We start from the raw sequence: 72089 nt of genomic DNA, 5'->3' as shown, positions 1-72089 counted from the left end.
ATGGGTAAGAGGGAAATAAAGGGAAAAATTAAAAGATAGGGACAGCGAACTAAAACAGATGTGGAAAGAAAATTTAAAAAGCAACGGCACGAATGAAAGAAAAAGAAATAATTTTTTAAACAACAGCAAAGGGAATAACAGTGGGCATAGAAAGAACATTTAATAAGCAGAGGGGAGCTAGGGGAATAAAGGGGAAAAATTGAAAAATAGGGACAGCAAACTCAGAGATGGAGAAAGAACATTGAAAAAGCGAGGGCACTAAGGACAGACAAGAAATTATGAAAAGAAAAGACAGCAAAATAAAGACTGCAAAGGGAATAAACGTAGACAATTTTAAAAGCGACAGGGATTAGGGAAATAAAGGGAAAATTATGAGATAAAGGAGAGCAAACTAAAACAGAGATGTAAAAATAAAATTTTTAAAGTGACGGCACTAAGACGAGAAATTATTAAAAAAATTCAAAGGTAATAAAAGTAGGCATAGAAAGAAGATTTAATAAGCAGAGGGGAATTAGGGAAACAAAGGGAAAAAATTAGGAAATAGGGACAGTGAACTAAAATAAATGCAGAAAGAAACTCTAAAAAGCAAGGGCACTAACAAAAGACAAGAAATTATTAAAAGACAAGACAGCAACATAAAGACAGTGAACGAGGTAAAAGTAGAAAAATCTGAAAAGCAAGGGGGATTAGGGAAATAAAATAGAAAAATTTAAAAATAGGGACTGAACTAAAACAGAGATGTAGAAAGAAAAGAAATAATTAAAAAATAAAGGCATCAAAAGTAAGAAAAGTAAGCATAGAAAGAACATTTTAAAAGGGGGCGATAAGGGAAAAAATTAAAACAGAGACAGCAGGCTAGAACAGATTAAAATAGAACATCTAAAAAGCAAAGGAATTAAAGAAAGGCAAGAAGTAATTAAAAGAACAGCATAATAAAGACTGGGAACGGGATAAAAGAAAATTTTAAAAAGTAACAGGGATTAGAGAAATAAATGGAAAAATTAAAAAATAGTGGCAGTGAACTTAAAGAGATGGAGAAGGAAAATTTAAAAAGTGAGGGCACTATGGAAAGACAAGAAATAATTAAAACATAAATACAGGGAAATAATGACAGCTACGGGAACAAAAGGAGACAGAAAACTTTAAAAGAAACTCTGATTAAGGAAATAAGGATAACATTCAAAAATAGCATCACTGAACTACAATGGAGATGATGAAAGAAAATCTAAAAAGCGATAGCACTAAGGAAAGACAAGAAAGGACAATCAAAAACTAACAGCAGCAAACGGAATAAAAGTAGAACATTTTAAAAGCCAAAGGACGGAGAAAGGAAAGAACTAAAAAATAGCAGCAGTGAACTACAATGCAGAAATAAAAAAAAAAAACGCACTAAGGAAATACAAGAAATCATTCAAAACTACAGATGGTGAACAGGAGAAAAGTGGGCAGAGAAAGAAAATTTGCAAAGCCATGAGCATTAGGGAAAAGAAGGGGAGGGAACTAAAAACTAGGGACAGCAAACGAAAGGCAGAGCAAGAAAATTTAAAACGGGAGGGCCCTAAGGAAAGACAAGAAATAATTAACTAGAGCACAATAAAGACAGCAAAGGGGATAAAAGGAGACAGAAAATTTAAAAGCAATGGAGATTAAAGCCATATTGAGCAAATGAAAAAACGGCGATGGCAAACTATAAGGAAAATAAGGAAAAAATGAATCGAAACTGTGAACTAAAAGAGAGATGTAGAATTAAAAAATTGTAAAAGCAATGGCAGTAATGAAAAACAAGAAAAAATAATTAACATCTCATGACAGCAAAGGAGATAAAAGTAGAAAATTTTAAAAACCAATGATCAAGATTAAGAAAGGAAAAAAGGAAAACCCAAATATTAAGATTAAGAAAGGAAAGCACTAAAAAATAGTGACAGCTAACTACAACACAGACATAAATAGACATTTTAAAAAGCAAAGGCACTAAGGAAAGACAACAAATCATTAAATAATAAAGACAGTGAACAGGATAAACGTAGGCATAGAAAGAAAACTAAAAGAAAAAGAAAACAAACTAAGAGAGAGCTGTGGAAAGAAAATTTTAAAAGGTAGGGCACTAAGGAAAGACAAAAAAATAATTAAAGATAAACACATCAAAATAAAGACAGGAAATGGTATAAAAACAGACAAACTTTTAAAAGCAATGGTGATTAAGGAAATAAGGAAAAAATTTTAAAATCCCATTGGTGAACTAAAATGGAGATGGAAAAGAAGATTTAAAAAGTGATGGCACTAAGGAAAAACAAGAAAGAATAATTAAAAGTTAATGACAGCAAACAAGATGCAAGTAGAAATTTTAAAAGGCAAAGGATTAAGAGAGGAAAGCAGTACAAAGTAGCAACATTGCACTACAATGCAGACATAGACAGAAATTTTTAAAAGCGACAGTGCTAAGGAAAGACAAGAAATCATTCAAAATAAAGACAGTGAACGGAATAAAAGGAGGCATAGAAAGAAAACTTAAAAAGCAATCAGCATTAGGGACAGTGCACTAAAACAGAGATGCAGAAACAAAATTTTAAAAAGCAAGGGCACTAAGGAAAGACAAGAAATAATTGGGAGAATTAAAAAACAGGACATCAGGAAGTGATTTAAAAACCCGCATCGGTGAACTAAAACGGAGACGGAAAAAACGGAAAAAGACAGAAAATTATTTTTGAATCATTTATATAATACAGCAGATATAGGTTTGTATTTGGAAATCCTTCTTTTTATATATATATATATATATATGAATTCTGTATATATACATATGAATATTATTTTTCAATATATATATATATATATATATATATATATATATATATATATAAAGGCGAGAGATTTTTCTCTACTGCAATGCCTCACACCCGTATTTACAGTTTTGAACGTTTTTAATCACACACACGAATTTTCGAGGCCGATTCCTCCTCTTTTGTCCACGTCTCTCCTTGGACCTGGATCGCTTTTAGTACGGACGCTAGTATCTCAGTAAGCTTTTCAAGTACTACTCTAAGATATTTTCAAAACTTATTGACTGAAAAAGCACACAGCTTCTATGACGAAAACAAAGCCTGTTTCTTCTGAACGCCTGAACTCTTACAAACGGCGTCTTTCCTCTTTTAGGACGCAACTATTTTCCCGATATCATTTCCTAGTAAGCGCACAGAAACAGAAGATTGCGCTTTCAGGAAGGCAAAATAAACGGAGGGAAGTCGGCTTTGCACAGGCAGAACACGCTCCAGCGCAGACCTTCTTTTCCTTTTAGGATCTGCGCTAAAATAGTTCCTAGAAAAACTAGAGAAGGAAGGAGAGCTGGCGCATTCTTGACGTTAACTTTGAAGTCCATGCTACAAGCGCCTTAGGAAAAACGCGGACACGCATCGCGGACGCACCTTGTACTCGCAGACCGCTACGCAGCCTTTCCGTCCGTCTTGCGCTTTCACGGCAGAAGAAAGGGCGACCACGGTGAAACGGCGGCAGCTGACGCTCTGCTGAGAGAGGAAAAAAAACCTGTAGCATAAAGCTGGGGAGGAGTCCCAAGCTGCCCGGTTTTGTGAAGTCTTGCGAAGGCTACAGCCGAGCGAAGGAAAAAAGAGCCGTTTGGAACATAGTGCCAAACAACATTCGGCAATAAAACTCGGAGGCGTTTGACACGCGCCCATTTTTTGGTAACTTGCTATTTGCTTCCTGTTATCGTTGTTCTTCCTTCAGAACCTCTACTTGGAGCCAACTTCTTTGCTATCCGTTCAAGCGTTTCCCTTCCTGGTATTACTAGCACACGGGCCCAGGCAAGTCCCTGAACTGCTCTTCCGAACTTCTCCAAACGACAATTACAGCCACAAAAGAGGACTTCAAGAGAGGAAAAGGAGAGGCCGGGCAGCAAAAGAGCTCTGCAGGCTGCCACCAGTCAACATTCCACTCTTTTTTTTTTTTTTCTTTTAAATACACCCCCCCCGCCCCCAAATACAAACAAAAAAACCCCCATGACCTTGTATTTTTTTTCCTTTGGGAGCTCACCCCTGTCTCAGCACAGTGTCCTCCACAGAGCAGGAAGCGCAGACGATCTGTATCCCGATTTGCACGCGACGAATCCGTGTTCAGAAGAAATAGGCCAGATCTGTAAGACCGGTGTTATTTTGGGGGGTTTTACAATCACAACGCAATTGCATCGACCGACGCGTTTGTGAGAAAACTCCTTAACTTCTAAACGTAGCACCTCCTTGGGTAAAAAAACGTGTGCGAGACTGAAAAAAAGGGATGATTCAGAGCTCCCGCTCACGATGGAGCCGTGGCGAAAGGAATGAAAGTGAAGACAAACAGCAGCAACACGAAGTGAAATTCGGCTTTAATTCTAGGCACGTGCTTAAGAGACTCTCCAAGCCCACACCTCAATCCTAGGAGCGACTAGCCCTTTTCTGGAAGGACAAACTTTGTTACTTCAAAGTCCTAGACCGAAGGCTCCACGGAACAGAACGTGCACCGAGCCACAGGCCACCGTGCCATCAATGCTCTGATGGCAAAGAAAAACCAAGGAAAACTAAAGTTTAAAGATCGGTTTCCATCGCGTTTCATTCCTGACGTTTCCACTGGCACCTAGGTGCTCCAAAATGAACTCTACTGACACCGCATGTTACTAACAATTTAGTTCTGCGTATCAAAACAACAGGCTATTTCCAGCTCGCCCATCAAAGCAGCACGACCGACCAGAAGAGAAACACCGGACCCTAAAGAAGGGAACAGGCAGCTCTTCATTTCTCCTAGAGGAAAGTCTGTTCTTTTGCCCGGAAGGCAAACAGCCGAAACTGCCAAGGGAGCACTGCAGGAACGCGGCGCGCTCTCTCAGCTGCAATTTGTCATCGGCTTTTCGGCACGGGCAGCGGCTTTGCCTTTCCTCTGGCTTTGATGTGGCGCCCCTGGAGCGTCCTCGACCCGGCAAGGGTTTCTCCCCGCTCCCGCAGCCCCAGACACGCGATTACCTGAGCGCCGAGCGGAATCACCCACGCGGGATTTTCTTCCCGGGACGCAGAAGGTGACGCTGGGAAAGGAGGAGGCAAAAAAGGAAGCGGTTTGTCCGGCAGCCACGGCCCTAGAAACTACACCTCCCGGCATGCCCCGGGCAACCAACGTGGCCGACCAAAAGCCCCGGATGCCAGGGGACGCAGCCCTCCGTGCTTTGGGACCCTGCGGGGACACCGTTCCCCCCGCCGCCGCCGCACATGGAAGCCCCGCCGAGCCCCCAGCGCGGCTCCGGGCAGCCCCCGCCAACACCTCCGGCTGCCCGCCCCCGCCCGGCGCCGACGCGGCGCGGCGCCCCGCCGCCGCCCGGCCCCGGACCGGCGCGGCGTGGCGCCCGCCCGGCCCCGGACCGGCGCGGCGCCCCCCCGCCCCGGAGCGGCGCGGCTCGGCTCGGCGCGGCGCTCCCCCGCCGCCCAGCCCCGGCGCGGCTCGGTGCGGCGCCTCTCCGTCGCCCGGCCCGCACCGGCGCGGCGCCCGCCCAGCATCGAACCAGTGCGGCTCAGCTCGGCGCGGCGGCCCCCCGGCGCCCAGCCCCGGAGCGGCGCGGCTCGGCGCGGCACCCCCCCGCCCCGGAGCGGCGCGGCTCGGCGCGGCACCCCCCCACCGCCCGGCTCCGGACCGGCGCGGCGCCCCCCCCCGCCCGGCTCCGGACCGGCGCGGCCCCCGCCCAACTCCGGGCTGATCTCGCCACCGGCCCCGACCCGGCGCGCCCCCCCCTCGCCCGGCTCCGGGAAGCCCCGCCCGCCCGGCTCCCACACGGCACCGCACCCTCCCCGCTCCGTGCCTCCCGCCGGCCCGGCCGCTCCCCCCCAGGCACCGCCGCCCTCCTCGGGGCTTCCCCGCTCACCTCCTCCCTGCCTGCAGCCGCAGCCCAACGACCGCTCCGCTCCGCCCCGGGCTCCCGCTGGCCCCTCCCGCGGGGGGAGCTGCGCCCACCGCGCGATGCCCGCCCGCGACGCACCGCGCATGGTCTGGGAGGAATTCCAGTTTAATCTCTGTGGGCTGGACGACCTTCTGTATCATCCAGGGGACTTCTCGTTTCACCTCTATGCTCTGGAGGGCCTTCTCGATGGTCTGGGTGGACTTTCGGTGTCATCTCCATGGTCTGCGGAGCCGCCCTATACTCCGGGAGGACTTCCGCTTGCATCTCGATGGTCTGATGGACAGTCTTTCGAATCTGGGATGACTTTCTGTCTCCTCTCTATGGTCTGGAGGACCTTCTCGATGGTCTGTGTGGACTTTCGGTGTCATCTCCATGGTCTGCGGAGCCGCCCTATACTCCGGGAGGACTTCCGCTTGCATCTCGATGGTCTGAAGGACAGTCTTTCGAATCTGGGATGACTTTCTGTCTCCTCTCTATGGTCTGGAGGACCTTCTCGATGGTCTGTGTGGACTTTCGGTGTCATCTCCATGGTCTGCGGAGCTGCCCTATACTCCGGGAGGACTTCCGCTTGCATCTCGATGGTCTGAAGGACAGTCTTTCGAATCTGGGACGACTTTCTGTCTTATCTCTATGGTCTGGACGACCTTCTCTGTGATCCGGGAGGACTCTGTCGGCCATTTTGGTGGTTTGGACGAGTTATTTTTTTGCCGGGGGGGGTTTGGTTTTTTAAGCTTTTGTGTGCTCTGTGCAGCCGCAGCCCAACGACCGCTCCGCTCCGCCCCGGGCTCCCGCTGGCCCCTCCGCGGGGGGAAGCTCCACCCACGGCGCGATGCCCGCCCCCGATGCACCTCGCATGCGCTGGCGAAGCTCCGCCCCCCCAGCGAGAAACCCCGCCCTCTGCAGCCAAGCTCTGCCCTGCCCACAGCACGCATGCGCCGGTGAAGCTCCGCCCCCCGGCAAAGCTCCGCCCTCCCATGGCAAAGCTCCGCCCCCCGCATCGAAGCTCCTCCCCTGAGACAGCGCGCATGCGCAGACAAAGCTCCGCCCTTCACAGCAAACCTCCGCCCTCCCACGGCAAAGCTCCGCCCCCCCCGCAGCAAAGCTCCGTCCCCAACTCATCGCGCATGTGCCGATGAAGCTCCGCCCTCACCCGGCAAAGCTCCGCCCCCCCGCGGCAAGGCTCCCTCCCCGACGCATCGCGCATGCGCTGGTCAAGCTCCGCCCTCACCCGGCAAAGCTCCGCCCTCACCTGGCAAGGCTCCGCCCCCCCCCGCGGCAAAGCTCCGCCCCCGAGGCCGCGCGCATGCGCGGCAAAGCTCCGCCTTTCTCATCAAAGCTCCGCCCCCACGGCAAAGCTCCGCCCCAAGACAGCGTGCATGCGCCGGTTAAGCTCCGCCCTCACACGGCAAGCTCCGCCCACCCACGGCAAAGCCCCGCCCTTCAGAGCAAAGCGCCACCCCCCCGCGGCAAGGCTCCGCCCCCGAGACAGCACGCATGCGCCGGTGAAGCTCCGCCCTCACACGACAAAGCTCCGGCTTACCACCGCTAGGCTCCGCCCCCCGCGGCTAAGCTCCACCCCAACACAGTGCGCAGGCGTGGTCTCCAGGGGCGGGGCCTGTCGCTAGGGGTGGTGCCCTTCCCCTGCCCGGGGGCATCCAGGGGCGGGGCCCGGCGCTAGGGGCGGGGCCGCTCCACACCAGGACCGGGGCATCCAGGGGCGGGGCTGCAGCGGAGGCGGACGCCGCGGGGCGGGGCTGCAGCGGAGGCGGACGCGGCGGGGCTAGCAGCGGCAAGCGCCTCCCGTGCGGCGAGAGCGGCGCTTCCTTACCGGGAGGCAGCAACGGCTGCGGCGGCAGCACCCCGCGGCCACCGCGCTGTCGCATGCCCGTTACCGGCCACCGGCACCGGCGACCACGGGGACGCCACCGCCCCTGCGCGGCTCCCGCCCTGCAGTACCCGCTTTTGGCCGCCAGGCGGCAGCACCACACCAAGCCCGGCGCTCCGACCGCGCCCCGCGGGGAGAAAGGACTCGCCCCCCGGCCCGCCTGGGGCCGCCCGCAGCCGCCGCCGCCGCCGCCGCCGCCGCCGCCTTACGGGGGGGCGGGGGGTGTCACAAGCCTCGCCCTTCTCTGCCCCTGCTCCCGCTCACAGCCCACGCAGCCACAGCCACCGCCTCGCCACCAAAAAGCACCCAAGCGGCTCGAGCATTTCAGTCCTCTGCACTTGACAGCTTGCAGCGGCTGCTGGCCCTTTCTCTCCGCGCCCCCCACCCCAGCACCCAGCCGGGGGACGCAGCACAGGGAACCTGGTCAATACCTTTGCCTTGCCTCGGCTTTTTTGCCCCCAGAAAAAGCCCCCGGGAGTGCTGGATTCATCTGCATGTGCCATCAGGGGTGGGAGAGTGACACCAGCGAGTCAACAGACCCTGGAGAGATTTTAGTAAAAAAAATAAAAAGATCAGAACCAGAAGGGTAAAAGTGAGAAAATTCATGGATTGAGATAAAAACAGTTGAACAACCACAACCACCATTACAGAAAAGAGGAAAACTAAAAATCTAAGAGAAAAACAAAAGCCAATGCAGACAAGCCATACAACTGAAAACAATTGCTCACTACCAAGCGACTGATGCTCCGCCAGTCCCTGAGCCGCAGCCCCCCGCCAGCCTCCCCCCTCATTTTATGGCTGGACGTGACGCACACGGTGCGGGATGTCCCCTTGGTCGGCCGGGGTCCGCTGTCCCAGCCCCCTCCCCTCCCAGCTTTCTGTGCCCCCGCCTGCTCGCCGGCGGGGCAGGGTGAGGAGCAGAAAGGGCCTTGACTCTGTGCAAGTGCTGCTCGGTGACTAAAACATCCCTGCGTGTGTTATCAACACTTTTTCCAGCACAAATCCAAAACACAGGGGCAGGGAGAGCGGGATGGGAGCAGGGTGCAGGTGGTGTCTTGCGGAAACAGTCATTTTCCAATTAGCAAAACTGCTAACTGCTTGTGCCTTGGGAACGGAATTTGGGAGGGAGCTCAAAGAGATGAAAGTGTTTGTTTAAGTAACAAACTGTGGGCAACTAACGGCTCCAGCCTTGAGGAAGAGCTCACAGACTGATAAAAGGGAGCATCTCGGTACCAAAGACTGGACGGTGGCCAGAGAAGCGTGAAGTTTGATCAAACTGCAGAAAGTGGGTGAAAGGTAAACGTGGCGAGGGGAGATCGTGACCGCCGACTCAATTCAGGACCGAAAAGACTTGCCCCCCGACCTGAAAGGAGCACGCCTGCTAATTTACATAGCAAGCGAGGCTAATTTAAGTACAGCAAACCAATAGTGTATGAAATGTTAATCACCAGCCGATAAGTGTAAATTTAGGCAGGTTTATACCGATCTTGTAACCTGACAAATACACTGCCGGTTTGTGTGAGGGTGTGCCTGACTTGTGGGAAATCGCCAAGCACCCAGCTTTGCGCAGACCTGAAATAAGTGATCAGTGTCTCTCCTGAGTGGGTGGTTATTGGGCCGTTGCACACTGGGCAAAGGATCCGCCTTTCGGACAAGAGTTTTGGCGACCGCGATGGGACAGCCGTGGAGCCTTGCCCGGAGCGACTCGCCGGCCACCAGAGGGGAGAAGCTGTTCTTCGGATTCCAGCGTGCGCCGACCTGTTTGTTCGGGGACTCTGCGAGTGCTCTCCCTGTCCGGAGCGGGCAAACGACTCAAAGGTGCAGCGCGTAAATTAGAGACACTGTAAGGGGAGCTGTATAAACGGTAAAAGTAAGAGGTATTCGTGAACGCTTGACAGTGATGACTGGAGTGCCTGAAAAAGGGGATAAGACCATTCTTTTTGGGTAAAAATATGGGAGCGGGACAAGGGGCAGGAAAGTCTGCTGAACCTCCCCTTTGCTCTCCGTTAGGATACATCCTGCAATACCGGAATAAGTTTGGTGGGGATCCCCTAAGTAAAAGAAAGTTAAAAGAATACTGCAGTCAATGGTGGCCGATGTATAAATTGGATGATGGGGAAAAATGGCCGGATATGAGAACTCTGAATTATAATACTATTTTGCAGCTCGTTATTTTGTAGAAGGCAGGATAAATGGGATGAAATACGTGGATTTGTTCTTTTCTTTAAGAAATGATTATAAGACAACAAGAAAATGCAAATTGTTGGTATCTGATTCAAATGTCTTGATGACGGAGTATAAAAATAAATTGCCTCAGTGTTTTTCTGCTTCTAGCATTGGGAAAAGGTGTTTGAAAGTGGAAGCTGGAGAAGAGGATGCGCAGCTGATGGTGTCCCCGGGAAGGGAAGGGGACAGTGTTGTTGGCAGGGAGAGAAGCAGCGAAGGACGTGAGTCCCATTGTGGGCAGAACTCGGGCGCAGCAGAACCCCGTTATTCGGGCTCCGTTGCGCCAGGCGGTAGGACCGGACGGAACGCCTGTCTCTGTGACAGTACCTTTTTCAGCCTCAGAGTTAATGAATTGGAAGGAGTCTGCTGGGTCATATCGGGAAAATCCGGAAAAAATGTATCGGTCCTTTAAATTGATAATTGAAAATCATAACCCGGATTGGAAAGATATGCAGGCGTTGCTTAATACTTTATTTCTCCCTGAGGAGAAGAGAATGGTGTTAGGAAAAGCTCCAGAGGACAATATGAGGTTAAATACCAGGGGCGGTCCGGGTCATTTTATGCCAATACAAGAACCAGATTGGGATCAGAATATTAGTGCGGACAGATTGATGATCAAAAGGTATCAGCAGTTAATTTTGTGTGGGGTAAAGCAGGGGGTACCTAGACCCAAAAATCTTGCAAAGTTGTATCAGGTGGTTCAGAGTAAAAATGAAGACCCTTCTGCTTTCTATGAGAGGCTGTGTGAAACTGCTAGAAAATGGATGGATTTGAATCCGGATGATGAAGCAAATGGGAGGATGTTCAGTATGGTGTTTATTGGGCAGTCGGTGCAGGATATAAAGAGACTGTAACGGAAAGTCGATGGGGACAGGGGTATGTCAATAACTGGGATGAGAGAGAAAGAAAAGAGAAACAGAATAGAATGAAGTTGCAAGCATCTTCGCTGGCAGCAGCAATAAATGGGAATAATAGTAGAAGGAAAGGTAGGGGTGGAAGTAGAGTAAGAGGGGGACGAGGCGGAATGACGCCGGGAAGAGGGTCACAAAACCTAACCCTGGTGGGTCCAAAGCACCGTGCAGCCTGTAAACAGGAGGGACGCTGGAAGAATGAACGCCCGAGCCCAAAGGGGCTAGAGGAGCAGGATCGGGTAAGAAATGCCCACCTTATGGCGTCAGAGGATTCAGAGAATGAAGGAAGGGCACCGGGGAAAACATTAAGGTCTCCCCAGCTGATCCCCTGGTTTCAGTTCAGCTGGTGAATCAGACGGTTAAATTTTTAGTTGACATAGGAGCAATATATTCTCTATTAAACAGTTGTAAAGGACCTATGAGTAGATTCTCAATGTCAGTAATTGGTGCCACGGGAAAATGAGAGATTAGAACTTTCTTTCAACCGATCAAGTGTGAAATTGGAAACAAAGCACTTACACATGAATTTTTGTATATGCCAGAATGTCCCCTACCTCTGATGGGAAGGGATTTATTGAATAAATTGGGAGCACAGATAACTTTTTCATGAGAATAAAGTTCAATTGCATATTCCACAAAATAACGCCTGGGAGGCACAAGCATATATGTTACAGGAATTGTCAGAAACGAAGAATGCTGAAAATAAGGAAGAACAAATTGAAGCGCCCTCTGAAATCATGAATGCAGCGGTTGCCTTTGAATGGGCAACTGAGAAACCTGGAAGAGCCAAATTGGCAGAACCGGTAAAAGTGGACTTGAAACTGGGAGCGAGGCCAGTAAGACGAGAACAATATTCCATGAAATTGGAAGCTCGGGTTGGACTGGAGCCTATAATTAATAATTTTCTAAAATATGGACTGTTGAGAGTGTCAATCTGAATACAATACCCTGATTTTGCCTGATAAAAAGCCACATTCGTAGGAATATCGATTAGTACAGGATCTAAGAGCTATTAATCAAATAGTGATTGCTGTACACCCGGTGGTGCCTAATCCCTACACTCTGCTGACAACGATAGTTGATTCAAATGTTTATTTTACAGTGTTGGACTTAAAAGATGCTTTCTTTTGCATTCCATTGGACGAACAAAGTGGGAAGCTGTTTGCCTTTGAATGGGAGAGCCCTGCAACGGGACGCAAAGTGCAGTTCTGCCGGACAGTGCTTCCTCAGGGACTCAAGAATAATCCTACAATCTTTGGTAATGCATTGGCAAAAGAACTGGAACAATGGCAAGGTCAGAAGCCTACCGCTCCCTGGTTACAATACGTAGATGGTATCTTGTTGGGGGCAGACAGAGCTGAAGAATGTAAAGAGGCAACTATTAATCTATTGAAGTGTCTGGGGTTGGCAGGATACAGAATGCCACAAAAGAAAGCACAGATTATGCAGAAAAATGTAATTTATCTTGGATTAGAGATATCCCAAGGAAAAAGGAAACTGGGAGTTGAGAGAAAAGAGGCGATCTGCCAAATCGCCCATCCCACACCGAAAAGAGAACTCAGGGGATTTCTAGGAATGGCTGGATGGTGTCGCCTGTGGATACCTAATTTGGGGTTAATGGCTAAACCTTTGTATGAAGCTGTTAAGGGACCAGGAGGGCTATTGGAATGGACTCCAGAATGCCAGAAAGGATTTGATGAAATAAAAATCGCTCTCATGAGTGCTTTAGGTCTCCTGAATTTATCAAACATCAGGCACTGGGAGTGCTTGTACAAACTTTGGGAGACGAAAAGACCAGTAGCTTACTTTTCAAAACAATTGGATAAAGTAAATTCTGGATGGCCAGGGTGTCTGAGAGCAGTAGCAGCTGCTGTGTTGCCAATACAAGAGGCATGAAAATTGACTTTGGGACAGAAAATAACTGTTTATGTGGCACATGCTGTTGCAGCGGTGCTGGAGCAGAAAGGACATCATTGGCTATCCCCGAGCAGAATGGTACAAGACCAAGCAATATTGCTCGAACAAGAATATATAGCAATGAGAGTGTCCAGTGCCCTGACTCTGGCATTGCTGTTACCTGTACGTGAAAGGGAGGAATTGTCATATGATTGTCCACAAACCATCGAACAGGTGTACTCTAGTCGTTCAGACCTGAAGGATACTCCCTTGCAGAATCCCAACTGGGAGCTGTTCTCTGATGGAAGCAGCTTCGCCGTGAAAGGGGAACGGAGGGCTGAGTATGCTGCTGTTACCTTAGAAGAAGAAATAGAAGCAAGACCACTGCCAGTGAATACACCTGCTCAGAAGGCTGAATTAGTCGCTTTAACTCAAGCTCTGGAATTATCAGAAGGAAAGCGGGCTAATACCTATACTGATTCAAAATATGCTTTTGGAGTAATACATGCACATGGTGCAATTTGGAAAGAAAGAGGACTGTTATCATCACAAGAAAACCCAATAAAATACAGCAAAGAGATTATGAAATTACTTGAGGCACTTAATAAACCTAAAGAAATAGCAGTAATACACTGCAAAGCACATCAGTCTGGTCAAACTGATGTAATTAAAGGAAATCGAAAAGCAGATGAGGCTGCGAAAAAGAATTGCTCTATCAGCAACAGTGACAACCTTAGTTCCAGAAAGAATCTTAAAAACTGACACTCCTAAATATACAGAAAAAGAAGACAAGTTGGCTGAACTACTGAAATGCATTAAGACTGCCGAAGGATGGTGGGTGACTCCAATCGGACAATGTGTTGTAACTCCACAGATAACGAAGGAACTAACAGAACGAACACGTAAGAGCACACGTATGGGAACTGAAGCTTTAATTGAAACAGTAAGAGGTAGGCTGTAGGAATCAACATGATGCTGATTGCTAAAAGTGTCACACAACAACGCGCGGTTTGTGTCAAAAATAACCCTAAGATCCAAAGGACACCCCCTCCTGGAGAGGTAAAAAGATGTTTCACGCCTGGGGAATATTGGCAAATTGATTTTTCCAAATTACGTAACTGTAATGGATATAAGTATTTATTAGTAATTGTTGATACTTTTTCAGGATGGCCTGAAGCTTTCCCATGTCGCACCAACAAGGCAAGAGAAGCGGTAAAAACTTTGTTAAAGGAAATTATACCAAGATTTGGGGTACCAGGAGGGTTTTCTTCAGATCAAGGGCCTCATTTTGTTGCAGAAGTGGTTCAAGGGGTGTCAAGATTTTTACAACTTAAGTGGGATTTACATACTCCATGGAGACCCCGGTCCAGTGGAAAAGTAGAAAGGATGAATCAGACAACAGAGAGGCAGATTGGAAAATTGTGTCAGGAAACCCAGATGAAATGGATAGAAGTTTTGCCTCTAGCGTTATTAAGAATTAGAATAACCCCTGAAGTTAGAGAAAGAATTAGTCTATTTGAAATTTTGTATGGGAAACTTTACACAGTAAATTTAACAGGGAAAGGAACTCAGATGCACCTTAAGGGTGACCAAGTGTCGAGTGACTCTCTCTTGCCTGTGGCAAGGGTTCTCACTTCTCTCCATAGGCACGTCCAGCTGAGAACGCCTGTGCCTTTGGATTCAGCTGTACGCCCGTTTAAGCCAGGAGATCAAGTGTGTCTGCAGACCTGGAAAGAGGAGCCGTTGACAGAAAAGTGGAAGGGACCTGACCTTGTACCGTTAACTACAAACACTGCCGTGAAACGTCAGGGGATTGATACCTGGATTCACTACACCCGAGTAAAAGCGGCCCCTCCAAAGATGTAGAGAGTTGAACAAGTACAACCTTTGAAGTTAAAAATATGCAGAGACAAATGAACTGCACTTGGACTGATATTGAATCAGTTTTACATTTAGAGTGTACAAGGAAAAATTTTCTTGTATTGTCTTTTAGGAATAACATTAATACTGTTTCTGTGGTTTTTATACAGGTACACTACTTTCCTAAAGCCCAACAAGAGAAATACGGTGGTTACTTTTTTTCCCTTTCCTGAGTCAGGTACCCAAAGGGAACCAGGAGGGATGCTCTGATGCTTGGAGTCATAATCTCCACCTGGAAATGGTTGAAAAAGCTATGAAAATAGCTAATCGAACAAGTTGCTGGGTGTGTACCCATTTCCCAGAGCATGGCAATAAGGGAGTACCTTCAGTCAGAATACCAATTCCCTTCAATAAGTCCTGGAATAATTTGTGGGTAAAACCGAAATTCACAAGGAAAAAAAAAAGTGATTTTCAGACCTGGAATGTGTGAGATGTGTTAAGTGTATGACAACAAATAAGACCAGGTCACCTGGTAACACGTCGGTAGAGCGTTACCCGTGCTGTGAGCGGCCAGTGCAGTCACAAGGAAAGACACGACAGAACGGCTGTGGGAACGTTCCGAAGGCAGCGGCCGGTTTTGGCCATGTGGAAAGAAGGCACGGGAAGTCTTGCCGCCCAGTTGGTCTGGGACTTGCACCCTACGTGCGGTTGTCCCTAATATTACCATAATGAATGAAATGAACACAGGGCTATGGGTAAGAACATATATGAAAAGGTACCAAAGAAGTGACGATACATTAACTGATCGACCAGCTGCCTTCCATTCATTTGTCGGGTGGTTTCTCCCTTGGTTAGGAGTTAGAGAACTGGAAAAAGCAATAGTGACTATTTCAGCACTTATTGAAAACATAGAGAATGCGACAGCTGATGCTATCAAAGCCTTGCAAGGGAAGCGTCAGAGATTGGGGAAGCCACCCAAAATAGAATGGCATTGGATATGCTATTGGCTTCTCAAGGAGGGGTGTGTGCAGTGATCAATACTGGTTGTTGTGTATATGTGCATCAAAGTGGGCAAATCTCTACTGATTTAAATGAAATTTGGCAACAAACTAAAATCTAACATGAAATTCAAAAAGATGATGCACCTTTAGGATTCAAAGAGACTTGGGGATGGTTAACTTCCTGGTTCCCTGATTTAAACCTATGGATCAAGAGATTACTGGCATTATTAATAATAATCCTGTTAGCTTTTGTGTGTCTGTATGTACTTCTACAATGCACCTGTAGGTGTTGCTTGGCCAGCAATCCGGCACAAAAATGACTTATCCAAGGAATACCCTTAGACAAGTCTCAAAAGGGGGAAATGATGTCAGAAACAGTAATTTTCCAATTAGCAAAACTGCTAACTGCTTGCGCCTTGGGAACGGAATTTGGGAGGGAGCTCAAAGAGATGAAAGTGTTTGTTTAAGTAACAAACTGTGGGCAACTAACGGCTCCAGCCTTGAGGAAGAGCTCACAGACCGATAAAAGGGAGCATCTCGGTACCAAAGACTGGACGGTGGCCAGAGAAGCGTGAAGTTTGATCAAACTGCAGAAAGTGGGTGAAAGGTAAACGTGGCGAGGGGAGATCGTGACCGCCGACTCAATTCAGGACCGAAAAGACTTGCCCCCCCACCTGAAAGGGGCACGCGTGCTAATTTACATAGCAAGCGAGGCTAATTTAAGTACAGCAAACCAATAGTGTATGAAATGTTAATCACCAGCCGATAAGTGTAAATTTAGGCAGGTTTATACCGATCTTGTAACCTGACAAATACACTGCCGGTTTGTGTGAGGGTGTGCCTGACTTGTGGGAAATCGCCAAGCACCCAGCTTTGCGCAGACCTGAAATAAGTGATCAATGTCTCTCCCGAGTGGGTGGTCATTGGGCCGTTGCACACCGGGCAAAGCATCCGCCTTTTGGACAACAGAGGGAGCGGGTGGGGGGTGTCGGAGTTTGGGTGGGGGCAATGGGCAGATGGGGGGTGCAGGCAGCGCCCCAGGGGTCCAGAAGCAAAGGGGCTATGGGAGGGGGGAGCAGGGGAGCGGAGGCACGAGACTGGAGGGCAGGGGACGCGGGGGGCACGTCACGGGGAAAAAAAAACCCCGCACGGGGGGAAAAACCTTGTGTGGGGGGACGTTTGGGTGGAGAGCACTTGGGAGGGCGCACAGACAGGCAGAGGAGGACGGGGGGCAGGAGACGGACACGGACGGACAGCGGCTGTGTGTGGGTAGAAAGGTGCACGGGGGGACACGGGTGGGGATGACCTACACCAGGGGGTCCGCCCGGCATAATCCACAGCAGATAACTCACCTGGGATAAGCCGCAACGGATAGTCCGCTCCGGAGAAGGAATCCACGCCAGAGAACGAATCCACGCCAGAGAACGAATCCACTCCAGATAATTCCCAGCAATGCTCCTCGAACTGCCAACATTTCACCCCAATTTTTGCCAAAATTAGCAGTGTTTTTTGGTGGGGTTTGGTTTGTTTTTTGGTTGTTTTTTGTTTTGGTTGTTTGTGGGTTTTGTTTTTTTTTTTTTTTTTTTTGCTTTGACATCATACAAAACTTGGGGGTTTCTGCTTTCCAAAATATTCAGTTCTGGGGTTTTCCGGCGCTTTTCCACATCATAACAATGGGTCATTTTTGGTTTTGGTTTTCTGCATTAACATGGGGGGGGCAGTGTTTGCTTTCCAGCTGCACAAATCCAGGCGGATTCGGCTTTCCTGGGAGCCCCAAACTGTGTTGCTGCCCCCCTCCAAATTGTGTGGCCCCGCAGGGGAAAGTCCCCGTTTGGGGGAAACTGGCCCCAAAGCGGGATGGGAAAAGGGGGAAGGGACAGCTTTGGGAAGTGCTTTTATACCTGCAAGAGAGATTCGAGGGGGAGGTCGAGTTTTTAAATCCTTTCTATAAACAGGGTTTCTTTGCATTTTATAAACCTTCTGTAGCACAGACATTTACACTTAGGTAGCTAGTTACACATACACATATTCAGGCAACAGATACCTTTGATGCATATTACCTGTTTACACTGTTATATCTATTGACATGTACGTGGCTATTTACACTTTCATAGATTTAGGCTTATATATCATCTCTACTTACACGTCTGTGTCTATTTACACTTCGTATTCTATAGAACATCTATTTAGATTAGCTAGCTGTTTAGACTTGGATATTTTGACACTTTGATATCTTAGACTTCCCTCTTTAGACTTAGATACCTACTTACAATTCTGTCTATTTAGTCTTAGTTATCTGTTTACACTTCCATAGAACCTTTTACTCGGTGACACACGGTAAGCGTAGAGAGCTCTACCTATCCAGACTTTTCTCTGTTTTAAATTCCTTCATATCCATCATCTCTTTTTGCATTTTAAACTCCTTTATTTCTTAACATATAGACAAGTTCTTTTTTATTTTAAAACCCTATCTATCTCCATTTAGATTTTTTAATAGTCTAAAACCCTTTATATAATATAGCAGATACAGGTTTGTATTTTGAAATCCTTTTTTTATATATATATAAGTGAATATTATTTTTTTATATATATATATATAAAGGCGAGAGATTTTTCTCTACTGCAATGCCTCACACCTGTATTTACAGTTTTTAATGTTTTTAATGAATTTTCAGGCATTTTGGGGCTGTGACCCCCCCCCCTTCTCTGGGGGGGAACCTCCCCGTGACACCTCCATCCCCCACTCACCTGCTCCTCTGTTTCATCATCACGCCCCCGCCCCCAGGGACGTTGGGGTGCCCCAAATGACATCATCACCCCCCAGGCCCCTCCAACACTTCTTCATCACCCCCCCAAAAAAGGCACAAAACAAGGAAAACAGCCCCGACCGGCAGCTCGCTACTTTAATAATGCCGTTTACATATGTAGGCGCCCCCCCGAAAAGGGGAGCTCTGCCAGAGAAATAAAATGGGGGCAGCCCCCCCAAACGGTTGCAGGCCCCCCCCGCCCCTGTCCCGCAAGCCGGCGGGTGGCCCCCGCCGCGGGGGAGCCTGCCAGGGGACGGTGACGCACCTCTCGCTCAGGCTCTGCTCTGCCGTGCTCCCCCTCCGTTCCTGCGCTGGCTTGGGCTTATCCAAGGGCTGCAGTCCCTTAGGGGTTTACCCGCTCCAAGTGGAGCCTTATCTACGAGCCAGTCTCTCCAGGAGTATACCTGCTGCGGCACAGACTTCTCCACAGTCACTTAGAGGTGCACCTGTTCCAGTGTGGCCTTCTCCACGGGCCACAATGCCTTCCGAGATATACTGGCTCCAGCATGGCCTTACCCACAGCCACGTTCTCTTCAGAAGTAAACCTACTCCAACATGGCCTTACCCATGCCCACACGCCTTGAGGTGCTCCAGCATGAGCTCATGCACAGCCAGCAATGCTTCAAGGCGTACCTGCTGCAGCGCGGACTCATCCACAGCCACCGGTGCTTTGAGGAGTACTTTCTCCAGCGTGGCCTTCTCCTTCAGCCACAATCCTTTCAGAGGTATACCTGCTGCGGCACAGACGCAACCATGGCCACAGACGCTTTGAGACATACCTGCTCTGGCATGGGCTTACCACATCCACGGATGCTTCAGGGTGTCCTGCTCCCGCGTGGACTCATCCACAGGTCGCAGTCCCTCTGACTCAAGGTCAGCTGTCCTGGCCGTGCCCCCTCCCAGCTTCTTGTGCACCTGGCAGAGCATGGGAACCTGAAAAGTCCTTGACCAGTATAAACACTACTCAGCAACAAACAAGACATCACTGTGTTATCAACATTATTCTCATCCTAAATCCAAAACACAGCACTATACCAGCTACTAAGAAGAAATTTCACTCTAACCCAGCTGAAATGAGTACAAGTCCTTGCACTGCTGCTGCACATCTTGCTGGCTCGGTCGATAAAGCTAGAAGCGAAGCGTAACGCTTTCGAGGGTAAAAGGAAAACCAGAGGACAAATCGCAGCAATTCGCTTCATACTAAAAAAGCTGTGCGTGTGTTTACAGACATCCAATAAAAATAATTCTGCTGGAGAAGGATTGGATTTTCCTTTTGCGTTAATTTAACTTGCACAGCTGTGAATCGATACCAGCAGATTATCTGTCTCCAAGATACGCAGTTATCATTTGACCAGGGGTTTTTTGCGCCTTACGTCATTAGGAGCGACATCTGGCCAGCCGCGCTGCCCGAGAGAGATGCTACTGAACTGCCAGGGAAACGCACCCTTGAAAGCCAGACAGAAAGAAAAGTACTTCAGAGCACTCTGTCAAACGAGCGGGGGGGGGGGGGGGGAAAACCCGTAACGTTCAGTTGCCTCTCCTGGTCAATGTTTAGAACAAATACCTAACGGCTCAAATACACCTAAGCAATTGTACGCCACAGCTAGTTGGCAGTTAAAGTTGAAACAACGCCACAGCTAGTTGGCAGTTGCAGGTGAAACAATGCAAGGCAGTTTGTATAGACAATTTTAACTTTTTTTTTTCCTAAAGTTACATCTAGGGTAGAAAAATCAGTGAGAGAAGAGATCCCTCATACAGTTTTACTTTGCGGGCGGAATCCAATCCCCGGGGCTGCAATGCCTAAGGCTACCAAAAAGGGACCGGCAGATTTGCTAACGCTTTTGCCTGCACCGAAGCACGCAGAGGAACGCGTGTTGATGACATCTCGGCTGTTGCAACTGAGAACCAGCGATGCCATCGACTTCCGGAAGACGTGCTGTGCTCGGGTCTTTGGAAGCAAACGGACTTTTCTTTCTTTTTTTTTCTTTTTCTTTTTTTTTTTTTTTCTTTTTTTTTTTTTTTAAGAGAGCGGAAAGTCTCGCTGCTGCTGACTTCTACTGCCAAGCGCATCATCTCTGAAGATCCCCACTCTGATGGGGAGTTCATAAAACACAACTTCTTTGAATGAGAAAGACTTCCATTCCGGAAAATCTCTTTCCAACTGAAGTAAGAAACCACACGCTGTAGGTTAAGGAAAAAGGACGCTGCCGAAGCAGTAACTCACCGAAACCACGTCAGGACTCGCTGTCGCTACTTACAAGGCTGGCAATGCTTCCCGGGAAAGCGACGCCGATTCCTCCTCTTTTGTCCACGTCTCTCCTTGGACCTGGATCGCTTTTAGTACAGACGCTAGTATCTCAGTAAGCTTTTCAAGGACTACTCTAAGATATTTTCAAAACTTATTGACTGAAAAAGCACACAGCTTCTATGACGAAAACAAAGCCTGTTTCTTCTGAACGCCTGAACTCTTACAAACGGCGTCTTTCCTCTTTTAGGACGCAACTATTTTCCCAATATCATTTCCTAGTAAGCGCACAGAAACAGAAGATTGCGCTTTCAGGAAGGCAAAATAAACGGAGGGAAGTCGGCTTTGCACAGGCAGAACACGCTCCAGCCCAGACCTTCTTTTCCTTTTAGGATCTGCGTTAAAATAGTTCCTAGAAAAACTACAGAAGGAAGGAGAGCTGGCGCATTCTTGACGTTAACTTTGAAGTCCATGCTACAAGCGCCTTAGGAAAAACGCAGACACGCATTGTGGACGTACCTTGTACTCGCAGACCGCTATGGATCACAGCAGCGTGCAAAAGAGAGGGGGCCAGGGGAGCGGCAGGGAGGGCCTGGCACTCACCGCAGCTCTCGCTCTCGGCACTGCCGGGAGAATTGACCAGTTCAGACGCTTCTTTCTCCTTCTCTCCTCCCTTCCTCTTCTGTAACTCCGGTCACTCGGCTGTCCTCTACCTAAGAGGAAATGTGGGTGTCTTTCAGCTCTTACGAGACAAGGCTTCCTAGGCACGTAACCTCTGTCTCTCATGCGCTACGCAGCTCTACCGCGCTGCGGTTTACATGTACCAGCCCTGCGGTGGATGTTGGTGGTCTTGATACCTGCGAATATAGATAGAAGCTATCAATTCAAGTTGTTAGAATCATTGTACAACAGATGTAACCAAACAAAGGTAAACCTTTGTGAATAGTTAGGACACTTGTAAGATAAGAAGCTCCTGAGTAATCCCCTTCAGACAGCTAGGCCTTGGGAGAGCAGATGTGTGAAACCATAAAGTAAGAAAGGTGCAAAATGACCATCAGATGAGAACAAACTGACCTTGAAGGACATCATATACGTGATCCCAGAACTGAGTTTGCGCAGAAGTAAAGGTCAGTCAGCGAACACAGTGAAGACGACTACGAGCTTTCATCTGAAGACCCCAAAGATCACCTGAAGACCACTATGGAGGACAAGTACACATGCGGATTGGACATTTACATAGGTTAATAAGTTCCAGAAAATCTCATGTTTATGTAAACAAATTCTCGGAAATCCTATGAATGTGTATGATTTCATAGTATGTAATTACTGAAGGTTTATCAAGCTGTTGTAGCCCTCATGGTGGAATGATCCCCAGTGCTGTCCAGCACCACGATAAAGAATGCCTGCTTTCTAAAACGCCAAAATTAAGTTTTAGAGAGTGAATTATTTCGCCGCTTTCCGGTAACAGATTTTGGCACCCCAGGTGGGACACTGCTCTTGAACATCGATGGATCCGAGGGACTGTGGGACCTCCCTCTGGCACCGAGGGATTCTCAGGGAGAACCTCCGATCCCCGGACCGAAGAGCTCTGAGCCAGGACCGGCAATAAGGTAAAGGCATTCTTTCAGCGTTGTTTTCTGTTGCCTGCCCATCAGTCCTAGCGAAAGCTGCGCAGGGTTGGGCTGAATCCCTGGGGCAAAGGGAAAGGACCCTTGGATCCAAACTGAAGGATAGGTCTCCTTCCAGAAACCGAGGCTGGGGAGTTTGTCTGATCTGCGAATTTGAATGCTGAATAGGGTCGCGGCTGTAACTGGGTGCTTTTGTGTGTTTGTGACCCTAAGCGTTTGTAATTGTGTGGTGGTGGTGTGAAAAGCTTGGTTTAAATTGTTTTGTGTCTTGCTTTTAAAATGGGAACTGCAACTTCTAAAGGGGAAACGACCTTAGAGAAATCTCCTCTCGGGTGCATTTTACGCAATTGGGAGCAAACAGCAGGGCCCCGGGAGGAGCTGCAAAGCAAGCTGATCTAACCAAACGTTGTAATCGGTGGTGGCCAGTGTATAACCTGGGGGATGGAGGAAAGTGGCCGGTTAGTGGAACTTTGAATTGCCGTTATACTTTGTTGCAATTGCTGTTATACTTTGTTGCATTTGCCCGTATACATTGTTGCAATTGCCGTTATACATTGTTGCAATTGCCCGTTATACATTGTTGCAATTGTCCCTATACATTGTTGCAATTGCCCATTATATATTGTTGCAATTGCCCGTTATACATTGTTGCAATTGCCGTTATACATTGTTGCAATTGCCCATATACATTGTTGCAATTGCCCGTTATACATTGTTGCAATTGCCCGTTATTTTTAGGACGGGAAGGAAAGTGGGATGAAGTCCTGCATGCGGATATGTTTTTCACTTTACCTTCACACCCTGCATGGCAGCAGAAGTGCAGGATAAATTTGGCTGCCTCAGATCCTTTGGTGCTAGCATTGGAAAGAGAGTAAGAGCAATGGAAAAGGGAAAGGTTTGAAAAGGTGTTGTTCTGCTGGTGGTATTGGACAGAGGTGTTTACAATGAGTTCAGGATGAGCCAGAGGATGACCCAGAAGCGTTGGTTGCTCCCGGGCCGAGACAGAGATCGCAGAATGACAAACCTGAGCCCCCTGAAGCGGGCGACTGAGAGCAGAGAGAGAGGAGCGACGCCGGTGGCTGGGAGGACGCGTGGTCGGCAGGAGCAGCGCCGCGAGCGCCATTGGGACGGCTGTTGGGAACGAAGGACCCCTGACTGTGAGGGGGCCCTTTTCGATTGCTGATTTAAATGATTGGAAGCAGGCGCGGGCAATTATAGCGATAACCCTGAGAAGGTGGCTAAAGCCTTTGACACAATGATCAGAACTACAGACCCTGACTGGAAGGCTATCGATGCTCTTCTGTCGGTATTGTTTGATAGCGCAGAAAGAGAAATCATCTTTAGAAGGCAAGAACTCAAACAGAGGGACAAATTGCTACAGGACAATTGCAGGGTCGGTGGGAGCAACATTTACCTCCTACAGATCCAGACTGGGATCCTAATGACAGAATGGAAATTAATAAAACGATACCAGAAGCTGATTTTGTTTGGAATTAGGAATGCTGTTCCTAAAGCGGTGAATTGGTGGAAGTTGTATCAGATTAAGCGGAATAAGGAGGAGTCACCGACTGAATTTTTAGATAGACTAAAAGAAGCTGCACAAAGATGTACCACTATGGACCTGGAATCGGAAGAAGGGAAAAATCAGTTAGTGTCCCTCTTTATAGGACAGTCAACAGATGGCATTCAGAGGAAATAACAAAAGTTGCAGGGCACAGATGTCAGGGACTTAGGGAAATTGTTGGAAGTCGCATGGATAGCTTTCAGAAACAGGGATCAGGTAAAAGAAAAATGTCATGCTTGGTTGATAGCAGCTTTAGAAGGATTGCAAGTAAGTAGAGGAGGATTTCAAGGAGGTAGGAATGGAGTCGGAGGAAGAGGACGAGTTAGAGGCGCTTATTGTAAAAAAGGAGGGACACTGGAAAGCGAACTGCCCCTCCCGACAGGGAACAGAAGGAGCCGATTCCGTGTTGACAACAACAACTGCAGTTAACACTGAGGAATGAAGGGGACAGAGGAGTCTTCCCCAGCAGAGCCTCTGGTGAAAATACAGCTGGGGGAAGATCCAACTGAAGCAGAATTCCTGGTAGACACTGGAGCAGCTTAGTTGGTTTTGAATGGAAAAGGTTTTGAACTTTGTAATAAGAGAATCAAAGTTGTTGGTGTGACTGGTAACGCTGAAACTAGGCCATTCTTCAAGCCTTTAACATTCAAAATTGGAAAACAATGGGTAACACATCAATTCCTGTATTTACCGGGGGCTCCAAAACCTTTGCTAGGGCGAGATTTGTTAGAAAAATTGGAAGCAGAAATACGATTTAAAGACGGGGAGGTCGATGTATTAATTCCTGAATCTAAACTTGTACAAGCAACTGCGTTCCTATTGCAGGAAGATAAAACTTCAGGAACCTGCATCCTAGCAGAAGTGGAAAAATGCAGTGATGCCCCTCGTACGGGCTGGAGAAGTCCCTGGTAAAGGTAGGAACGCTGAACCGGTAAAAACGGAGCTCAAAGCAGGAGCAAAGCCAGTAAGGCAAAAGCAATACCCTTTGAAACTAGAAGCTAGAATCGGGTTAATGCCAATTATTGAGAAATTTATAGAATACGGTCTGCTGAGGGAATGTGAATCAGAATACAACGCCCCCATCTTGCCAGTAAAAAAAGCAGATGGGAAAAGTTATTGATTGGTCCAAGATTTAAGAGCTATTAATCAAATTGTTCACGATATTCATCCAGTAGCTGCAAACCCATACACTTTACTGACAACAATAAATGAAAACCTAGAATAGTTCACAGTTATAGATTTGAAAGATGCCTTTTTCTGCATACCTCTCGAGCAAGAAAGTTAAAATATATTTGCCTTTGAGTGGGAAAATCCAGAAACTGGTCGTAAATCACAGTACACTTGGACAGTGTTGCCACAGAGATTCAAAAATGGTCCTACAATATTTGGAAATCAATTAGCCAAAGAACTGGAAACCTGGAAAAGAGGATAAAGACAGGGACTGTGTTGCAGTATGTCGATGATATTCTAGTTGCAGCTGTAACCCAGGAAGAGTGCTGACAATTAATATTGATCTTTTGAATTTTCTGGGAATGAATGGTTACCGAGTTTCAAAAGAAGAGGCACAAGTCATTTGAGAATCTGTCAGGTATCTGGGATTTGAGCTTTTGAAAGGATGAAGACTGAGCACAGAAGGAAAGGAAGCCGTCTGCCAGCGTCCCGAGCCCCAGCATGCACGGGAGCTGTGGGCCTTCCCGGGAACGGTGGGGTGGTGCAGGCTGTGGATTGCAGGCTATGGACTCATTGTGAAACCTTTGTATGAGCTACTGAAAACTTCACTGCCTGGATGTTTGGAATGGGACAGCAGCACCAGAAATGCTTTCAAACGAATAAAAAGAACTCTGATGAAGGCACCAGCTTTAGGACTCCCTGATCCAACTAAAACTTTTGAATTGTTCATTCACGAGCGACAAGCTACGGCTCTGGAAGCGCTCTCAGATGCCGGGAGGCAACAGACGCGCGGTGGCCTATTTCTGCAAGCAATGGGGCCATACCAGCAAAGGACGGCCAGGTGGTCCGAGGGCTGTCGCCGCTGCTGGGCTGTTAATCCAAGAAGCCCGGAAACTGACACTGGGACAGAAAATGACTGGGTTTGTACCACACGTGGTACTCGCTGTCCTGGACCAAAGAGGTGGGCACTGATTGTCTCCGAGCCCGATGTTGAAGTACCAGGTAGCACTTCTTGAACAAAATGATGCTGTTTTTAAATCAACGGCAGTAGTAAACCCAGCAGTTTTCCTGTCATCTCGACAACTGGAAGAAGAACCCACACAATTGTTTACAGACCATCGAGGAGCTGTATTCCAGCTGACCTGACCTGAAAGACACCCCTCTGGAAAACCCAGACTGGGAGCTATATTCGGACGGAAGCAGCTTTGTGAAACAAGAGATCTGGATGTCGGGATATGCCGCGACCACAGTGGATACTGTTGTAGAAGCAGAAGCTCTGCAATCAAAAATGTCAGCCCAGAAAGCAGAACTGATTGCACTAACAAGAGCTTTAGTATTGAGTGAAGGAAAGCGAGTGAATGTATGGACCGATTCCAAATATGCATTTGGAGTATTACATGCACATGGAGCGATTTGGAAAGAAAGGGGACTATCGTCATCTCAAGGGACCAGAATTAAACATGCGGAGCAGATTCTAAAGTTACTCAAAAGTGTACAGAAACGAAGTGGCTGTTATGCACTGCAAAGCTCACCAAACCAGCCGCACCCCACAAGAAAGAGGCAATCAATTGGCCGATTTGACCGCTCATAAGGCTGCAGAAAAGGGTAAAGGAATATTGGCAATAATACCTGAAAAGAAAACAGAATTAGGAGAATCTCCTAACTATGACAGTCAGGACAGAAACTTAATTGAAACATTAAGAGCTGAAATACAGAAAAATGGATGGGCTGTTACTCCTACGGGGCAGGTAATTCTAACCCCAATTTTGATGCATGAAATAACAAAGAAAGAACATAATAGTGTTCATTGGGGAACTGAGAACTTACTGAAACATCTGTAAAAGTCAGTGGTGAATCATAATATGGTAGAAATTATAAGGTCCATAGTTGAAACATGCCTTAGAAATAATCCAAAGACACAGGATAGAATTCAGTTTGGATCCACAAAACCAGGAGATGCTCCAGGAGAGCGCTGGCAGATAGATTTCACTGAACTGCCAAGAAAAGGAGGGTTAAGCTATCTGTTCGTATTGGTGGATACTTTTACAGGATGGCCTGAAGCCTTCCCATGTCGCACCAACAAGGCCAGGGAAGTTGTCAAAATCTTATTTAAAGAAATAATACCCCGACTTGGTGTTCCTTTAGGGATTTCCTCTGATAGGGGGCCACGTTTTGCTGCAGACATTGTCTGACAAGCAGAGTATCACAAATAACATGGGAGCTGCATGCCCCCTATCGCCCACAATCCAGTGGACGGGTAGAGCACATGAATCAGCCCTTAAAACTGCAATTGAGTAAAATTTGCCAAGAAACCTCAATGACTTGGATACAAGCACTTCCACTTGCGCTACTGAAAATTAGAGTTCAGCCTAAAGGAAACCATCAGTTAAGCCCTTATGAGCTGTTGTATGGGAGACCGTACCAGATTCCTAAATTACCAGAAGAATTAAACATCCGTGGTGAAACAGATTTACGAAAGTATCTAATACCCTAGGGACAGTGATACAAGAAATGAAAAAGATTGTAAATAAATCTCTGAATCTCGATTCCCCAGTACACACGTTCCAGCCTGGAGACTGGGTATACCTGAAGTCGTGGACCGGAGAGCCCCTGCAAGAAAAGTGGAAAGGACCATTTCAGGTTTTACTGACAACATACACAGCCATGAAACTAGATAAGAAAGGGCCCTGGATTCATTACTCAAGAGTCAAAAAGGCTCCTAAACCATGGACTTCCAAGGAGGCAGCTCCTCTGAAGCTCGTTTTCAAATGACAACTTTAGTTTCTGTGTTACTGATAAGTTCAGAAGTGTTTGGGCCAAAACTAGGAAGGTCCATGGCACGAGAATGTTCCTGTGCCATTAGCAGCAGAAGTAGCTTCAGCTATTAATGCAAGCAAATGTTGGATTTGTGCTAGATTCCCAAAGCACAGTACTCGGTCCAATGTAACACTAATTGGCCTACCAATTCCTTTCAATACCACTTGGAATATCCTTTGGGACAGCCCAAAAGTTTAAAATTTTGGGAAGTGCCCAAAGGAATGGGATGGTATTGGCTGTGCAGAGACCAAGCCCTTAAAGCACTGCCTCCCTGGTGGACAGGTTCTTGTACGTTAGGGGTGGTGTCCCAGACATTAAAGTAATAACACATCTCCATGGAATGGGGGGATTAAATCCCCAATTGGAAAACAAAAAAAGAGCAACGGATAATCCATTGATTACTCGGTCTACTGCCTTTCACTCATTTGTAAGATGGTTAATCCCAGCATTAGGAGTCAGTGAATTGGAAAAAGCAATAGTAAACATAGAAGGAGTCATCAAGAAAATCGGGAATGCCACATCCGATGCTATAAAAGCTTTACAAGAAGAAACTACTACATGATGTTGGCTTCCCATGGAGGAACATGTGCGATAGTAAATTCAAGGTGCTGTACACACATTGATGAAAGTAGAAGGATATCCGAAGATTTAAAAATCATACATGGCCAAACAATAACCTTACATGAAGTAACTAAAGAAAATACCTCTTTTGGGTTTGAAGAGATTTGGAATGCTCCCACTTCTTGGTTACCTAATTGGTTATGGCTGAAGAGATTATTTTTATTAGTGATTATTATCATAGTTTGTATTCTTGCCTGCATAATGATCCGACGTTGTAACTGATGTACAAGATATAATAAGTTTGTACAGTGAGGACTGCAGCATATAAACTACAAGCCCTCAAAAGAAAAGGAGGGATTGATACCTGCAAATATAAATAAGAAACTATCAATTCAAGTTGTTGTTAGAATCATTGCACAACAGATGTAACCAAACAAAAGTAAATCTTTGTGATTAGTTAGGACAGTTGTAAGATAAGAAGCTTTAGACAGCTAGGCCTTGGGAGAGCAGATGTGTGAAGCCATAGAGTAAGAAAGGTGCAAAATGACCATTAGACCAGAACAAACCGACCTTGAAGGACATCGACTACGGGATCCCAGAACCGAGTTCGCGCAGAAGTAAAGGTCAGTCAGCGAACACAGTGAAGACGACTACAAGCCTTCATCTGAAGACACCACAGAAGACGACTGCACATGCAGATCAGACATTTGCATATGTTAATAAGTTCCAGGAAATCTCATGTTTATGTAAACAAATTCTCAGAAATCCTATGAATGTGTATGATTTCATAGTATGTAATTACTGAAAGTTTATCAGGCTGTCGGAGCCCTCATGGTGGAATGATCCCCAGTGCTGCCCAGCACCGCAATAAAGAATGCCTGCTTTCTAAAACGCCAAAATTAAGTTTTAGAGAGTGAATTATTTTGCCACTTTCTGGTAACAGTCTGGCCTGTTATGGACTACGAAGAGAGATCCCTCCCCACCCGGAGAGGCAGGCTCGCGCTTGCGTGCGCGGGAGGCAGCTGTCGGCGAGACGGCCTTCAGTCTCCTCTTCTTTACCTTTCTCCGGCCTCTCCAGCTTCAGCCGCGGCAGCTCCTGTCCACAGCCAGTAAGCGCTCCGCCTGTCCCTTTCCGCCCCCTCGCCGCAAGGAGAGCGAAGTCAGGCAGAGACAACCCACGCAAGCCTGAGGCAGGTGCTGTCAGCAGCATCCCCACGGGAGGAATGGACAACTGCATCCTCAGCACGGCCTCTGGGACAGGGAAAGAAGCGGCGACCGTTATTACCGTAGATCGCCCCTGGCCTAAGCCCTTCCTTCTGCAGGGGCTTCTGGAGACACTGCTCCTTCCCCGCACTGCTGGTAACGGCACCCGCGTTAAGGGAGAATCCAGCCCATTCGAGGGCCAGCTTGTGGTCTTCACAACAGGGCTTGGGGGTGATGTGGGGCTATGGGACAGGCTTCAGGGCGGCACTGCAGTTCCACGTTTTGCGCGCCGAGCGCCCGCCGACAGCGCGCCCGTGGGCCAGCACTGCCGCTTCCTCACCGGGAGGCAGCAAGGAGTGCGGCGGCATCACCCTGCAGGCACCACCGTTTCGCATTGCCGTTACCGGCAGACGGCAACACGCACCACAGCGGCACCTCCGCGCACGTGCGGCGCCTCACCTGCGGCACCGTTGTCGGGACAGCGGGCAGCGCATCGCCGCGCACATGCCCTCGAGGCGTGGCTGCACCACTTATGGGGTGCAGCCGCAGCTGGAAGCCCACAGAAAACCACACGAATCCATCAGCAAAACTACACCTCGTGCTGCGCTGCGGCGGCAGCAAGGACTACACCTCGCCACACGCGCCCTGGAGCAATGCGGCTGCCCGGCAGTTACGGCTGTAAAAACTACACCTCCCAGCGTGCACTGGCAAACGCAGCATGGCCGCCCGGCAGCCGAGTGCTGCAAGACTACAGCTCCCAGCATGCTCTGCGGAACAAACACGGCCTACCGGAAGTCCCATGCCCCAGGACTACAGCTCCCATCATGCTCTGCGGAACAAACATGGCCGACCGGCAGCCCCCGTGCCCCAGGACTACAGCTCCCGGCATGCCACGAGAGGCAGCCCTCCCCTCCCCGCGGGGACACCGTCCCCCCCGTCCCACCGCCGGCTCTGGCGCGGCAGGGGACCCCCGCCGCTCCGTGCTTCCCGCACGGACCCCGCCGGCCCCGCCGCCCTCCTCGGGGCTTTCCCCGGGACCCGCCGGCCCATAGCCCGGCCCCTGCTCACCTTCTCCCGCGGTGCAGCCGCAGCCCGGCGACTGCTGCGCTTTTCCCCTGCCTCACACCGGCCCCTCCGCAGCCACCCGGGGCAGGGCAGCACCAGCCCCTCCGCCGGCAGCCCCCCTTCTCAAGGGAGGGGCAGCCCCAGCAGCCTCACTGCCCGCACCTGGGCCTTCTGCAGCCCCGGCCCCCAGCTGGAGCCCAGCAGGAGCAGGGGGCCCTCACCCGACCCCCACAGTGCATCACTCACCTCCTGCCCTGGGCCCCGCCACAGCCCCTTGCCCGGTGCAAAGGGAGCACAGCCGCAGGCGTGCAGGACAATGGAGAAGGCGACTGTTGCTTCGGTCAGGCACGGCACAAGTCCCAGGAGCGAGCGTGCTCCGGTGCTTGGGACCCCGGATGCTCCCTCTGGTCCCCGGGCAATTCGGGCGTTGTTCCCAGAGCCACGCTCGTCAGTTCGGTGGGGAAGGGACAGACGGTCGTCTGGCTCCTGGAGCCATGGGCTGCTGGGCAGAGGTGGAGGGCACCAAAAATGAGAAGCAGGGCAAAGGACATGAAAGAGAGGAGAGAGACGGCAGGCGGCTGGACGGGTGGCTGTAGCAAGAAAGCATGAGGCAGGGAGCAGGAGAAGGACAGGGACAAGGGAGCCCGGCAGAGGTGGGGAAAGAAGCAGCCAAAAGCGAGGAAGAGAGGGGGCAGAAAGGAGGAGAGGGAACAGGACAGTGACCAACAAAGAAGGATGGGGAGCAGGATGGAGACGTGGGAAAAACCTGGGAGAGGCAACGAGACAGAGATGGTGATATCCTGCAGAAAGTGGAATTTTCCACGGAGCAAGACTACGAAGCACCTGTGCTCTGAGCAAGGAATCTGGGAAGGAGCTAAAAGATACAGAAGGTTTTGTTTAATTAAGAAACGGTGGAAAAGTAAGGGCTATGGCCTTGAAGAAGAGCTAAGAGACTGAGAAAGGGGACCATCTTGGCACCAAAGACTGGATGGCGGCCAGAAAAACATGGAGGCTGATTAAACTGCAGTAACTGGGTGAAAGGTAAATGCAGCGAGGGGAGATGGCGAACATCGACTCAATTCCGGACTGAGAAGACTTGCCCCCACCCACCTCAAAGTAGCACGCGTGCTAATTTAGATAGCAAGTGAGGCTAATTTCAATAGAGTAATATGAAGGGAATAAAAGACCTCGGCTCTGTGTGTTAATTGGCATTTGCAGACGGGGCTAAGGACCTCGCTTATGAGACAAGAAGAGAGGAAATAAGACTAGGGGCAGGAAGGCAGACAGAGAGAAATGGAGAAAGGTGAAAAAGTGAGCAGAAGAGGGCAGAGAGGGAGGAATGCAAAAGTAGGGAGTGGGAGCCAGCCAGAGAGAGACGGAGAAAGGAGCAAGAGTTTAAGCATGCTTTAAGAGAGTTAGGTAAATACAAAAAAGTGGTGAGCGACCCACTCTTTTCCCCATTTCATTTTCAAAGGTTTGACGAAGGGTCTCACCTCCTGAGCTCCTGTCACACCAACAACGCTTCTATTCTCTGAACTGAGTTCCCCTTCTAAAGTATTCAAAACCGAATCAGTTGCTCCAGTATCCACTAACAATTGCATGTTTTCTTCCCCCAGCTTTGCTATAACCAGAGGTTCCGCTGGGAAAGACTCCTCTGGTCCCCATCAGGTGTTCTTGCTTGGTTCAGCGAGAAATGAGGGAGGGGAATTAGAGTGTGTCTTCAGGGGACAATTCTGCTCCCAGCGTCCCTCTTTTATGCAGTACGCACACTGGTTCTCTCCTAGCCGAGGACGCGGTTGAGTGCTTCCTCCGTACTTTGTTCCGCGTCCTCTCCCTTGTCCCCTAAAAGGGGCTCCTCTTCCTCCTCCTCCTCTACCCATTTCTAGAGCCGCGCTCAATCTATTCTTTAGAGATTCGTTTTGTCTTTCTCAATTCCTATATGCAATCCATGCCACAGCCCATAACTTTCCCAAATCTCTAGCTTGATTCCCTTGCATTTTCCACAACTTCCTTCTCATGTCATCTGAGGACTGCCCAATAAACAAGGGAGCTAACTGGTTTCTGCCTTCCTCTGAGTCCGCATCTACGGTAGTATATTTTCGCACCTTGTTTTTCAATTTATTCATAAATTCAGTAGCTGACTCCTTCCTATCTTGTCTTACCTTCATAGAACTTGGACCAATTGATCGCTTTAGGTATTGCATTCCTGATGCCAAATAGGATCCACTTCTGATACTGGGCTAAGAGTTGTCTCGCTCTCTGTGCATTCGGGTCCCAGTTAGGATCCACTGAGGGAAAGTGGGTCTCTGCTGTCCCCTGCAGGGCTCCGGAGGCAACCTGCGCTTCCACTTGTGTTCTAGCAGCTTTACAAATTATTTCTCTCTCTCAGTACTAGCAAACAGCACTTGCATAACCACTTCAATATCTTTCCAGTCAGGATCCTGAGGTTTCACTATCATTTTAAAAGCGCCGTCTACCTTATCCGGGTCATCTCGACAACTTCCAGCTGCTAGTTTCCAATGATCAAGATCTGTAATGGAGAATGGAGCCTTTATGGTTACCGGTCCCTTGTTTCCCACCGCCTGACGGAAAGGGGCTTGTATAATTCCACCCTGTCTGTTTCTTGGGCGTCCCGCTGGTGCACTAGACCCTTCCGCTCCTCTTCCCAATTCATTGCTCTGCTCTGTCCCTGGCTCATCATTTTCAGTGTTCCGCTGTCCCAGACGGCGCTGGGGAGCTATTTTTAGTTCCGTTCCTCCTGCTCTCCTCGTTTCAGGCATCTCTGCCCAATGCTACAACCAGAACAACACCTCTTCAGGTTCCTGCCTCTTTCTTTCTCTAATGCCAAAACCAAGGATCAGAGGGAGCCACAGGAAAACCACATTCCTTCTGCCACCCCGGGTGATTCCGCAATGTTCCCAGGGACCTGCAGGAAGGACAGGAAGCAGGAGGAGGCAGCACTACCAGGGACCCCGGGCCAGCACTGGAAATCACAGAGCGGCAGTCTGCGTTCCGTAGTGGCTTCTGGGTCTGGGCAGGAGAAACAGCCTGTACCTAGGTTTACACATGACACAGCAGCATGCACCACAGCCTGCCAGGAGTTGTAGTCCTTTGGCACAGGGATGCCACCCAGCCAGATTGTTCCACGCTGGGCACCGAGCTTCTGGTGCAGCAGAGGTGTGTTGTGGCTCCCGAGAACAGCTTGCTGAAAGCTAAAGAGAGCACCCTGAAGTATTAAGGGACAAGAGAACAAATGGAGAGTCTAGTGGTGCAACAAAAAGGGGTGGGGGGGAGAGAAACACCATGTGGTGATGGGGCAAACAGATGACTCGGAGCAAAGAAAAGCAAATGGAGGGCCTCGGTACACACCAAAAGGCTCCTAATGCATGTAGTGGGACTCAGCGGGGCCGAGGGGAAGTCAGCTGTCATCATGGAAACGCCATCTCCCACCCCTGCTAGCAAAGGCCCCACCCCTTGCCACCAGACACGCTGGGAACAGCTCAGGATGCTGACAGCAAATCCAGGGGCAACCTGAGGAAGCAGGGCTGGAGGAACCCTGGCTGCCCCCAGGACGATGCAAGGCGTTTCTAACAGCTGAATGTTGATGGAACTGCAAGAAAAATCCCCTGCAGCCCTGCAAACAGCACTGGGGTTGTCCTGGAACATTGAGGAACCCTGAAGTGGTCCAAGAGCCCTTGGGACTGGTCCCCAGCCTCTCAGACACAATGTGTAACCTCCTCTCTGGGGCACTGTGTTGAGGCACTTTTGGCTGAGCACAAAAGGACATGGTGTAGCAGTCACGACCTGATCTGCAGGTGTGTAAAGATCATGACCATGGGGTTCTCAGGATTCCGTAATACACAAGGACATGAAATTCTCAGAAACCCAGATGTCCTTTATTACAAATTGCTAACAAAACTACTATTAAAACCAAATACACATATGTATCTATAAAAGTAGTATATATAGTGGGTGTATATACACACACACTACAAGTCACTACAAAATTACCAGTAGGAAAGCAAGTATATATATTACAAGAGTAAAGCAAATATATGTGTATTACATGATAGTACAGAATTCCAACTAGTGAAGCAAGTATATATTTATAAACCTTTACCTGTGTGCATGCCTGTAAGTATATTATGTGAGGTATTACCAGTATGACACTCACCAACGGCTCCCAGGAGTGAGGTTAATTCGACCACAGAAGAGTCTCCTTTCAAAGATGGCCCGCGTTGTGGAGCCTGGAGCCAGCCCCGCATCCCCTGCCAGGGCCCCGTCTGTCCAGTAGGTCTCATGCAAGGAAGGTCAGGCAGAGAAGCTCATTTTGGGTAGGTAGCGAGTTACTTTTTATACCTTTTTGGTGTGGATACGTAAGTATCCATAGATGGTCAGTTTGTTAACACAATTTATTTGTCCTGCTGACTACTCCTCATCAAGGACGCTTTGGCTGAGCTTATCAGGCACATCTCGGGGAGAGATCTTTCTTTGTCAATATGTTTACTGGGTCACCTTTGTGGCGGCTCCGTTGTATGGACATGACTTAATTAATAAACGATTGCTTTATTCTTTCAATGCAGATAAATGACACCTGGGAGTGAGTGTATCACACAGCTCGGTGCCGGCATGCTCCCCCTTCCCCTGTGACACCCGAGGAGCCATTCCACTGTTCATCAGTCCAGGAGGGAAGGAGGCAAGAAACTTAAGTAGCTGTCAAACCCACCCCTCGCCCCTCTTTTCCTTCAGGGATAGGATTCAGCTCTGGTATTTGAGAGGAAAAGCCCTGATTTCACCTGTTCGTACTTCTGCCTGCCTCTGGAATAAAATCCCGCAAGAAATTTTCATGGCTTTCAGCTCACTCATCACCTTAGCGGTCTGACTGTGAGGTGGCTGTACCACATCAAATCCAGACCCTATATGAGAGCACAGAGCTGAACCCTGGTTGGCACAGAGAAGGTTACAAACCCCATGGAAGGGTTCACAGCCTAGTGTTGAGAGTTCAAGGCAGACAGTTTATTATCTTAGGATTTAGATATTTCCATTTTTGTAAGTCATCAGTCCTGAATCTAAGTTGTACACTTAAAATGGTTGTTGGGGATTTAAAGTTTATGGATGATGATAGATTTTAAACCCTGATGCCTGATCAATAAATGAGTAAACTATAAACCCTGACAAATACTGAGCCTTACAAAAGAAACTATAATCCTCTGAGTGAGCAACCCTCAGCTACAAACTCTAAAAAATAAACCATAAGTGAAAGACTCTGAACCCTCAGTTTTATGTAAGAAACACCAAAGCACATATGAGCAGGAAAACAGTAAAGAGAATCTGAGGAATTTTTTGCCCACAGCTTTAAAAGTTTCCAAGACAGGCAGCAGAATGCACTCCCACTGAACCTACCTGCAACACCGTAAGCACTAATTCATTTGTATTAGGGACAATTAACATAATTTTGGGGGTCCTCTCAGCTCCACTGGCAAACATCCAGAGCCAGTCACATTTATTACCAGCAACCAGCCTTTCCTTAAGGAAAGCAGAACCCGCTGAGAGACAAAGAAGCATTTGTAAACGACTGGCAATGTTCCTCCCGCAGTCACTAACAGCGCCTCAAAAACCTTTTCCTCTCGCCAGTAAATCCAACCCTCAAGACTAACGAGAAAATGCCTCACAGAGTAGCCAGAACAAGGGTAGAACGCTGGAGAAATGTTTTTGGTTTTTTTTTTTTTTTTTTTTTTTTTTTTTTTTTTTTTTTTTTTTTAATGACGTAGAAGAGATTTTTTTAACATACTAGTCACATGATGAACACTGTAGTCCAAGCTACCTAACTACTTGGCACATCACCGAGATTCACACTGCCTCTGGCACACACCTAATGCTTGCAGCTTCAGCCTGACAAAAACAACCTCCAGCTCCCTTCATCAGCAGCACCCAGACTGTCCCCGTCTGCCCTCTGTCCTGCAGGGCTCTGCCCGCTTGCCTGGCACCGCTGGGGCCTGCCCGCACACCGGGTTTGAGCCTTGGGTACTCTCTTCCTCTCTCTCTCTGGCCACTAGAATATCATCCATAAGACCACGCCTTTCCTTTATTCTCTGGAAACAGCTTTTCTAACATTTTTCAAATGTGACCATGTGTTACTGCAAGTGTGTTGTGAAACCCCTGCAGTACCTGAGTAAAGGTGTTTGTCTCTAAGCATACAAGCAAATCTGTAGACTGGTTCTTCAGTTAGCATGATGGCAAAGAAACAGATCTGTAACTGAAAATCACTCGTTTCCTTCTTGTAACTTACCAATACTCTTAAGGTATGCTTGGTGCAATAAGAGCCGTTGTCTGGGTGAACTTGCCTATCTGGTGGTAATCCACCATCATCTGCCAAGGTTTTCCATTGGCCTTCCTAACAAGCCAAAACTGAGAATTGTATGGGTTTAATTACTTGCACAGCACCTTATTTGAAGTATTCTTTATCCATTTAACAGTCGCAGCTTCTTTAAGATATAGGTATTATTTAAACAGATGAACTGAGGGTCTCTGGGGAAGAACTGTGTCTCCAGCCACCCATCTATGGAAGGCACTCACAGAAACTCAGCAGAAGGGGCTTTCGTGACATCTTGACAGCCTGAGAAAGGGCACCTGTGGAACAGTGCTAGGGAACCAAGCTCACAGCAGTCAGCTCAGTAGAGAAAACAAGCTTGAATGAAGCAGTCCAAAGTTCCCATCCTCCTAACCCCTCTCCTCCACCTCAGAAAGACCAGATCACAATAGGAACTTGGGGCCCTCTATTGGGACACCAGGCAATGCAAAAATCAGCATCGAGTCATCACAGATTACCTGACTCTACAAAGGAACATGCTACAAATTCAGCAAGCCCTCCCACATATTAGGAGATGCAACACATCCGTGAGCTGCCTGTCCTGCCACATCCCCCCCCATCCCTCCACTCATCACAGACACTGCTACATTGACAGCGGGGGAAGAAAATTTGCACTTGCGGTACTGATTTTCACGCACCAGTGTACAAAACTACCTGTTTTCCATTAGCTGTATAATCATTACGTTTAGACAAACATTTTATCTCTGTCTTCATAGTTAATAAAATCATGCATGCACTAAGATGGCTGAGGGATCGGGGTGTCATATGAGGAGAGGCTGAAAGAGCTGGGATTGCTTAGCCTCATGAAGGGAAGGCTCGGGGGGGGTGAATCCTACCGATGTGCGTAAGTACCTGATGGGAGGAAGTAAAGAAGATGGAACCCAGCTCTTCTCAGCGGTGCCCAGCAACAGGACGAGACAACAGACACAAAATGAAATACAGGAAATGCTATTTAAACATTAAAAATCTTTTTTTTCTTTTTTTCTTTTTTTTTTTTTTTAAAACAGTGGAATAGGTCACCCACAGAGGTTGCCGATTTTCCACCCTTGGAGATATGAAGAACCTGACTGGGCATGGTCCTGAGCAACCTGCTCCACTTAACTGCTTTAAGCGGGATGTGTGTATGTGTGGGTGGTGGTGATGTTTGGACTCCTGATCCCTAACACTCTCCACCATTCTGTCATTCTATGAATTGGAGGGCTCTGGATCATACCGAAAGAGCAATGGAGGGGTCCTGAAGAGTCTGAAGGGCAGATGGAGAATCCTCACAGCCAACAGAAGGCTCTGGGGTGGGCAACAGTGGGACATATGGCACGCAGAAAGGCAAATGGAGAGGTAATAAGGGGATCTGAGGACACCAGAGGAGCAGGGTGCCCTGGGCGCAAGGAGGGCAGATGAGCCACGAGAAGACAGGGTGGCAAATCAATGGGTCCTGAAGGAACTGGATGATCATCAGAGGGATATGGGGAACACTGAGATGGAGGGATCCTGAGGGGGATAAGAGGACCAATGAGAGGGGGTCCTGAAGGAACTAGAAAACAAAAAGGGGGGATCCTGATGGGAATGACAGCACATGAGGGCGTCCTGAGGGGATCAGAGCATAAGCAAAGGGCTCTGGGATGCAATAGAGACAAAGAAAAGGGCTCTATGGCAGACTACAAGGACAATGAAGTATCCCTGAGGGGGTCTGAATTCTAATGGAGGGCTGTGGGGCATAATGCAGGCAAATGGAGATGTCTGGGTTGCACCAAAAAGCAAACTGAGGGGTCCTCAGCGAACCAGAAGGCACTGGAGGCAATTGGAGGAGTGCGTGGGGTACACCAGAAGACTTGAGGGCTCTCAAGGGGGTCAGAGGGCAAATGATGTCTCTAAGGAGTCTGGAAGGCAGAGGGATTTGGGGAAACAGAAAGAAAAATGGACTGGTAATAAGAGAATCTGACTGAAACAGAGGACATCTGAAGGGGCTGACGGGCCAATAGAGGGCTCTGTGATGCATGGGAAGGCAAACACAGGGAGCGTGAGGGGAAAGGGTGGCAGGTGGGGCAGTCCCAAGTAGCCTAGAAGGCAATTCTCTGTATTTACCCATTTCCATGCTGTTTGCTGGAAATCAAGGGCACAACTCAAAAACTTCTTCAGCCACCCTCAGCTGACAATTCTTCTCAAGTGCTCAGACCGCAGAGAAAGCCAAGACTGCAAGTAATTTTCTGTAAAACAGAAACGCATTACGGTCTCCTATCCAATTCCATTTTCATGCCAGCGAGCCATCCGAGACGCACAAGGTTACATACATATGCAGAAACCAACAACAAAGCCTGCACCCTCTTCCTTTACAAGAGGTCCCAGGACTTCAGTATTGCACCAGTTGTACCACACAGCTATCAAGCACGTGTGGTGGTCCACACAGAACACCCCCCTTCATTTTCCAAACCAGAAGCACACAGAATTCCACACACAGAACCCACCTGACTCTAGAACAGAACAGTTCAGTTGGAAGGGGTCTACAATAATCACCTAGTCCAACTGCCTGAAACACAGATACCATAGCTAGAATTAAACCCTCTACCCTTCCAACTCCAGTGCTACCTTATTACATGCTAGATGACCCAGAACTCCAGGCTATTCTGTTCTTCTGAGCTCATCAAGCTCACTGAAAGCTTACACTGCTCATCCTTTGCTGTTCCAGCATCTTTCTACACCTGCTGTGCAAGACACTTGTCCAGAGGTAGTGGTATCAAGCCTGAAGTCACTTCCTCATAATGAAAGAGTGGCGGAAGAGCCAGGACGATGGCCAGGTTTGGGAGGAGCCTAACAGTGCACAAGATGAAGGACATTTGAAACAATACAGCTCAGCGCAGTACAAGCAACCTGGAAGATGAGGCTGGCACACAACAAGAGTAGTACACAGTAGCAAAAGTCAGAATTGTGACATGGAAAAACATGCTCTCCCCCTCACCCCCAACACAGAAACTGCTGTAGAACCCCAGGATGGATGCTTGCAAGCACCTCCATCTGAGGGAGCCACAGCCCTAAGGACTCACAATGGCACTGAGCAACACCTTTGGGCCCTAACAACCCTGCAGCTCTTAACTGGCCCCAGGATGAGATGAGACACTCAACTCTGCAGCTTATGCCCATCAGCATGATGTCATCCACACCTGAATCTGTCATCACTGGCCTCGTTGGGGAGATCTGGGCCCACCACTGAGGATCAGGTACACCTGGGAACAGCTAGAACCAGCAACAAGCTATGGCCATTCCCTATGCCTCCAAACCCTGGGAGAGAACATGGTGCAGGCATGAAACAGCATCAGCAGACAAGACAAATGCATGCTTGCACAGACACTTGCATGAGCACACGTATGGTTTGTGCTGACACAAATACAGCTGCATGGATCCACAAGGGCTTGCACAGACAGATGCTCCCATGGACAGAGGTCTCACAGCACAAGTATATGGAAGACGACAAATCCTGGCTGCTCCCAGCCTCTACCCTTCTATAGCTAGGGAGGGTCTGGGTTGCAAGGCAGAGCTCTCTTCAGGGGAAGCAACTGGGGCTGGTGGCAGCATTGTTCCCAACTGGTGCATTCAGACCCTCTGCTCTTCACTGATTCCACCATGATATTCTCCCATGTCACTCCTTCATTCACACTGGAGCTCAATCAGGCTGCAGGACAACAAAGTGACAATTCACTTGAACCGAATTTGGATGTGGAACTGCAGCTACTTAAATTGCTCACCTTCATGGAATGCTATTTGTTACAAGGACAGAAAACAAATTTTAAAAATATCAAGTCATCAATTTATTAGGCTACCAGAGCTCATGCTTGTAACTCTAAATGTATTGAGTGCATATGAAATACTGTCTGCTTCACTGTATGATGTTTTATTAAGCTATACCAACTAACTCAGAAAGGATTAAACATTTAACTTTTATTATAAATCTGAATTTACTTTCTCCAGAAATGAGAGTTAGAAACATTTTCACGTATGCCTGGACCTTCACTTTTCAAATTAAGGTCTGAAAGAGAGCTGCATTTTAACTACTTGCTGGAATGATACTTCTGAGCGTTGGCACTGAATACCCAATGCCTAAGGTTACCAGAATGAGCATAGAAACGTGCAATTTCCTTAGCATTCCATCTTCTTTCAAGTCTTACAGATGACAGGCCATCTCATGTAATGCTAGCAAAGTTAACTCTTAAAATCACGTGAGTTCATTTCAGCTGTTAAGGCACATCCTTTCTTCCACACAAGTTAGTTTTACATACTGTAACAATAAACTAAACTCAAGGTATTTCAACATACTGCACTCTTTGCAGATACATTGTTACTGTAGTAATTAAAAAAGCTAACATAAATATTTATAGCAAATACAATTCCAATACATGTATGACAATTTATTGTACCACCATTCATATAAAGCGTTTCAATCGAAAATGGTCAGAAACAACCTTAAATAACTGCGTAAGAATTTACAAACATTAGTAAGTAAAGATATACCACAGACTATAGTTTTCTAAGTTTTCAAGTGTAAGTTCTGGTAGATATCCATGTTTAAATAAAATGGACAATACCAGTAGAGATGCATACCTCTATCATCTTTATTTATAAAGAAGTGACAACACTAGAAAACACATTGATAACCAGTGCTTTGAACAGTGAAGGTGGGATCTAAAAAAGTCTGATTAAACTAAACAACCTTAGGTCTTTATCAAGTTGCATATCTGCCAGGAATGCTGAAATGCAAGAGTTTACACCTGCAATATTCCGTAATGGAACAGCCACATAATATCAAATATAATCTCCAATTTCTAAACCGGTACATAAAAAAAGCCATCACTAACACTAAGTATTAGAAGACCACTGCAAGTTCTTATTGCTTCTTGAGTTAAATAATAATCTTCAAATAAACCAAAACCCAAACAATCTCTACAGCATCTTGCTCATCCTCCTGTTCATTCATTAACACTGGAAGCAATCAGTTATTATATGATGCAGCAACAGAGGCATTTAAAAAAAAAAAAACCCAAACAAAACCTATTTTAGTACATGGACATCCCCACCCTCCCTGCCCACCCTCACCCTGAAACCCACTATAACCACTTAGTGCCAGCAGAGGAGCAAAACTCGATAGACAAAACCAGAAATCTGACTACAATAAGAAGGAAACATAAATGGAGATATAGCTTCCTTAAATATTCAAAATCTGATGTCTTCCAAAACAAAGTACATCATCCTCATCATTTAAAAAGGGAAGTTGCTTTATATGTATCTAATCCTCACACATGCTGAGTAGTTCTCAAGTCCACTGAGTTCCACTGTGCAGCAGCTGATTTTGAATTCAACAATGCTTCAAAAACTACAGTAATAGTCAATGCACTTTTTACTGAGAGGAAAAAAACAAATGCATGTTGATGTTGTTCTTGCCAGTTCAGCATTTCTGCAGCAAATCCATTTGTCTCTTGCAGTATGAAAGTTCTACCAGCATCAGTCTTCAGAATCATCCTCAGAAGCTGTTGGAACAACACAGTATAATCAGAAGCCTTGACAAAGGTCTGTGAAATTAGAGCACTTTAAGATGAGTAGTGGAAATAAAGGTAATTTTATAATATTAAATAGCAGATTGTAATACCCGCCCAAACCTTACGTAATTACATAGCTTAATTTTTAAATGCATGTCACGTCTGAAAAATATAGCATTTTAAATAAAAACTCGACATTACAGAATGCAGTGTCCTCCTGCTGTTCTTCCTCAAAATAAAAGGAAGAAAACTTAATTACGCCAGAGATTCAACTTTTATGTTGTGTTCACAGTGGCTAATTCCAACAGTAGTCAGAGGAGAATATATTCAATCCATGACAGCAGCACCCAACACAAGGGAAAGAAATGACTCACAAAGTTGACAATTTGGATACTGAAATATCTAGGAAGGTTCAGCAGCCTAAAGAAGCAGAAAGACTCTTAAAAAATTTTTATGTATATATATATATATATGTTGCTTAATGCAATTAAGTCAGGCTTACTTGGACGCAGCTCCTCTCTCCACCCCCATTCTTTCAGCATATGCAAAATGAACATAAAGCCCACATATGCATAGGATTTTGTTGTTGCAAGGTGAATTACAAGACAAATACACACTTGTCAACTATGATACAAAAGTCAGTAAGCACATCTACAATAGGTTTGTAAAATGTTAGCTTGTCCATAACAGGAATTTAATCTGTCCTCTTAAGCAAACTCTGCAGTCAAGAAAATATTTACACTTGAGTAACTTGTTCCATCTCTGAAGACAGAAAGAAGCAAGGTCTGTCTCCTCACTTTTCCAGTTCTTAGAAGAGAAATGTAACTAAAGTAGCATCAATAATAAATCTAAAACTCAGTATTTCTTACCTGCAAGTTAGACAAAGCCTGAATCAAATACAGATTAAGTTACTGTGTAAAATGGCACTCAAAGATTATTTTTTACTCTAATAAGGATGCACATAACTTAGGAATAAATTCTGAACTCAAGTCCACCTTTGTCTGCTCTGAATACAGAAATAATCACCTGGTCCTTGAACTAAAACTTACACACGCACACACCCCCCATTCCTTATCACACTCCAAATACATCCTATGCACTGAAAATTCATACGCAAACTTTGAATGTTGACAGACATTCACATGCCCACTGCGGGGGGGAAAGGTAGATCAACTACCCTTCTACTGCCTACTCATCATGCCCAGAAATAATACTTAGATTCAGGATACATTTACCAGAAGTCAGCATATAGTTCTGAATTTAAGCACGCTGAAGAAGCCATTATGTGAAAAGCAGGCTAGTGTTTTGCCAAAATTGGCAACTGTTAAATTTTGTTCCTGAAGTGGCTCAAGAAATATGCACAACCAAAAAGTGTGTATGGACAGAAAAAAAGAAAGGGGAGAAGAGGTGGAGGGAAAAAAAAAGGGGGGGGGAGGGGGAAAAAAAAAAAAGAAAGGGGAGAAGAGGAAACGGCAAGAGAAGTATGGTAATCTAGGTGCAGTGAAATTCAACTTGAAATGTTTCTTTTCTACTAGGACTCATGTAAAAGGCTACAACCTGAAGGTAACCACCAATTCCATAACTACATATTACTAGAATTACAATAGCCAAACTGTAACTAGTGAGGAATCTTATCACTTCCAGAAAACACTTCCGTTGTCTAAACAACTCTATGCTGTTGGGAAATTAATCATGGAGAATTAAAACCAGTTCCCCCTCGGAATAATTCTACTGATAATGGAAAAAGCACTGCTGGGTAAAGTCAAATTTTCCGTAATTAAGTTCAGTACTATGAATCTTGGCAAGGAGGATTGTACCCATTTAACTTTGAGTTGATCTAAAGGGAGGGGAGGGGAAGAGGGGAAGCACCTACTTTCAATATCTTCCATATGTGCCTGAAGAGTTCTTGCAAGGTTAATAAACTAGAAACAAGGCAGAGAGAAAGTAGTTTAAAAGTTGCAAAGTTATCTGCAGAAATTTGCAACAAGTTAGCAAAGTTTTCTTCACTTTTTCTTCACTTTTTCCATCCCAAAGCTTCATTCCAGATGTCGGTTATCCTAACACATTTGCCCAACTTGCAAAAATCAATGCAAAATTTAATAGAAATCCCCACACGTTAGACTTCAAATTGCTATTGCACAGTTATTTCAGCTTCCACTCTATGTCAAATGTCTCTGGTAGCAGTTAGTGGCATCATCTTCATGTTCTACAGTCTGTAAAACACATCAATTTTGAAAGTAGCACACATAAACAAGTGCCAGTTTTATGAAAGCTGTTCCTAGAAATTGTAATGCAGAAAAACATAATCTGTAAGGACTGCATTATTTGGATCCAGTTCATGTACTTCACTATTAATATGGCAAAACAGAGCCCTCTGAATGCGGTTAAAGATAATCACATAAATACACTTGAGATTTTAACTGTAATTAAAAAGTTTAAGAGCAGGATTACTATTAGGCAATGGTGGCAGTTTAATGAGAGAAGTACGTGGTACCCAAAGCCAAAATCCCTAAGAATACAAGCTCCTTAGGTAACTAACAAAAAAACACTTGGCTGAGACTTTCAATCTACATCACTGTTTCAGTGATAGTCCAGATATTGAGACACAGCAAATAAATTCAAACAAGAATATGACACTACAGTTTTCATGGCTCAGTTGTATGCTCAGTATCAAACACACATTGGTGCTCTCACTGGTTTAAAATGCAGTGTCACACAACTGTGTAATGCTGCCTCTCATGAAAAAACAGTAAAAACATCTGATTTCTGCAATACACTCAAGCTAATAACCTGTACTGGATGCTGGCTACTATTACATTATGTCTCTTTTACATCTCTACACCTGTAGCAGAGAAAACTGGACATTTAATTCGTAGATCATGGAATACAAGCTCCTCATTAGATGTATACAGAAAAAGAGGACCACTGTTCTAACACAGTAAGAGATTAGAGCACAGTCCTGCCTCTACCCCAAAAGGCCTACTACCTGCTAGCAACCATTCCAGTAAGCGTATATTGTCAATTCTTTGTATGTAATTAAAAAAAAAAAAAATCAGCTTTTCAGGAGCTCAGCTGATGAAGAGCACTGATTCATTATCTAGCATCAAATAAACGTGTAAAATACAGGATTTCTAAAGAGTCACTATGCAGAAATAATTTTGCATGATGATCTCATACTGGTAAAATGTGTACTTACTGCATTTCTAAGCCAAGCGATTTAAGTGACAAGAATCCAGTCAAATACAACTAATAAGAATTTTGACTAATGCCAGAAAATCATATAATAGCTAGTCAGTTTCAGAATGTAATATTCAAGTACATATTTAGGCACAATCCAGCAGACAAGCATTGCAAGGTTTAGACCTTTGCAATGTAGACTGGCATAATGAGAAAAAAATTAATCAAATAAGATAGACCAACATTCTCAACTGCATGTTTTGTACAGAGGGAGGTTAACCTTCCAGTTTTGCATAAATTCACAACAATCATGACAACATACATGCAAAGCAATGAATTACCAACAACCTTGACAAAAATGATTTTGCAACACAGTAACTGCAATATAGTAGTATCTTCGGTTTCAAATCAAACATTGTGTTACTGCATTGACAAACCCAGACCATTTTAGACCTAAATGTGTTAAATAAGCACGCTTCTTGGGTATCTAGTTCCTAGGTCGCTCAAGGTAACAATTTAGTTCCAAGTTCTCTGTACAAGCAATTCCTGCCATAAAATCACTTCATACTTACTCTAACACGCGTGCTGGCCTCGCTTGCAGTTCCTAGCATATCAGAAAAGCGCTGCTCGCATAAGTGTAACAACACTACAAGGTAGAGACCAGAGCTGATAAATTCATAGTCTGCCTTAAAGGAGATCAAAAGAAACATTCAGAATGTCAGTGATATGTTTGCATATACGATTCAAGAAGTAGAACAAGAATGACATTTTACTGGAAACATTATCTATTTGATCTCTAGTTGTTCCAAGAGCATTAGGAAAATGTAATACTACAAAATTTTAATTACTGAAAAGCTATTTATACTTCTGGTTCTTCCCACCCACCCCAGATCTAACATGTTATCCTTGAAGATAAATAGACATGAGTTCTACAAATAAAATCTCAGACAGCATGATTAGTTTACAGGAAGGAATCTGAGAATCAGAGTATTATACCAGCAGGGAAAATAAAACCAACAAACTCTGCTGGTTTCTTTTCAGTGGTCCCAACGCTTTACAGAAAGTGAAAACAAAGGGAAATATTATAAAAGAACTTCATGATGTTATAAATACTTTGAGAAATTATTTTCCCTGCTAAGATAAACTTTCAAAATGCTACTGCTGAACTGATCATTTAGAGTCAATTCTTTAGGAAGAAGTTTCAAAGCTCTTATTTCTATCAAAGTACAGTGACAGTAACCAACAATCAGTAGTGGTAAAACATAAGATGATGGCACTCTTGAGAAAGACTTTTCAGAGTCTGGCCCAAGTGACAGGAACTGGAGTACTAGGGTAAGAGCTTACTCTAGTAAGAAAATTAGAGGTTGATGTTTGGCCCCGAAACTGATGTCACTTTGTATTTTCTTTCAACTTCCTGAGGCAGACAAATTTCATTAGTCTTTCTATGTTCACAGAATACAACCCAGAGAATAAGGAAAACCCTCTGAATAAAGTTCATTAAAATAACACCAGCTTTTTGTTATGTATTCATTTTTTAATACTACACAATCCAGTAGTTCTAAGATAATGTGTTTTATATAACGAGAGTAATACTAATGGGCCTATAATTATTTTTAATTTAGGAAAGGACTTGAAGGAGCAGCAGGAAGCTGTTAGAAAAGAGGTTAGTTTCTACCACTCTAATGAAACAACAAAAAAAAAGTTTTTAATGGTATGTTTAAAGCAACTGCTTAAGTGTGTTAAAAAACAGCTAAAAGCAAAGACAATTCATGACTTAATGTGAAATTCAATCTAATCATACTAGTACTCCCACTGCACCTATGTGGCAGAGACACTGGACTGCAAAGCTAGATGACAGACCTGCAACTAAGAAAAAGATAAGAGATATATTACACTTACTGAAAGCTCAGCTATAGGAAACACAGCAGGATGATAGAATTTGTTTGAATATTGAGGAGAAAGATCTGTTCCATGCTGACATTACTTTATATGCGTAACAGTCCTTCTGAAAAGGAGATGCATTTTCCTTCTCTAAAGAGCAGTGCCCTCCCAGCACTAAACCAACACTTACCAAATTAAGCAAAATATACTAACTTGTTCGTTTGCATGTGCCCTATAGAGTTCATGAATGTCAAAGTCTTCCAGATTGAGATGCAACTTCTCCTTGCACAGTTCACAAGTTGTTACTGCTTCCAAAGAAGAACCTGGTGGGGAGGGGCAGGGGGCAAGTCAGTGTCAAGTTGCAACAATCTTTAATAACACAGGACACAATTATACAAGCATTACAAACTGTAACTACTTCTTGGCTTTATTTTGCAGAGCATGGCGAGAAGAAAGCCTCTTATACGAATGTAGTGAATATCTGCTACTGTCAGAATTGAAATGCTATAGAATGTTTATTCCCTATCCATCTCCACATATTTTGCCTCATGTTCATTCTGGACACCATACGCCTCTTACTGGAAGTCTGCCATAAAAATTGCTGCTTGGGCCATTTGAATTCTACAGTGTAATCCAAACATACACAAAATAATAAGTATACTGGAATAGCTTAAGGTTATTGCCAGAGTAACATTTTGTCTTAAAGTACCAGGTTTAAAACAAGCTGCTCCATAAGCAACAAGATGAACAAAGCAAGTTTATAGTGGATTTATGTCTTACACAGTTAAATACCTCAAATTCATTTATCCTACAGGCTGAGGCTTCTAATACAGCCCTACTCTGATGTGGGTCCTCTGATACCGAGTAAAAAAGTAAACAGATGCTAGTATCTTTGGTAAAAAGTATTCCATGATCTCCATGTCTTCTACCAAGCCACCTATTTTTAAGTCTTAAAAATACTACAGATAACTTAGTTACAAACCGGTCAATCAATTTATCACAAAAACATTTGTACAGTGTGCAACTTCTGAAGTGTTTCTTAAAAAAATTCTATATGCACTTCGCAGTAATTTTTTGAACAAGCAGTTTTAACTGCCTTGAACAGGAGTTACTATCTTTAAAAAAAAAAATATTAAGTATAGTTACAACAGAAAACCATTTTTGGATTTTCAAATTCATATCACTCTGCTACAGTCAGCCTAGCTAGGAAAGTCTTAAGAACTAGAACCACATGCGTGAGGAAGGGTGGGGAACAAACCCACTCGAAGTGGTAGAGTAGCTCTAAAGCTGCACTTCTGCAATGTTATATTTTGCCTAGTATCTTAGTAGACAATCCCAAAAATGTAATTCTCTGAATGACAATTACAGTTCTTGGAACTACTCACACGAGAAGCTGCACAGACACACAATAAGCCTGGAAGTGGCACTGTTGTTTGTCCCCAACTGCTCGTTTTTCAAATAAATGCCTTAATATTCCTAAGAGTAATCCTCCTGATAAGCCTCCCAATGTAACCGAAGTCTACCTTGGTCTAGAGTCTGCTTTACCTGAATTAATCTTGGACTGCAGCCATTTTTTCATGCACTCCTGGTGAACATACTGCAGACTTCCAGTGCATTTGCATGGCTCTATTAAAAGGTTGTCAGAACTTGCAGAGGACATCTGACAGATTCTGCATAAGTCACCCTCTTCATCTTCAGAATCTTCTAGAAGCAGGCTGAATAGGAAGGAATATCAACAAACGCTGTGACACAGCTCATGTAAGACTTTTTATAATGACAATTCCATTCATCAAACTATTCTCAAACCTACGAGAATTAAAACAAGTTTCTCTAAAGACAAAAGTCAGAATGCAGGTAACAGAGGACTGAGTTGCCACCTTCTCTGAAGCAAAGTTTCCTTTTAACATCATGGTTACAGAAAACCCTCTCATGTTAAGTCAGCTACATTTTATTATCTCAAAAGAATATACTAATTTACCTCTCTTTAATTTTCTGGAGTCTTTCTGGATCTCTTGAGGGTGGTATTTTAGACTTGCCACTTTCTTGTCCATCAGACTGATTCCAGCCAGAGGGAATAATATCTACAGTTATCATAAGATTGTCAGACAGACTGCTCCCTAATGTTGGAGGCACTGCAAAGCGAAAGAGAGAACCAGGCAGAATTCCAGAACTTCTCCTACTGTGGGCTGAATCTGGTGGGGAGGCAGTAGCTGTAGGAATACCAGATACTGCAGGTGTTGGTGGTCTGCTAACAGAAGCCCGAGAAGGGCTATCTGATGCTTCAAGAGAGGTCTCCTCACCTGACTCTCTTCTTCTGAAGACACGTTGTGATCTAGCAGTTGTATCAGAGGTAGAGATCCTTGCAGATTCATCTCTTCCTTCTCTTCTTCTTCTGGAAAAGAGAGGTGTACATCTGTTCCTCAAAGATGATGATAACCAGGATCCTGTGCTCCTACTTTCAGAGTCTGGTCTGTAACTTTCCCCATCTGATTCAGGATTATGATTTTGTGAAACTCCTGATAAACCCCATCTTCGTCTAAGAAAACTAAATCCCTGAGAAGCTTCAGATGTCTGAAGTCCTGGAACTTCTGGAGTTGCGGCTCCATTACTGCTTGACAGAGTAGAAGCTTGAACTCTTGGGACCACTGTTGACTCTTCAGAGCCTAATGATCGTGTATGCAATGAGTCTTGGCTAGACCTTCGAGAGAAAAATGTAGATGACATACTAGATGCTAAACGAGACAGCAGCTGCCTGGTTGTGCGCCTCCCTTCGCTGTCAGCTGCAGGCTCATTCAATGACCTCTGAGAAGACAAAACCCTTTCAGAACCACTTGAGGAAGGAGTTTCATCTCTAATGGCAGTAAGAGAAAATGCTGGCTGCATGCTCCTCTGGGGAGATTCCAATTCATTTCTCCTTTGTCTTGAAGAATAGCTGGATCTTGAAGAGCTCATGTTAGAGTCTCTGTTGAAAAAAGATGGCTGATGATCAGAAGGCAACTGGCGGTTCATGGATGCATTCAGCCTCAAAGTGCTTAATGAGTTCTCTTTTGGTCTTGCTCCCTCTGCATATGAAGAGGCAGGCCTGTCTTGAAGATCTGTTGCAGAAAAGCAGAGGAAAATACTATGACAAGATGTGCTCTAATTACTACATTCCGGATGGATAACTCTGAAGTGTAAATGCAGAAGTTCAGGATTTTGTGATCCTTACGCAAAATTGTTTTGAATTTGGAGGTAGATTCCAAAGTAATATTAAGTTGAAATTTACTTACCAGAATTCTAAAGTTAAACTGAAACTTAGACTGGTTTCAGTCTGATAAATCCAATTGGAATCTAACATCCCCAAAATCTTCAGATTATCAAGGTATGACTTGCTTTCTTATATGGAAATATGAAAATTCTGACCATCTGTCAGAAGTTACATAAGAACACCATCTGAATCAATAACAGCAAACTATATGCAATACTATTTATAACTTAAAGGTCCATTCTGCCTGTAGACTGAGAAAGACAGGTTAAATCAAAATTTCAGCAACGTAGCAGACACCAGAGCACCCGAAACAAACGCATGGATACAGCCAAGTATATCCTCCATCTACTACAAGCTACCCTTATTCTTATCATCATAAGTAGTGTTTGTAACTGCAGCTCTTGATGTTCTTAAAGGTAGCACAAAATTATTGACTTTGGATAACAGAAATTGAATAGTATCTAAATTAGATGTGTATCTTGCTCTAATAATGTTTTAAATGAGGAATGCAAAAATAAAAAGAATACCCTAGAAATACCGTAATTCCATTGCTCCAGCCCCAAACAGTTATCTACCTATTGCTTTTATCAAAGAAATGCAACAACTAAGTTAGTTCACGTGTTCAGCTATGCCACTGGCTTAAGCGCAATCAGACTTAACAATTCTGGATTAGTAATCTCATCTGCTCTCTCAATTACCTTGATTACCTATAGTCAATTAGATAACTATCACCGCATTGTTGTGTCCTCCCCTGCTTTTTAAGTGTACATTTGATCACCCAATGCTTCCCAGTGGCCTGCAGGTCAAGTAACGCGATTCTGCTCCTCTGCTCTGGTGAGACCCCACCTGGAGCACTGCATCCAGCTCTGGAGTCCTCAGTATAAGACAGACATGGACCCGCTAGAGCAGGTCCTGGAGAAGAGAAGGCTCCAGGGAGACCTTATTGCAGCCTTTCAATATATAAACAGGGCTTATAAGAAAGATGGGGACAGACTTTTTAACAGGGCCTGTAGCGATAGAACAAGGGGTAATGGTTTTAAACTAAAAGAGGGTAGATTCCGACTAGATACAAGGAAGAAATTTTTTACAATGAGGGTGGTGAAACACTAAAACAAGTTGCCCAGAGAGGTGGTAGATGCCCCATCCCCAGAAACATTCAAGGGCAGGCTGGATGGGGCTCTGAGCAACCTGGTCTAGTTGGAGATGTCCCTGCCCATGGCAGGGGGGATGGACTGGATGACCTTTAAAGGTCCCTTCCAACCCACACCATTCTGATTCTTATAAGCGTATTTTCTGTAAACACTGTGTAAGTACCTCAACACACTGAGCAGAATTCTGCTGTAGCTGAACTGTAATTAGTAGTACATGAATCAGCTGAGGATGCTAATATCAGCTAGTCTCCTTCCTCAAATGACTAGCTTTGTGGGGCATGGGGGCAGGAAGAGGTGGAAGGAGGAAGCAGCTGAAGCCCGCTAACCTCATAAGAAGGGAAACTTCTTCAGTATTTTAACAACTTAAGCATAGGTAGATTAAGGTAGAAGGCAGAAGCTTTCTCTATGTATTCTGGAATTTAAACCTTTCATGTTTGTAGTTTTGGTGGGTTTGTTTGTTGGTTTTTCTGTTTTTTTTTTTCATGGGTTCTGCATTGCAATCACCATTTATTGCTGAAGCTGAGGTTTATGCATCTGGCAGACTCTAACTAAACATCCTCACAGATGCCAAGCATCTGCCATATGGTTTTTTGCAGGGAACACAGTTGGAAGTTATTTTTATAGCACTTAACAGTGGCACTACTGCTAGAAATGCAGCATGGACAGTACAAAGCATGGCTGTCCACCCATCCGTTTCTCCCATTAGGCTCTACCAGGTAAACTCCAACTGTCCACTTATTAAGGAAACGTAGAGTATGATGACATTAAAACATACTCTTCTAGTAAGGCAAGACTGCAGGATGAAATCTTGAACTAGTTTTTATCTTTTCTGCTTATCTTCTTGTCCTGGTTTCAGCTGGGATAGAGTTAATTTTCTTCCTAGTAGCTGGTATAGTGCTGTGGTTTAGATTTAGTATGAGAATAATGTTGATAACACACTGATGTTTTAGTTGTCGCTTGTAAAAATAGCATTTATTTTTTTAAATTCTGCATTATAAAATACCACTAATGCACCTGCAAAAGGTGGCAGATCAAGGCTGATGATGAGCTTCCCCCGAGACAGCTCTAAAAGGCCACAACGCTCCAAACAAAGTGAAAATGACAGTGCAGGAGTCTGCACTAGTCCTAGCAGTTACTATGGAACAAACCTCTCACCCCATGCAAAGTATGTGTTTATTTGTTTTTATTTTCAGTGGTCTAGCAGTTTTCCCCAATAACCACTCAAGAACCCAAGTGGAAAGAGATAATATGATACGGGCACCTTCATGAAAACCCTTTCCTGAGTCAAATTAACATTATTTCTTTTCCCATACCTAAATACAAAGGGATCTTAAGATGAACAAGAAGAAAAGAGGCTTACTGACATTCACACAGTGACAGTGGCAAACACTGATACCACTTTCTTATGACTGAATATACCTACAAGCTAGGCCGTTCATATATCCTTTGATGGTTTAGCCAATGCATGGAAAGTGGCCAACCAACTTTATTTAAAAGGATACCTTAAAATTAAATAGATCTTTTGGCTTTGCATTTTGAAAAAAAATGTTAAAAGAACATGTGAAGAAACTAAGAGGCATGCAACCTATCCGTTTACAAGCTTTCAGTTGCACAATACATACATGTTGAAGATGAAAAGTCACTGTTTCTGTAGCTGTGATCCACCAGGTTATTAACGGACAGATCTGTTCTTCTTTCTAACTCTCTTCGCTCTCTCACCAGCTCAGTTCCAAGGGAGCCAAGCATCACTGATGAAGATCTAGGAATCCTACTGTACCTCCACGAGGAATCTAGAAAGAAAAAGTAAATAAATCCCATTTTTGTAAACATTTAAAAATCCATTAAAGCTGGTACTTATGCATGCATTCTTGTTATACCATATCAAGGGTGAATTTAACAATACCACTAAGGTGATCAAGTGGCCAGCTGCCAACACAAAGCCAAGAGTAAGCAGCACTGTGCTGATGCTGGCACTTATTTAATCTTGCAGTGAGTTATTTCTGAAAGCTAAACTGGAAAAAAGTAGTAAAACTTCTGTGAAGAGTCAGATCTAGTAACAGTCATACAGGACAGGAGGAGGAAGAGAAATAGCATCTTGCTTTCTAATGGTACCTAGTTATTAAATAGGCTTCACAATATGGCAGAACAGCAGCTCGAGACTTCGTAAATGCTGCCATTCTAATGCTTCGTAAATGCTCCTAAAATTCATTTTCCAGAAAGACAGCTGAAGCTTAAATGCAGCTTAGACACAACTTTAAGAATAATGACTAATACTGTTCTTGCTCATATTGCAGAGTAAAACACTTCAGTTTAAAAAGGGATCTTGGTTTTTTTTGCTAACAGCTCTACCAACTAAATAGGGAACTGTACATACTTCAGCTGTGAACAAAACTCTTGTTCTAAAAAAAGTGTTATTCAATAATCTGAAAAATCCTCCTTGATTTTGTTTTACTGCTAACTTATAAATCAAAATTTAAGCATTCATTGGTCAGGAGTGTGATGACAAGCCAATCTAGAAAGACAGATAGTCCTACACCATAATGAGAAATGTTAATGGTGGTCATTTTATTAACAAAGAGTAAGAAAGCATCAACAATACTGGGGTTTTGAGCAAGAATTTATTAGCTTTTATTTGGATGTCTGTGTGGTTCCATAAGGGGATATAAAAAGAACATTGATCCATACTCACAAGGGTAACCTGAATGGATCTTATGGTCTGTTTTGAAACATTCTAGAAATATTTTCAATATAAGTTTTTGATCGTTATTTCCTGACCGTTAGACTTTGGTTAGCATATTGCTTAACTTACATCTATCCAAGTATCACATACTTATTTACAGCTTTAACGAAAATCTCAGTTCTTCCTGAAAGAGCTCCTAGTGTAGAATGTTTATTTTTGCCTGGCCTATAGAATGAGTTTAGGCCCTGCTAAAAAAGAACTCTTTCTTCCCTGACAGCAGTGCTCTAACCAGCCATGACACTGTGCTTCTTGGAACACAGAGCTAAGCAAGGCAAAGATTTCCTTTCTGCTGTCCCTGCAACACGTAGGTTTACCAATACAATATGACTCATGAAATAACAGCAGCTGCACTCATTCTTTCTTTGAAGTCTTAACCAATTAAGGTATATTTGAGCCATGAAGTTCAGCTTTACTGCAAGTAGAATAGGTACAGGTAATAATTTTGAAATGACATGAGTACAATTAGGTTTTCAAAAGACTGTTAACAGCATTCTCAGTAGTTTGGATACTGCTATCGGTGTGAACATACTCTTCTGTTAGGCATATGTTTTAATACTTAAGAATAATACAAGTGTAGTATTACAAAGCAAGTCTTTTAAAACTTGATAAAACCTGCTCTTACTACTCAGACAATTTTCACGTAACTCACCTGCAAAGGCAGTTAAGCCATTACTTCTCACAGAAGAGGTAGATGTACAAGATAGCTTAGGTCTCTTTGAATCACTATCTCGCTGCTGGCTATGCAGTCTTGAATATGCTCCCTGAGTTCTCTCAGACTCACCGTAACACCCAGATGTAAAATGAGAGGAAGAAGATGTAGACTGAAATAACAGTTAAAAAAAAAATTACAGACACAGTATTTCAGATGTACTTACGCTGAATAGAAGTATACATAATGCAAGACTCACAAAGATGGTAAAAAATAACATTAAGATGCAAAGCCTTTTTATTTAAAAATAATGTAGGATTTATGCTTGTGCTTTTGATCAGTATTCCCAGGTTTACCCAAGACACTCCTACCAACAAAAGCCAGTTTCTATTACAATCAGCATTATCTTTTCTTTATAGATAGATGTGGCTTACAGGGGAAAAAGCTATTCCTGACTTGTAAGATGCTATAAACATGATCCAATACAGCTTTACAGATCTCCAAGGAAACAATTTTGCTGTCCAGAAATGGCCAAAACTGATCAGCTTCATTATTTTATTTACTAGTTTAACTAATCCAGCTTATTTTTTACCAATCTGAAATATACTTAGCTAAGGAGTCAGCTCTAGCTTCTAGTAAGCTGTTTGGACCAGATATATTTTGATTGCATTAAGCTCAAGTGCAACTGAAACAGTCCAGAGCAAAGAATGGGTACAAAACAATTTTTGCAGTGTACAGCACTGAAATAAAACAATTTTCAGAAACTACTACTTGGAAAGAAAAAAAAGGATAACCTATAAAGCTATTAGTCTGGTTACTTGCAGCCAAGGCATTAATTTTCTGTTTGAAATGTTTTTATTTTATTTTTGGATACAAAAAACTTGAGCTCAATCAAAAAGCTCAATTGAGCTGTTTGTCCTCCCAGAAACTATCTATAACCAAGATCCTTTACGGATCAACCAAATTAGAGTAGATGTTATAGCTGTGTTTATTTTTATTGTTATGATTTTCACTAAGCTTATGCCACTACTTTTTAGTCTTTAAAACTGAGAAGTACCTAAGTATTTCTCTTATCCCATTATAAAAGACAGATGGGGATACACAGAAACCAACATCACAAACCAAGTACAAAGCCAGGTTAATTTCCCTCATGAATCATCCGTTTAACATACAACTTATCTTTTAGTCATTTGCTATTTGATAAGTGGAAGTTTCAGAGTGTCTTCTGCAATGTTCACTTGCATTAGAACATAATTTGAAAGAAAAATTAACCTTAAGGGGAAAAGGTGTATCATTTTGAAAACTCCGTATCACCAACTTAACTAGCTATGTAGGCCACTTACAACCACAGATTCCGTTTGCATTTCAATTATATGTAGAGACACCTACTATGACTTCCCCTGAATGCCAGCATCTCCACTAGTTCCTCCCTCACCCCCACTCATCTCAAAGTGTCTTCACCTTTAAGTCTCAGTAAGAAAACAAACACCTATTTAAGGTGCGAGCACTCTCAAGTACCCAAACATTTTTCAGTTTGAAAGTGAGCAGAGTTTTCACTTGATCACTATCTTCCTGCCAAGAATCTTCACATTGTTCTGCTTTTCCCATCTTAATATTTCTACTGCAACTGAAAGTGTTTTATTGTCACTCTACAGTGTATAAGCATGTCAAAGTAGCAAACTACTTTATTTTTGGAGTTATGAAGGCATATTCTGGAGCCAAGTTAAGACAAGCTGCTAAGGCCTGAGCTTTGGATCTCAGTCAGGTGACAGTTCAGCCTCCTTCTTCTTTCACAGTATGCTGTAAGCAGCATGTAAGTAAGCACAGTCAGACCATGAACTGCTCCTCCACAACTAAGTTTTCTAAGGCAGGTCTCCAAAACCATGAACTTTGTGTTAACTCACAAAGCTGCCACCATCCAAAAAACACACCCCTAGAAACACCTGATGGAACAAGCTGAGTATAAACAATATTAATTTTGCCATCCATAGGACTATAACATGTATGAGGTTCTGATCACCCCCTCCTTTTTTCTTTTTAAATGGATACCTGCAGAGCCACTCTCACTTCAAATTTATTTCTTAATTATTAGTAAAACTACTATACATTATTATTTACATCCTCTGAATAATTTCTTAACACCTCTATCTTCTTGCTTTCCCTCCATCTTGACTTAATAAGACCTACTTATCTAGAAACGTTACAGTGAGCCCCTGCTAGCAGCTTTTGAAATTGGGAAGGCTAAGGTAAAACTCTGAATTTTTTTTTTTTTGTTTTAAAGTATTACACATTAACAATTCTCACCAATCTGCTTCTGCTTCCCAAAAATCTTCCAGAATGTGGATGATCGAGTGTCCCTGAGTAGCGAGTTGGAGAGGATGTTGTAAGCTTCCAAGGAGTTTCATGGGTGTCTCTTTCTCCAGTTCCCCAGTCTCTACTGGAACTATTCAATACACTGGATTCCTGAAGAACAACATACTTATCATATGCATCTTGCAACTCAAAATGAGCTCGATATCTTACCTGAATATTGAAAATACAGGGAAGTGGACGTACTAACAAATCTGGAAACCTTTAATGAGAAACCTCAAGGGATACCCAAGAAAAAATGAAACAGGCTTAAGAGAGAACCACGTGGAAAAAAAAGATTTTTTTTTTTTTTAACTACTGTCTAGCAATTATCAGCTCATTCATCTGTCCTCTCATTTGACTGTGGCCAATAAAAAGTTTAAGTGTAAGGCTTTTGAGGCATTACCCCAACTTAGATACTCCAGCAACAAGGCAGAATTAAGGACCTCACTTTCAAGTGTTAAGTAAAAAAACCCACACATGTCAAAAAAGAGTCTCTGTGACAGCAAAAGTGCCACAGCAGAAGTGGCTTTTTGGCCACTAAAGCAAGCCATCTGTCTTGTCCTGGTCATAACTTTTAATACAGGAAAGGGGTGGGGGGAGGGAAGAAAAATCATGTTTTGGGCCTATTAACAGATAATTATTTTTACATAAGGAGCATGATCTGTGCTAGTAAAATAGATGGGACAACAAATGTAAACTATGTGATCAAGTTATTCCTTAAAAAAAAAAAAAAAAATCACGCTACTGCAAATTACGCAGTGTCTTCTCCGAGTCTTAAATACTTCCTTTTTACCACTGCTTAAGTTTTTTATTTCTCTGCAGTGTAATAATCCATCATTGTGCTATTGGCAGGGAAGGCTTGCAAATCAGTCATTATTAATTCCAATTACATTTAATGCAACCAGCAAAAATACATTCCCATCTTTCACTACAAAATTGAAACTTTTCCATCTCTAAGATTCTTATAAATCACTAACATTGAAGACCACCATAAAACAGTAAACAGTACAAAACTTTGGGCTTAAGAAACAAGATAAATAGTTTAGTGGCTGAGTTCAGACACAGTGCAAAGATACTGAATCCACAGTTTGATATGCATAACAAACTAAGACTGTTTGGCAAAACAACCCTGCAAATAAACACGGTTTGCTGCATTACCTCAGAGCAACGTGCTCAAATTATCTGAAGTCTGATGTCTGCAGGGCAATGAGTGTAACTGTTCTTTTTGTGTTTTCTCTTCCAAGATACTCAGGAGCTCTAATCTTTACCTTGGCTACACAGGCAAGTTTCTAATAATGAAACTGGGAACCGTTTAACATACAAATCTGTCTATCTTTAAGAGAACCTTAGGTTCTACACTACTAGTTTCACTGAATTTCAATGAATAGATTATAATTAAGGAAAGACATTGCCATTTAATGTGCTCCACAGAATAATCGTTGGAATTAGTAAAATTAATAGAAATAACAGAAATCCAACCATTTTATTACAGCTAAGCAGAGTTTGTAAGTGATTATTTGTCCATCCTCTTTCTATGAGCTATTCATACTACAACTACAGTCGTTTCTGTCACTGTTTCTTAAAAGTTGTAGCATGAGGATTTAAAAATCTGAAGAAATATTCATGCTCATCATTCTCACAAACAAAATTAAACCTGAAAATAAAGCATCAGCCATTAAGTTTTCTCATATTTCGAGGTCTCAGTAGGATTCATCAGGTTTTTAAATTAGTTCATATATGGATAATCTGCCCATGGGCACAACACTACACAACTTTAAGATAAAGGTAAAGCTCTTTTAAAATGTTGTTAATATGAGCCATACCTGCAGACTTAACTATCTTGAAATACTTGCCTGTCCTTTTTCTCCAGCTGTTAATATTCTGAAGATCTGAGAATTTAATCTTATTTTAAGTGTCCGGATAAGCACAGGAAAGACCTTAATCCAAGAACACCACACTCACACTAGCACAGCACTGAAAGCCAGTTGATGGAGCGACAGCACCTACCGTTCTAATGCCAACACAGCTTTTGGCAGCTGCGGCATCTCTGCACTGTGCTCATTCCTTTGAAAGATGTCCCAAGGCCAAAATAGAAAGGAAAAAAACAACGTATTGGGTATCAAAAAAGTGACTTTAAGAGAAAGTAGATGATCAGGCATGATGTCAGGAAAGCTCAACCTAATTGCTATATCTGAAACTAAAAAATAATAATAAAAAAAAAAAATCTCAGTTCGCTTTCTTCCTTCAGTTCAGCTTAAGACTTTTTAACATCCCTTGTCAGAACTTAACAATTAAAGTATGACACAAGGTATTCTATTTTTGGTGTCTATTTTCAGTAGCAGAAAAATGTGATTGGGAAAACATTCAAAACAATTTTATACATTACACTTGATCCTATCACTCCATTAAAAAAAAATAAAACAAACCAAAACTTCCACTTCATTTCTCACAAAATGGTTTAACTTTGTTAAAAGTTGTATCATAAAGCATAGGACTTTTTATTTTTGTACTTTAAGTCACCTAGAAACAACACTATGTCATATACATCAGATTAGTTTACAGTTAACCTGCTTGTTATGCCTCCTCAGATGAACAGAGGCTACTACCCAAACTGATCTCAAAAGCGTATGACATACGAGAATTCATGCCTATATGAAAAAAAAAGGAAGGGGAAGGAAAATAAACCCACCCGACAGAAACCTTTTTTTTTTTTTTTTTAACCCTAGTCAAAACCAACTACTCAAAATTTGACTGCTCTGTCTCCAAAAGTTTTTGAGTTAAGCTATAATCAAGGATGGTCTCTAGCTGCAGAAATCACTTTATATTAAAAAGCCAAGTCTCCAAGTTCCCTTTCCTCTATATACCCAGAGCACTACTGATAGTCATACATTTTTTTCTTCTAAATGACAAGTCTTTTAAATGATTTGGAACTGAAGCAGCTCTTAATATTTTAAAGTAGACTTCTGAATGGATTAACAAAGCAAAAAGGCCTACCCATTCCATTCCTATCTGACTGGACTTAATCTTATTTAGACTATTTGTTTCTTCTTGCCCCTTATAATCTTAACTTGCAAGCAATAATGGAATTTGCTCCTACCAGCTCTGTAAGTACCAAGAATTAGTAAAGAGAGGGAGCTTCCCTGTGCTTTTATCACTAAGCTCTAGTCTTGCATAACAAGCTTTCAGACTACCTTCTATGAATTGGAGTGGAAAGAAGGAATACAACATAATCTTCTATACAATTATTTCCCCCTCTGTTTTAACTGGAAGTGTTATAAAGATCATTCCTCAGATTAGAAGCACTTTGCTCAACAGGAAATAGCCAAAAGATAATATGCAGTGCAGTGAACACACTGCAGTTCATGTAATAAATGAAATAACATAAAGTAAATAACTCTGGTGTTATGATTTCGTAACAGTGGTAACGCATCTAACTTCACAGCACCAGTTCAGCTCAAGACTCATCTTCTGATCAACAGCTTTCAGCGTGATATGTAGACTGTGTGTGTCCATAAATCCCTACAAAAGAGTAAGACTATCCGATTTGGTTTTGCTGAGCAGACAGCCAGTGAAAAATATGTAGGAATCCAAAAAGCAAAAATGACTGAAGACTACCCTTAGACACTCCCTATAGCCTATATACTAGTGAACACATGCATGCTAGATATGGCAAAATATATACATACATTTGTGCTAAAAATAATTAACACTCTATCACTCGTAAAACTCCTTCTGGAAAAGGCATTATATAATGCAGTGTCCCAGATAGCTTGTCAGCAGGGACCAAACTCAACCATTTTATCAAAAAATATGAACATTTAATCACAGAGTTAAGTTTCTGCAATTTCAAAGATCAAGATGGGTTTACATTTCTGGGCCCAGAATTGAGGTGAGAAATGCTGACAGGAGCAGAAACAATAAGAGAATTGAGCCAAAGAGACATCTGTTGTTTCCAAGTGCCCAAAATAATTTCTGAAGTAGTTTAACCTCTACTTCCCATAATAGCCTTTCAAAGTGAAAGTACCTGCAGAGTGTGACTTCTTGTTCCTGAGTGTGGCTCCCCTTCCCCAAAAAAACAATCTGGTTAGTGTAAAATGTTGTATGTGAAACAGCAAACGCTGTTACCTCCATCCTGCCTACTGCACGCAGAGCCCAGCTGTATTAACATACTGACATGACAGTATGATGTAAGCCTAAAGGTCCTCTTCTTACCTTCACAAAATGCAAAGAAAGTAGATGCTGCAGAGCAATGCAGCCTACTGTCAGCTCTTAGAACCGCAACACATTCCTGTACTTTTTGCATCATCCACACACAAAGTGTAACGCTGTACACACATCAAAATTCAAACAAAATCCTCACCTCCCCTCAACAGAAAACCTCTTTTAGCCAGGTTTAAGACTGCAGTGTCTAGTGCCAAAACAGAACCATAGTATCAGGATGCCCTTCATTCATCAAATGGCTGATTTTTAAAGGTACAGCTACAAACAAAAGCAGGTAAAGATGTAAAACCTAGAACTAGCAGTTCACGCTGCAGAATACTGTCTGTCATTGGCCTGGTTATTAAATCCTTGCATTTTAGAATTAATCTTGCTTTTTCTTCACAAATGCAAGGCCCTGGGTGGGACTTGTATTTCCCTTCCTGCACCTCCCCCCCCCCCCCGCCCTCCGGGGTTTTAAGGTTTTTCTTGGTGAAAAATAGACATTAAAATTAATTTATACTTTACAGAAGGAGACAAAACATATTACCTGGTATCCAGATTCTAATCTCCGTGAACATTCTCTTGCACTATATGCACCAGCTAAACTGTTTCCAGTCAATGTTCTAGATCCTAGCGAAGAGCTGGAAGCCTGAACAGATATCCTTCGAGGAATTCTTGAGGGTTTTGACTCCATTCTTTGTATTCTGTGTAAGGACACACTGATTATTTTTTCTTTTAGAAGCAGGGACCTACATGCAAAACATTCACAAGTCATTCTGAGTGTATCATAAATATGACTCACACATACAAATATTTACACAGCGCTTTCCTCTACTGTGCATCAGCAAGATAGGGAAATGAGTTGTCATCCTAGTTTTTGTAACCTCTTCTTTACATCTCCTCCCATTCCATGTTAGAAAACTAGAAACATAGCCCCTTTTGCTATTCTTATTGTTATATTACAATATATTCTTGCTATTATATTACAAGTGGGACTCCCTGAAGAACTCTGCAGCACTAGTATTAACATAAAATGAGCCAGGAGTCAGGGAAGGAGTTCTCAGATTTCCTAAATTCATATATTACTTTTTTATTACTGGATTGTATCTCAACACTTGCAGAAACTACACTCAGAGTTATTCTTCAGAGTCAAGACCATGAAACTTCACACTCCTGTGAAAAAAAAAATACATTTGCAGTCTACCCATCTCAAAGAAATGTTTAACTTCTCCAAAGACAACTCCCATGAAAATTAACGTTTAAAGAAGAGCACATGCTGTCTCACAGGTATATATAAATTTATGTTTGAGTTGCTGAGTGTTTATTTGCTCTTTTGATATTTCTAGGTATTTCAAAAGAAATGCTGGTGCCTTTTCCACAGGCGAAGTGATGCTGTAGTCATTCCTGTCCTTGAAAGGATATCTTGACTTAATGTTGCTCAAAAACTCCAGAGAGATAGCTAGCTGGTTTGCTAACATTCCCAGATTCTTCCTCCTTAGGATAGTACAGACAGAATCAGACCACAAAGGGTAGCTCTTAAATAAATTTAAGAGAACTGCAGTATCCTCAGTGGTGTGGGGCAGGAAGAGTAGCATGATAACTAACAACTCTAAAACAGATGGCTGAGAACTCCATTGGTACAAGGTGATTTGCAGAAGTGGTACAATCTGTTTTATTTAACCACTTTTAATTCTGGCCTAACCTTCCAAGAATGGCAATAAGCTGCATCAGGGGAAAAAAAAAATAATTAAAAAAAAAAAAAAATCACTCAGTAAAGCACATTTTTTCCCCACACATCAGCCATGCTCATCAGTAACACAGTCTGTGAAAAGCTGCTGCATCAATCCTGACGCACCTCATGTCTGGCTGCAGTTTCAAGTTGAATTCACATACTCAGGACTTTTAATCTTAGATGAAAGTCATGCTGCATTACATATTCTACCTGGTAAAAGCTGGTTTGTACAGAACTCCATTGACCAAACAGTTGGACAGCTGAGATTAACCTCCTTAATGGAAGGGTTTTTTAACCACTGTTCTGGTGCATGTTCAGTTGCCAGCCTTACAACACAGGTCACAACATAAAGTAGCCTAAATGCTTAATCTTGCAAAAAATCATAACATAAAGCATACCAAGTTTAAGTGAACGTTTACATTCGTGTACCAAAGAGCTACTGGGTTGTAATATGGAGAGGCACACCAGCTTCTACACCATCCTTCAGACATTAGCAACCCATACAGTTTTGCCAGAGACATCACCAGTTAAATAAGATCAGTTCAGGAATGTGAAGTCCTCTCTTGCCTAACTTTGCATTAGGAACCTGAAATCATGAATTCGTTAAATTTCCCAGATCACATTTAAACCCCTAAGTAAATATTGAGCAATTGTATGCAATTCTCAAAGCTGTAAATACAGCTGTATTGATAAGAATGCTCTCAGCAGTGTTCCAAAGTACAGAAGAACACTGTCAATCGTGGAAGTTCAAGAGAAATTCAGTAAGGACAAATGTAACCATCTAAGCTACACCACTTCAAGTGGATCATTTGTGCAATAAAATGTAACAATCATATTTCTTCATATTTGTAACATTAGATAAGACACTGTAATGATGATTAATTTAAGCTTTAGAGTCATCTCCATAATGTGCACTGCAAGTCTAGTACTTGTCTGAAGCTGCACTGAGCATGAAAAAGTAACTATTCAAGTTGCAAACTGTGAAGCTAAACTAATGTCACAGTAATACAGACTAGGGTGTCTGCTGGACAGGACAGCTGTAGGTCTTGATGAGATCTGACATCCAAAGCACTGTTTATCTACGTTTTACCCTGATACAAAATATAAGGGACAGACACACAGAATAATGGATCCAATTCTGTACTATTAAGCACTTGACAAAGAGTGCCAGCATTATCACTTTCGTTATGGATCATTCTGCTTCTGGATCACTTTGCTTCAGACAGGTGTGGAGCCAGATGAATTAAATAACATAGATAAGAGTCAGACACAAACATACGTAGAATACGCAAAGGTTCTAGAAGCAGGGATGGAAGCTCCTACCGGTAGAAACTAATGTCCAGATGAACAGGGGGGAGAGACAGAAGCGTAAGAAGTTATAAGAACTTCAAGACTGAATTATAGATCCTCTAAAACTAATAAAATTGCTTATGCACCATCTACAGAACAGACAAAATAAGAGCATTCAGATAGGAAAGGACAGGGTGGAAGACTGTGGACACCAGAGCCAACTATCTCTAGAAGCTGAAATGGAGTCCAAGATTAGCAAATTGCTTCTACAAACATATAAAAAGGCACAAGACTAATTTTTTCCTCCGGTGGTAACCCCAAGAGGACAATGTTATCAATCAGCTTAATCTTGTAAATTAGCACAGGTTGTGACTTCAACCTGATTATGTCAGGATTATACTATATAATATTTTCTTTCTCTAAGTAACGAAATCTTGCAGAAACTGTACACCAAAAATGTGTTAAAACAAGATAAAGGCAGCACGTTAGAAAATGCAAGATTTAATATGTCAGTTTATGCATACACATTATGATTAATTTCTTTAATACAACTGTACATTTCTTCTGCAGTCCTGGCCTCAGCCAGCAAACAAGAAGGATCTGTCACAAAGATTCAACGACATGAAGTATGTCATTCAGATTAATAATTTTTTAAAAACCACTACACAAGAGCTCTTCAATTTCTGGTCATCCATTATAAAATTTACTTGAAATCCAACTAGCAGAAATCACAAAAGCATGTATCTGCAACTGAAGTCAATGGAGCCATGACCTGAATATATTAGATAGATAAAACTAGATACTAGGCATCTCAACTCTGGTAATCAACACTAGTAAGAAGTCTTCTGGGTTTTTTGGTTGGTTGGTTGGTTGGGTGGGTGGTTGGGGGTGTGTTTGTCCAGAGTTTTTTGAAAACCATTTTAAGCACTGTACCTTGGAAGCTTGAGAAGCAACCATCTTCACGGTTGGCTTGAATCCACACAATACACAAATAAGGCTTATGCTGATCATGGTAACACAATGAGGTGGTCAAGGTGAACATGCTAAGCTATCTCAGAACACAGGACAGAGCAAGACAGTGGTCTCTCTCTCTCTCAAAAAAAATCATATTATTAAAGTCACAATAATACTTGTCTGCAAGGGGAATATTGTGGTTTTATAGGATATTTCAGAATGAGAATGGTTTCCTTTTACAGTATCAGCATCTTAAGGGTTTTTTGACTGAGCACAAAGACAAATTAAAACCTCGAACATTTTGTTTACCCACACAGGAACTCAACAAATCCCAAGTGGTTATTAACATGCTGTAATGAGTTCTATAATGACTATGTAGTCACCTCAATTTACACAGAAGGTAGCAAGGCCAAAAAATACTTAAGTGACTTCTCTGAGGAACAAAAAAAAAAAACCCGAACCAAAACAAAACAAATCTATCTAAGTTTTGCTGCAGTCTGAACTGATTTAAAAGCCTGTTGTTGACACAAACAAAAGGAAAACCTTACTCAAATATGACACCTCCCGTGTCCTTCATTGAGCAACCTCAACACACTACCCTGCCAAAACACACTTCTGGCTTCTCCATCATTTTGACAGTACTCACACTGGTATCCAACAAGAGAGAAATGAGAAAAGGAACAGCAGGGTGGGAAGCACTTCTCATCAAAGCAACATCGTGCCATGTTATGCAACTTAGCAATCAAAACCTCATGGAAAAATCTGGAAACAACTCTTGTGTCTCCTGGAATAAGGGATACATGTGATGACTCTCAAGACTTGGTAAGAAACCAAGTTCTGAAATCAAACTTTAAATTTAAAGTTGTACCTGGGAAACAGATGACCAGCTTGTAACAGGAGGTGGAGCTGAACAGCCTATTTTGAGTACACAGCTCAAATGTCCTGCCCTTCTTGATCTGTCATCCCTCCAACTAAATTATAAAATAACAACTAGACCTAACGTAGCCACGGATAGAGATAACAAGAGATAAAAAATCCAAGAGGTCTTTGCAGTAAAGCAGAGTAATCTCAAAACGTAAAAAATAAGACAAAGAGTAAATATTTCTAATAAAAACCTCTCACTCCTCCTCTCTTCTGCTCTGACCCCCTCTACTGAGAAACGAGGAGCAATTTGAGGTAGTAATGTCTACCAGTAAGGGAAGCCTTTACTAGCTTTAATCTTTTCTACTAACAGCTTAAAGCATTCTTGCACCCTCAATCAGAGAGGAGCACAGGCTTCACTCCCAGCTCCTGAATTCAAGTTTTCTACCTTGGAACTATGCGGTGACACTTCTACCTAAGACTGGAGCTTTTATCCCTACAGGGTTTTGGATGGACTGATACACAACTGTTCATAAGCCTTTCTCCCGAGCAACTTGTTATCACGCGTCTTCCTCGGTGTTTACTCGGAATCACGTTTTTACGACAAACAAGATGGAGTTCAGGGACAATTCTCTCACTCTGTGAAGTTCTTCTCAACCTTCAATCAAGGAAGACTGAAGAAAAACTCAGCAGCCTCTCAGGAGTCCCATAAGCAAGAAAAATATTTACAAATGCTGGTCGCCTGCCTACGCTGCAGCAGCTGGTGCCATGACGCCGGGCCGCTCCCCCAGCCGGGGGCCAGCAGGCTCTGGACAGCGGGTGCCCCGCAGAGCCGCTGAAGAGGGCACCGTACCCGGCTCCCCATGCTCGAAGGGAGAGGCCCGGCCAGCAGGGCTCCGGCCCCGGCCAGGACCGCCCGGCCGCACCCCTGCTGCGCCCGCGCTCCCGGCCAGCGCGGAACGGGGCCGGCGCCAGGCTGAAGGGCACGGCCGACCCCCCTGCCCCGGCCCCGAAGGGCGGAGGCTCCTCAGCGGGAGGAAAGGAACCGGGGGGGGACAGAGGCGTCACACAGCTCCGCTGCCAGAGACGGCGCGGGGGCGTGCGGCCGCCAGAGGTGCTCCGCAGGGAGAAGGGCGGAGGAGCCAGGCGCCAGCCCCGCGACAAAATGGTTCCCCCCGGCCCTGGCGCGGAGCCGCCGGCCCCGACCCCGCACACAAGCGCGAGCCGGGCCGTACAGGGCCATCTTCCCCCTGGACACCGCCAGCGGTCCGCACTCACTCTCACGGCAGAGCCCTCACGGCGCGGACATTCAGGAGCCGAGGATCCACCGGAGAGGCCGAGTCGGGCCGGGCCCAGCGGCGGCCGCGCCAAGCCAGCCGCCTCTCCCTGCAACACAATGGCGACAGCGCGGAGACCGCACGGCTGTCAATCACCACCCGCGCCCCGCCCACGCCCGCCTCTCGCGAGAACTGCGGCGGGAGCGGCCTGGGGGTGAGGGGCGGGTGGCCTCTGGCGAGTGGCCCCTGGCGAGTCGCCTTGCCCGGCCGGGGCTGGCCCGGGAGGCGGGAGCTGGGGAGCGGCCGCCGCCGGGCTGCGTTTGCACACAGCGAATGGTGCCACGAGGGGACCCAAGATCGCCTTTAGCACTGCTCACCTCAGCTGTTGGAGATGAAAATGACGGCATTCCGCAAAATGAAGGCGATCTGAAAAATCCTCATATTAAAGACAGAATTTCTTTCATTTTTGTGGAGAAACATCCCAAAAGCCACAGTTTGAATCGACTTTCAAGTTCAATGTTCAGCCTTAAAACTGCAAGCGGAGGTTTTGAGTTTTCTTCCTACGCTACATACTCTACCTAGTTTCAATATTGTATAAACGAAGCCACTGTATCCCGTGAACAGCCGCTGTATCGCTGCAGTTCCCTGGAGGACGTGGTGGGATGGGGATGCTGGAGAAAGCCTCCTCAATTGACAAAGCAGTGGAAATGCCATTTTAATTTTATTCAGGCTTCAGTTGTGTCCTCTTGAAAGTAATAGACGTGGGCAGCCATTTTTACTTGAGGGGAAGATTTTGCATGACTTAGGAAATCAGGAGATAATCCTACCAAATTCTGAAAATGCCAAGCCTTCGCAAAGTCTCTGTCAATCCTAAACAAATGATGGTTTCCAGCGCCCCTGCCCACTACAGAATATGGCAGAGATCTCACACTGTTGTTTTTTCTGAACCAGGCTCTGAAGAAGACACGTTGTGTTATTACTATGGAGTCCAGGCTTCTATGACTGCAGTCACAAGTCTCAGTATGTTACTGACCCAATATTCCTCTGTCACCAGCCTACAGCAGGGCTTTCCTGAATCCCAGCGCCACAGCGAGTGCCCTCGACTGCATTGTTGCAAGTCAGATAAAGGGGTGTACAATAGTGGCTGGCTGGCCATTCTTTAAGGGAGGGGGAAAAAAAACAAAAACAAGCAAACCAAAAAACCAGAAAACACAACCAGCCACCCTGGCACAGGGCTACAACACATACATACAAATTCAACGTGTGCATGTCTAATAGCTCTGACAGATCTGGGACACATGTAAGACCAGCCAGGCTGGTTAGAAACTAGCCAGGTGGCATCTCTAAATTATAGGACAGTCCTATGTTTAGCAATATCCTTGATTATGTTTCTCATTCATGCTTTTAAATGTGTTTTTCCATATGTTTGGATTGTGGCGGGTTTTGTTCACGGATTCTCTTCCATAGAGAAATGGTGGGCAAAGTACTAGTGAATTGGAGACGAGAACAAAGGGCTGGGAAGAGCTGTAAACAGAGAGAGAAGCAATTGAACAAAAACTGATAGGAGAGAAAGGCTGCCTTTTTTTTGCTGATGGGCATGTTGCCTTTCACCAGCGTGCCCAAAGCAATGCTTATTGGACTTGGAAAAATCTTGTCTATAGCAGCCAGAAGCAGGCTGCTGCCCCAGCCAATACCATTTATTTGGCATATGCATCTCCAGGGAAAGAGGACAGCTGGGAATGGACTTCGTGAATCATTCCAGCAGTAGCGGCCACCCTTTTTCCTGGTTAGCAAACAAGAACGCTTATAGAAAAAGTTACATCTACATTAAATTCAATCCTTAAAGGAGGCATTCTGTCTTTTAGTCATGCACAAATCAACTGTAATTCACAGATCAAGTAAAATGACTGTGTGAATGTAGAGGACAGAGCACACAGCCCTCCTGCAGCCAGAACAGATTATGGCCACCACTAAGCAAGTCCATTACGCTTTTCTTTTTAAAAGGAAGTTAGAAGGTAAGCAGGGTAAGCTCTATCCAATACAAAACTTCAGAGCTCTTCAACTCAGTCTCACTATCATCAGAAGAGGGTTTACTGGGGGTGCCAAGAAAGATGTTACCGTTCACTACATTAGCCCTGTCCAATGCAATGCACAGTTTGTATTACTTGAGGGTTAATGCAATACCCTTTTATTAGAAGTCTATGAGCCATTTGTTGGCCATACTCTTGCCACAACTTTGTTCCTCTTCTTGGAATAAAAAAAAATTACACTATCACCTGAGCTCATAGGCTTGCATTTTTTTAAATCTGCATGATGGATCAAAGATCTGCCCTGTAATACTGCAATGCTGCATAAGAAAATTAGCTTAATTACAAATATACAAAATTGGGAAAGGTTAAGATATAATGATCAATATCACCACATTGCACAAAGACTTCTCTACATTGTGAATCATTGCTAAAATGGAACCATCTAATGAGCCTGGAATACAGTTTGGGATTTGTCTTAAGGAAAATGTCAAAATGTTGGGTGTTAGTGGCTGAAGTCACAAAACCCTGTGTAATAATGTGCTTGTAGATGGCAAAGCAGCAGGTTTAGAGTACATCTGCTTCATCATGTCCTTTGACCGTATCAAGAGTATGGAAATAGGCAGATTCAAGTCAGATAATTATTAACAGACTTACTATCCTAAATGTCCATTGTTACATCCTCTCACAAAAGCTGTTTTTCCACAAATGACTGAACTTTTCGTAGAGTCTGTCCTTAACTTCAGTAGATCGTAGTCTGAAATTTTAAGATGATCTGAAATTGGTGTTGTCTAGTTGTCTAGTTTTAATCTACCAATGTTAGTAAGTCATTCTTAAGTAAAATTCACTTCTAATAACCATCTGGAGATAGACACTTTCCAAAGAGTTTTCATAACATTTCTGACCAGACTGCAAGAATTTTATTAGAGAGCAGTAATATTTTTTATTTTTTTTATGCAGTTTAGATTGCATCTTGATTATTCATTTGTTATGAAGGACTTCAGGCAATATCGTAAGAATTTTGACTCTCTCATTTCAGTAAGAAATAGCAGCAAAAAGGTCCCAAATCAAGAAAAGGGTTTTGGATGTGGTATGTCTCCACATAGATGGTCCCAAATATTACAGTAACCGTTCACATTTGTAAAGCTGGGCACAGGCAGGAGGAAGACCTCCATGGATAGCAGACATTGTGTCCTAGAAAAAGGAAAATGCATCCTTCAGTCAAAAGTCAGTCCATTCAACACTTACTATGAAATACAGTTTTTGGAATACACCACCTGCTGTCTATGTGTAGCTTAGACTGCAGAAAAGAAATTGGTTGAAGAACTTGCAGACCGACAAAACCAGGGCAATCTCAAATCATCCTTTTACTGTGTTTTTTTCTGCATTGAAGAGTTATTCTGGGTTATATGTGGACTTGTTCTTTTTATTGTATCAGCTAAAACAAGTACTATGGAAATAGTCCCTACAGTTGACTCTATACAGATGCCAAGGGCTATCTTCAATTAGTTTAACCCTTGCCTTTTCTTCTTCGTGCTATACTTTACCAGCAGGCTGTCGTGTGCACTATGGTTACGGAGCATGACACTAAATGTAATAGGTTCCCTGGCTTCCAGCCTGCCAGGAGGAGTTGTGGGGATGCTCCTGGTTGACTTGCTAAACAATAAGGCTGCACCACGTAAGTAAGTTTAGAACATGTTACAGAGAAGGGAAAACTGGGATGCGAGGAAAAGCAGAGTTCATGTTAGACTGTCTACAGTCAGCATTACACAGGAAAGATTTCTGAAAGTGGACAGTGAACTAGAAAGTTGTCCTCAGAGGACAAATGCAAATCACAGTCCATGGCTTGAACAAACCTTGTAAGTATGGTGACTGTCAAAGGCTCATTCTA

General features: G+C 44.2%; 1 protein-coding gene across 12 annotated transcripts; it reads right to left on the bottom strand.

The window, feature by feature from the left end:
• Positions 1-41715: 41715 nt before the first annotated feature.
• Positions 41716-68338, bottom strand: MARCHF7 (membrane associated ring-CH-type finger 7). 12 transcript variants are annotated; one of them, XM_087731676.1, is made up of 11 exons: positions 68173-68338; positions 62605-62806; positions 57810-57968; positions 55506-55677; positions 53739-53906; positions 50019-50813; positions 49697-49850; positions 49264-49433; positions 47932-48041; positions 46410-46523; positions 41716-42651 (listed from the first exon to the last, which is right to left on the bottom strand). In XM_087731676.1, the coding sequence occupies exons 2-11, from the start codon at positions 62749-62751 to the stop codon at positions 42418-42420; spliced, it is 2223 nt and encodes a 740-aa protein (XP_087587802.1). In that variant the 5' UTR covers positions 62752-62806; positions 68173-68338; the 3' UTR covers positions 41716-42417. The 12 variants fall into 12 exon arrangements, 10 of the variants coding, with proteins under 10 accessions (XP_087587802.1, XP_087587799.1, XP_087587796.1 ...); XM_087731675.1 differs by adding an exon at positions 44534-44582 and having other exon boundaries at positions 42480-42651; positions 49697-50813; positions 68173-68337; XR_015698771.1 differs by adding an exon at positions 44534-44582 and having other exon boundaries at positions 42560-42651; positions 47909-48041; positions 49697-50813.
• Between the last annotated feature and the right edge of the window lie 3751 nt (positions 68339-72089).

This window comes from Nipponia nippon, unplaced genomic scaffold, assembly GCF_047370975.1.
Source record: "Nipponia nippon isolate SJK-2023a ecotype South Korea unplaced genomic scaffold, ASM4737097v1 scaffold_5, whole genome shotgun sequence".
Lineage (NCBI taxonomy): Eukaryota > Metazoa > Chordata > Aves > Pelecaniformes > Threskiornithidae > Nipponia > Nipponia nippon.
The sequence above is the reverse complement of the archived record's forward strand: the minus strand, read 5'-3'. Positions and strand labels throughout refer to the sequence as shown.

Bases quoted from the DNA above. Each gene is read 5' to 3' on its own strand.
- MARCHF7 (XM_087731673.1), bottom strand. From the start codon at position 62,751: ATGGAGTCAAAACCCTCAAGAATTCCTCGAAGGATATCTGTTCAGGCT. The intron at 55,678-57,809 runs GTGAGAATTGTT...CTGTTATTTCAG, and splicing joins TGGGAAGCAGAAGCAGATTG to TCTACATCTTCTTCCTCTCA. The intron at 46,524-47,931 runs GTTAGTATATTT...ATCTCCTTTAAG, and splicing joins GGGCACATGCAAACGAACAA to GCAGACTATGAATTTATCAG.